Source organism: Salvelinus sp. IW2-2015, linkage group LG2 (genome assembly GCF_002910315.2).
Source record: "Salvelinus sp. IW2-2015 linkage group LG2, ASM291031v2, whole genome shotgun sequence".
In the NCBI taxonomy this organism is placed as follows: domain Eukaryota; kingdom Metazoa; phylum Chordata; class Actinopteri; order Salmoniformes; family Salmonidae; genus Salvelinus; species Salvelinus sp. IW2-2015.
This window is the reverse complement of record NC_036839.1, coordinates 8,857,395-8,921,399: the sequence shown is the minus strand read 5'-3', so window position 1 is coordinate 8,921,399 and position 64,005 is coordinate 8,857,395. Positions and strand designations below refer to the sequence as shown.

Sequence of the window (64,005 nt, the reverse complement as noted above, 5' to 3'; positions counted from 1 at the left end):
ACAATCCCATGAACTCTACAAAAAAAACCTAGACAATACAACCACCCAAGACGAGACAAACACACACAAACATCCCCCATGTCACACCCTGACCTAACTAAAATTATACAGAAAACAAAGAATACTAAGGCCAGGGCGTGACATTGCATACTAATACTACAACAGAAGTTTGGACATACTCCTCAGTAATTTTCTTTCAGACACTGGATGGTAATCGGGTTGAAAGCATGTCAAGAGCCCTGGTCTGACAGGCCTTTGAGATACTCACTCTGGATCTTTTAATAACATTGTCACTAGTGAGATATCCCCTGAGCTTCCATCCCAGTGAATTCCACATATGTGAAGGGACCTGTGGGCAAAGCAGAATTAAAGAAAAACTGAATCCCAAAATCTTTGACATAGTTCCAAAATGTTTTGCATCACAGCAATCAAGTTTRCAAGATATAGTGCATTCGGGAAGTATTCAGACCRCTTGACTTTTCCACATTTTGTTACGTTACAGCCTTATGRCCCATGCACAGCCCTCACCTGCCCACTGTCCCGAGGGGCGTATCTACGTGCCCTCTGTGTGGGACTATCTCCTKGCCTGGGCACACACATCACCTGTGTCGGGGGGCACCCGGATATGYCCCGTATTATCGACTGTCTCTCCGCCAAGTACTGGTGGCCCACCTTGGCCTGGGACATCCGGGTTTATGTCTCTTCCTGCGCACAGAGCAAGACACCTAGACACCTCCCCTATGGCGAACTCCACCCGCTGCTGGTTCCACAGCGACCCTGGTCCCATCTCTCCGTGGACTTTGTCACAGACCTTCCCCCATTGGAGGGGCACACCACCATCCTGGTCGTTGTGGACCGGTTTTCCAAAGCCTATCCTTTGATTCCTCTGCCTGGTCTCCCTATGGCCTTGCAGACCGCGGAGGCTCTCTTCTCTCACGTCATCCGGCACTACGGGATCCCAGAGGACATCGTGTCTGACCGTGGTCCTCAGTTCACCTCCCGTGTCTGGAAGGCCTTCATGGAACGACTGAGGGTCACGGTCAMCCTCACCTCCGGGTACCGTTCCCAATCAAATGGGAAGGTGGAACGGGTAAATCAGGAACTGGGTAGGTACCTTTGTAGTTACTGTCAGGACCAGCAGGGGAAGTGGGCTGTGTTTCTGACTTCGGCAAAATACGCACAAAGCTCCCTCTGTCACTCCTCCACTAACCTCACACCCTTTCAGTGTGTTCTATGCTATCAGCCGGCCCTGGCACCGGAGCCAGATCGAGACTCCTGTGGTGGACGATTGATTCCGGTGCGTCGAGGAGGTATGGAACACTGCGCACACCCGTCTCCAGCACGTTGCCCTCCGGCAGAAGGCGCAGGCCGATCGTCACTGCAGTGTGGCCTCGGTCTTTCACCCCGGTGACAGGGTCTGGCTTTCTACGAAGGGCCTGCCCTGCCGGAAGCTGAGCCCGCGGTTTGTGGGGCCGTTCAAAGTCCTGAGGAGAGTCAGTGAGGTGACGTACAGATTACAGCTCCCCGTCAATTACCGTATCTCACTATCATTTCATGTATCTCACCTCAGGCCGGTGGCAGCTGGTCCCTTGGCTGGTGCTAGACCCCACGATGCACCTCCCCCRCCCTTGGACATCAAGGGGCCCCCGGCGTACTCCGTCCGCAGCCTGTTGAACTCACAGCATCATGGGTGGCTTCTCCAGTACCTGGTCGACTGGGAGGGATATGGTCCCGAAGAGCGGTGCTGGGTTCCATAGGCGTCGTCCCGACCGACCAGCACCGCGTCTCCGGGGAGCCCTGCCTCGAGGGGGTGGGTGGGGTACTGTCACACCAGCCTTCGCTTTGGCTCCCCCTCCTGTCCAGCTCAGGCGTTCAGCGTTGCCAGCCTTCTAGCTGCTGCCAAATCTACTGCTGGCAAACGCCCTTCACTCCTCAACCCAAGACCTGTCTCGTCATCATTACACACACCCTGTTCCAATCCCCACTCTATCACTGTATTAATACTCCCTCTGCCATTTGTCTTTGTCGGACATTGTAAATGTTACTTGTTTTCCTGAGAGGAATCTCTCCTATTTCCCGAGTACTTTATATTTTGCACTTTGGGTTCGCTCTCTGACTTTTTGTTTATGAAGATATATTTTGTTTCATCCCGATCTATGGTGCTTAAATACATTTTGTCAATCTAAACCTGCGACTACTCCTCTCGACACCAGTGACTTTCATGAGGACCGCCACAGGAAAAGAAGACCCAGAGTTACCTCTGCTGCAGAGGATAAGTTCATTAGAGTTACCAGCCTCAGAAATTGCAGCCCAAATAAATGCTTRGCAGAGTTCAAATAACAGACACATCTCAACATCAACTGTTCAGAGGTGACTGTGTGAATCAGGCCTTCATGGTCGAATTGCTGCAAAGAAACCACTTGCTAAAGGACATCAATAAGAAGAAGAGACTTGCTTGGGCCAAGAAACACGAGTAATGGACATTAGACAGGTGAAGATCTGTCCTTTGGTCTGATGAGTCCAAATTTGAGATTTTTAGTTCCAACTGCCGTGTCTTTGTCAGATGCAGAGTAAGTGAATGGATGATATCCGCATGTGTGGTTCCCACCATGAAGCATGGAGGAGGAGGTGTGATGGTGTGGGGGTGCTTTGCTGGTGACATTTAGTGATTTATTTAGAGTTCAATGCACACTTAACCAGCATGGCTACCACAGCATTCTGCAGGGATATGCCATCTGGTTTGCGCTTAGTGGGGCTATAGTTTGTTTTTCAACAGGACAATGGCCCAACACACCTCCAGGCTGTGTAAGGGCTATTTGACCAAGAAGGAGAGTGATGGAGTGCTGCATCAGATGACTTGGCCTCCACAATCACCCGACATCAACCTAATTGAGATGGTTTGGGATGAGTGGGACCGCAGAGTGAAGGAAAAGCAGCCAACAAGTGCTCAGCATATGTGGGAACTCCTTTACTGTTGGAAGAGCATTCGAGGTGAAGCTTGTTGAGAGAATGCCAAGAGTGTGCAAAGCTGTCATCAAGGCAAAGTGTGGCTACCTTGAAGAATCTCAAATCTCAAATATATTTTTATTTGTTTAACACTTTTTTGGTTACTACATGATTACATATGTGTTATTTCATAGTTTTTATGTCTTCACTATTATTCTACAATGTAGAAAATAGTAAAAAAAAATAAGAAAAACCCTTGAACGAAGGGTGTCCAAAACTTTTGACTGCTACTGTATATACATATACATATGCAGTAATTTAAGTAGAACGCTTGAGGGCGACTAGGCACCAGTTCTGAATAAACAAGAACAGAAGATAGCCACGTGTGGTTCAGATGTGAAGGTTCATAGTTGAAATTCGGGAAGATGGTGGAGCACGCAGAAATCCGCATGGTTCACCGTGGTGGCAGCAAAATAAACTTTAGGGAGCCAGTTATTACAAATGATTCCAGGTACGTATGTATTGATTGCAGCAGACATTAGCTAAACCTGAACTAAATATATGTCACAAGTATGGACGCAAAGTGTAGTCATGGTTAGCTACTGTGGCTAGCTAACTTGTTACTGTACAACTAACGTGAGCTAGCTAACATAGCTAATATTCTAACAGTATACATAGCAGTATTCTAAACGTCAGAGAAACAGAATTCTAGAAAGCCACGGATTCAACTAAGGTAACGTTAGCTATCTGGCTACTGTACTATGAATTAACATGTAACGTTAGCTTACTTTACCGGTATGTTTACGTTAGCTAACGTTAAATAGCTAAACCTGTATTTGCTATTTAACTAGCTTGCTAGTTTGTTTATTACGATAAACTATCAGGCATCTTTTTTCCCCACCTTTATTTAACAAGGAAAGTCAGTTAAGAACAAGTTCTTATTTACAATGACGGCCTAGGAACAGTGGGTTAACTGCCTTGTTCAGGGGCATAACGACAGATTTMACCTCAGGGGATTCGATCTAGCAACCTTTCTGTTACTGGCCCAACGCTCTAACCACTAGGCTACCTGCCGCCCCAATCTAGCTAACGTTACATTGAATCTGGAATAACCGTAGTCTGTAAACTGATTTCAATCCGGTCGTTTTCGGCAGGTTCCTTTTGTGTGCGGCGGGGGAGTCCGTGAACGTGTACAGTACCAGCACAGAGGAATACGTCCATGATTTGCAGGGACACACTGACCTGGTGACAGGCGTTGTCCTCAACCCTTCAAACCATCTGCAGGTTTGTCAATACAGTTGCTACATATACGTGTCTGCGAACTTTGTCTGATCAGCAACATGTTTAACTCTAAAGAAACATGGTTTGTTGTCGCTCCTATGGTTGGGTGTCTGAGGAGTGTTTGCACATTGGATGTTTTGAGTGTAGACGTGACATTGTCGCACCCTCTTGCAGGTATACTCGTGTTCAGCAGATGGCACTGTCCGATTGTGGGACTTCACGGATGGCATCCTCATCAAGGTACTGCCACAGCAGCATTCTTTACCAAAGTCAGTTTTAATCACTGCTTCCTGTTTGCTTCATGTGCTTAAATGACTTACTATGATACTTTTCAGACCTTCATTATCGGGTACCCAATCTACTCCATTTACGTCTCGGAAAAACATGGAGGAGTTGTTTTTGTCGTCGTTCCCATGGCAAATTACAAAAGCTCTGGTAAGTATAGTTACACTTTGAAAAGGCTATGTGAACGCTTCCGTACAGCCGTTACACAGTAGGTAATGTAAAGCACAGCACAGAGATTTTTCGACCAACCTTGGCGATACTTCCTCAAATCCCGACTTGGAAGACACCACGTCTTCTAAACTTCCATGTCTAGTTGCAAGGGGTTTGTTAGAATTTAGAAAATGAGCCGTTATTACATTTTAAATCCATTAAGTAATCCAACAATGTGTACGCTGCTATCTTGTCTGTTTCATATCGTCTCTCATTGATTGAGACAGCTGGGTGTCCACCCCAAAGTGCCAAATGTCATGTTGACACTCACCTCGCTCAATGAGAAAATCTGAAGTAGACAAGATGGCAGTGTTCTTTTAAGTCAAAGGTGATTTCTATGTAATTGCTCAACAAAATGGTGCAGAATGTTGAAGAGGGTGACCTCTGACCCATATGTGGTGTGTCTTCAGAGCTGTTCCAGCTGGTGGCTGTTAATCTGCCCCGCAGTGGGGACCAGGAAGTGGAAGCGCGAGAGCTGTCGGCCGTGCTCTGTGATGTCAGCCCCCACCCTGGGGCTGCCTCCTTTGGCAGAGAGGTACGTGTAGTAGGCCTATACTTCATGTACCAGGTAKTCCAGTAGAAAACAAGTCTCTGGCAGCAAACGACTTAGCCAAGGGTAACACTTAAACCATAATGATTGCTTTTGCAGGAGACATTACAACAATCTTTATGCACACTCTTGTCATAGTTTGCACATTGTTGATTTTAGCAAAAGGCATTACATGTTTTATTATCGCCTTCGATATTGACGCCAGGTTTTTACTTGAAACCTTGGGTGTACTCCTTGGAAACAGACAGGCTGAAACGGGGAGGGACCCCCCGAACACCGTTTACAACAATGTGCACTAATGAATATAATGCACCTCTTGTTTCTTCCTCCACTCTTTCTCACAGGGTGAATACGTAGCTGCTGTCAAAGGTTTACAGCTCGAGGTATTTTTCTTCAAAAAGCAGAAGTCGTACAGGTAAACACCATTCTCGCACATCAGGAGGCTGTCCCCTTCAATGACAGTAGGCATGAATGGTAATGTGTGGTTTTGTCTCTCTGGCTAGTGTTTGAGCAACACAAGTCCAACCACGCTGAACGGCAGCTTATCTGTTGGATGAGTGGCCTTTCTGCTTGTCTGTAGTCAGGAGTGGGAGTTCAGCCAGCCCTCCATTGTTTTGAGCTACCCCTTATCTGTAAAAGGGAACTAATAAGTATCATAAGGATTCATTACATTACAGTATTTTTGAGATTGTCCATATTTGACATTGCCCAAATAACAGTGCTCATGACTTTGTCATAGTACTCATTCAATTGTATTGTTTGTTTCTGTGCCCCACAGGTTTTCCCTGAAGTCAGGGATGAAGAAAAGGGCCAAGAATGCCTTCACCTGTGTTTCGTGCCACCCTAAAGAGGACTGTATTGCCACAGGTCACGCAGATGGCAAGATTCGCATGTGGTGAGTGATGCTCGAAGAACTTAGAGACCATGCCCAAACATGGCCTCACCAAAGACCAAATCTAAGGGGAAACACTTGATTGGCATCACTCACAGTCAATGTTCTTTCCCTGTTTTCATAGGAGAAACTTCAACCAGAAGAAGGAGTACACATACTCCACCTTGCACTGGCACCACGGTGCTGTCAACACACTGTGCTTCACCCCAGAAGGTAATATAACCACTGACCCCATAACTGTTGAATTATACCTAGACATATCATCTCTGATCACTCTATGCCAGGGTTCCCCAATAGGTGCCGGGTGATTTTATTTGCCCCCTCAAGTCTAATCAGCAAAAACAATTATAGATATATATATAATATTACATACAGTTGAAGTCGGAAGTTTACAACACTTAGGTTGGGGTCATTATAACTCATTTTTCAACCACTCCACAAATTTCTTGTTAACAAACTATAGTTTTGGCAAGTCGGTTAGGACATCTACTTTGTGCATGACACAAGTCATTTTTCCAACAATTGTTTAGAAAGATTATTTCACTTATAATTCGCTGTATCACAATTCCAGTGGGTCAGAAATTTACATACACTAAGTTGACTGCCGTTAAACAGTTTGGAAAATTCCAGAAAATTGTCATGGCTTTAGAAGCTTCTGATAGGCTAATTGACATAATTTTAGTCAATTGGAGGTGTCCCTGTAGATGTATTTTAAGGCCTACCTTCCAACTCAGTGCCTCTATGCTTGACATTATGGGAAAATCAAAAGAAATCTGCCAAGACCTCATTAAAAAAATTGTAGACTTCCAAGTCTGGTTCATCCTTGGGAGCAATTTCCAAACGCCTGAAGGTACCACGTTCATCTGTACAAACAATGTTACGCAAGTATAAACACTATGGGACCACGCAGCCGTCATACCGCTCAGGAAGGAGAGATGAACGTTCTTTGGTGCAAAAAGTGCATATCAATCCCAGAACAACAGCAAAGGACCTTGTGAAGATGCTGGAGGAAACGGGTACAAAAGTATCTATATCCACAGTAAAACGAGTCCTATATCGACATAACCTGAAAGGCTGCTCAGCAAGAAAGAAGCCACTGCTCCAAAACCGCCATAAAAAGCCAGACTACGGTTTGCAACTGCACATGGGGACAAAGATCGTACTTTTTGGAGAAATGTCCTCTGGTCTGATGAAACAGAAATAGAACTCTTTGGCCATAATGACCATTATGTTTGGCGGGAAAAGGCGGGAAGCTTGCAAGCCGAAGAACAGCATCCCAACCGTGAAGCATGGGGGTGGCAGCATCATGTTGTGGGGGTGCTTTGCTGCAGGAGGGACTGGTGCACTTCACAAAATAGATGGCATCATGAGGGAGGAAAATTATGTGGATATATTGAAGCAACATCTCAAGACATCCGTCAGGAAGTTAAAGCTTGGTCGCAAATGGGTCTTCCAAATGGACAACGACCCCAAGCATACTTCCAAAGGTGTGGCAAAATGGCTTAAGGACAACAAAGTCAAGGTATTGGAGTGGCCATCACAAATCCCTGACCTCAATCCTATAGAAAATTTGTGGGCAGAACGGTAAAAGCGTGTGCGAGCAAGGAGGCCTACAAACCTGACTCTACAAACCTGACTCCGTTACAACAGCTCTGTCAGGAGGAATGGGCCAAAATTCACCCAACTTATTGTGGGAAGCTTGTGGAAGGCTACCCAAAAGGTTTGACCCAAGTTAAACCTCTTGGAAATAGGGGGCGCTGTTTTCACTTTGGGAAAAAATCGTGCCCAAATTGAACGGCCTCGTACTCTGTTCTAGATCATACAATATGCATATTATTATTACTATTGGATAGAAAACACTCTGAAGTTTCTAAAACTGTTTGAATTATATGTGTGAGTAAAACAGAACTAATTTGGCAGCAAACTTCCAAACAGGAAGTGAAAATTCTGAAAATGGGGCTCTGTGTCAGGGCKTGCCTATTCAATTGCCTTATATTTATGGCTCTGTATGCACTTCATACGCCTTCCACTAGATGTCAACAGGCAGTAGAATGTTGAATGGGGTGTCTAGCTTGATGTGAGACCAAATGAGAGCTTTTGGAGTGACAGGTCTGCCCTATTGGCAGTATTCAACTGCGCACCAGGGAACCCCACATTGTCTTCTGAAATGCTTTAGGTATACACGACGAAATGCTCTGGCTCTGACTTTATTGGATACATATGATAAAAACATAAAGAMGGATTTTCAACCGAGTTTGACCAGTTTATTCGACGTTTATTGTGAATTTTGGAATTTTTCGTTCCAGGCGCAAACATTTCTTGGACACGTGAGCTCCACATGGCTAGCCAAAGTTGCTAATTCGACAGAAGAAATGGACATTCTAAAAAAACAACGATTTTTTGATCCTCCTCATCAAAAAAGCTGACTAGCCTAGCCTAACGGGACAGGGATATCATATAATATAATTTTCATGAAATCACAAGTCCAATACAGCAAATGAAAAATAAACATCTTGTGAATCCAGCCATCATTTCCGATTTTTCAAATGTTTTACAGCGAAAACACTATGTATTTCTATTAGCTAACCACAATAGCCAAACACACAACCGCATATTTTCACCATGTTTCCACAGCATAGGTAGCTTTCACAAGACCGACAAAATTAATCACTAACCTTGAACAACTTCATCAGATGAGTCTTATAACATGTTATACAATACATTTATGTTTTGTTCGAAAATGTGCATATTTGAGGTATAAATCATAGTTTTACATTGCAGCCACCATCTAAAATACCACCAAAGCAGCCAGAATAATTAGAGAGCAACGTGAAATACATAAATACTCATCATAAAATACATGGTGTACAGCAAATAAAATATAAACATCTTGTGAATCCAGCCAATATTTCCGATTTAAAAAAAATAAAAGTGTTTTACAGCGAAAACACAATATAGAATTATATTAGCTTACCACAATAGCCAAACACACACAGGCATTTATTCACCGCAAAGGTAGCTTTCGCAAAAACCAGCAATAGATATAAAATGAATCGCTAACCTTCGGACAACTTCATCAGATYACAGTCTTATAACATCATGTTAAACAATACATTTATGTTTTGTTCGATAATGTGCATATTTAGAGCTGCAAATCGTGGTTATACATTGTGAATATGTAGCAACAATTCCCCAGAATGTCCGGAGATATTTTGGACACTCACCTAATCTGACCAAAGAACTCATCATAAACTTTACATAAATATACTTGTTGTATGGCAAATGAAAGATACACTGGTTCTTAATGCAACTGCTGTGTTAGATTTTTAAAAATAACTTTACCACAACATACAGCTTGGGTTATTGTGAGACAGCGCTCACCAACACGGCGGAGAATAGGCATCAACATATTACAAAGAAATACGAAATAACATCATAAATGTTGTCTTTTGCTGAGCTTCCATCAGAATGTTGTACAAGGAGTCCTATTTCCAGAATAAATCGTTGTTTGGTTTTAGAATGTCCATTTCTTCTGTCGAATTAGCAACCTTGGCTAGCATTGTGGCGCGAACATTCCCATCCTCTCTTGGCGCAAAGAACGGAAAATTCCAAAAGTCATGAGACTAGTCTCATTTCGCTGAAAAACATCCCCACAGCATGATGCTGCCACCATGCTTCATCGTAGGGGTGGTTTTGGCCAGCTGGGCGTTGCCTGGTTTCCTCCAGATGTGGCGCTTGGCATTCAGGCCAAAGAGTTCAATCTTGGTTTCATCAGACCAGAGAATCTTGTTTCTCATGAGTCCTTTAAGGTGCCTTTTTGCAAACTCCCTGACCAAGGCCTTTCTCCCCTGATTGCTCAGTTTGGCCCGGGCGTCCAGCTTTAGGAAGTCTTGGTGGTTCCAAACTTCTTTCATTTTTAAGAATGATGGAGACCACTGTGTTGTTGGGCACCTTCAATGCTGCAGTAATGTTTTGGTACCCTTCCCTAGACGTGTGCCTCGACACATTCCTGTCTCGGAGCTCTACGGACAATTCCTTCAACCTCGTGGCTTGGTTCTTGCTCTGACATGCACTGTCAACTGTGGGACCTTTTATATAGACCGGTGTGTGCCTTTTTACAAATCATGTCCAATCATTTCAATTTACAACAGGTGGACTCCAATCAAGTTGTAGAAACATCTCAAGGATGGTCAATGGAAACAGGATGCACCTGAGCTCAATTTCGTGTCTCATAGCAAAGGGTCTGAATTTGCAGATTTCTTAGCCTGTTTTTGCTTTGTCATTAATGGGGTAGTGTGTGTAGATGGATGAAAAAATMTAATTTCATACATTTTAGAATAAGGCTAACAACGATATGAAAAAGGGAAAGGTTTTGAATACATACATACATACATATTTCGTTGATGGACATAAGACTGTAAAATCAGCAGGAAATGAGCTGAAAGTGATTTTAATTTAGGAAATCTGTTCCCAAGTATTCTGACACATTATGGAGGCATTCTAGCCACTCCCTACTGCTTCAAGTACCCAAGACACGTCTCTGAACTGTGGGGGACCGAGGCTTCTGCTCCCTTGTACCTCCTATGAAATGCTCTCCCTGACCATCTGAGAGCCGCTTGATCACTCTGAATGTTTTTAATGGCCTTAACCCACTTCTATATACTCTTTCATAGTCCTAGTTCCAATCTAAAATGTATTTAGTGCCTAGCCCGCTAGGGCTATTTTACCTGCCTTGATTCTAAATGTATGTTTATATTTTGAGAACTAATGAAAAGCGCTTTACAAATTATTATATGTGTTCGTATCCCAATGTAATCAAGGTTTGAAATMATTTGTTTTTGTCATAATTGCGATCAAATTTGGAGTGTACAAATTATTCATGACGTTCCGGGCCCTCGACCATCCACTAAAGAAAAGAAAAAATCTTCCCGCGACTGAATGTAGTTGGGGACCACTGCTCTATGCCAACTGTTTTCATGGTGGAAGGATTTTTACCAGTGGCGTGACTCTRTGCTTCCTTTTCTGTAGGCACTAATCTTCTGAGTGGGGGCATAGAGTCCGTGCTGGTCCAATGGCATTACACACAGGAGAACCAGAAAGACTTCTTGCCGCGCCTGGGCGGCGCCATCACACACATCGCCGTGTCACCTGACGGTTCCTTGTTCTGCACCTCGCACTCTGACAACAGTAAGGACTATTACAGCCTGTTACAAGAATTTCACGGTTCATCTCTCCTCCCTCCCTTGAAGTAATCACTGATCTGACATGACTGGATTGGTCATTGCTGTGTGCCGAATCCATGCTTGCACCTATCCAATCATGTTAGATCAGGGATTCTTCAAGGAAGGATGCTTAAATCTGGTCAGGGTCCTTAAGTCTCACACTTACAAGGGACAGTGGRCATATGTATTCATTCTATGTACGTTCCTTTTGTCAACTGCTAGAAAGATTTTAGGAATATTCAATCTGTAGACCTAACCATTCTCTTTCTTTCMGTTTTTTTTCTCCTCCCTTTTTCTCGGCCCCCCTCAAGAGATCACAATCATTCAGAGTTGTGTCAAAGTGTCGGCCATCATCCAGGGGCTGGTTAAAGGCGATGGTGTGTGGACAAACCTAATCATCGACCCGCGCAGTAAAGCTTTGGTGCTTAACGGGAAACCAGGGCACCTGCAGTTCTACTCTCTCCACCGCGACAAGCAACTCTACAACGTATGCACMCCTTTTTATCTACAGGAGCTGTCAATTTAAAACCACCATACACTGTCCTTGTAAACTTGGGCAAGGCAGCTACCTCGGAATGTTCTTGAACTTTGTCACATGACTTGTAGAAATGGAATGACTAGAATGGATATTCAAGTCGTTTTATTTCTATGGCCTGAGTCTTGACGGTCTGACTTCGCTCATTTGTCATGAACAAAAAATGTAACTATTTGATAATGAATGAACTCTTATTGACCAATCAAGTTAATGAAAATTATTTTTTATATTTCTCTTCTACCTTCAGTTGGACATAGTACAGCAGGAGTACATCCACGAGGAGGGTCTGGACCAGTTTGAGGTGGTCAAAGCGGCATTCGACGCCCGCGGCGACTGGCTTGCTACCGTGGAGGAGAGGAGAAAAAAAGGCGCTGAGCTGGAGATCAATTTGAAGCTGTGGGCGTACGACAAGCTAACTCAGAGGTACTATTTATTTATAAGCCTGGTTGCATGTTGTACATGTCTTCATATCAACATGTTGTGGCATTGTTTTCATGCTCGTCAATAACAGGCCCCTTAGTTATTGCTGTTCACACATTTGGCTGTAACGCTGCTCCATTTGTGATATATTTAAGTATGTGGTTTCCATCTTTCACCCACTCTCCACCCTACCTCGTCCCCCTCTGTAGTTTTGTGCTGAACACCACAGTGACAGCTCCCCACGAGGACCGGATTACAGCCATGTACTTCAGCCCCTCCCCAGAGACCACCATGCTGGTGACCACTAGCCTCGARGGCCACTTCAAAGCCTGGCTGCTGGCAGACCACTCAGACACCAAGGGTAAGTAGTCCCGAGGTGGTTCTTTCTATGGGTTTTGATTTTTGGTTTGAGCCTGATGGCCAGGATTTGGCAAGTCTTCCTATATAATAGGTCCTTGAGACCTGCTAGTTATTATTCACCGACACATGATTTGCCCAATCAAGGTACCGATGAGCCAAATCAAACTGGTGCTCTAACGTTCTCCCTGGCTTTTCCTTTCTCTGTATGCGTATGACGACCAGCAGAGGGTTTCTGGGCATGTGACTTTGTGGGTGGGTATCATCTCCTGAAGCCCGGTTGCTGCTCCTTCTCGGCTGACGGCTCCCTTTTGGCCGTGGGCTTCCAGGAGGTGGTGACCGTGTGGAGCCCCACTTCCTGGGAGCTACTCACCACTCTATCCCAGCCCCCAGGAGCCATCAGGTCAGAACACACACACACACACACACACTTACAAACATTCACACACTGATACAAGTATACACAAACACACACGACCATTGAAACGAGCAGACGTTTCAACAACTTTGCTAACAAAAAACGAATGTTAGCACATATAGCAGTCTGTCAACAAACAAGATGGCCTAACCCTAGAAAAGCCTAGGGCTCGTTGGACCACTAGCATTTTTATTACGTAGTTTATGTACAAACGAAAAAAACACACACGCCACAATTCAAGTGTTAAAAACTATTAAATAAACACCATAGCAAAGTTCATTCGTTAAGGGCAAGTCTTAAGGAACAGTATGCATTTCAAAAGGACAGAGTGGCATAATGTATTCATAATGAGTCCAAATATATTACTATGCTTTGGAGTGTTCCAGTGCACACCYGGAGCGCATGAAATCGTGGTAATTCTGCCAAAAAGTTKGYTTTTGAAATAGAGCTCAAGGGGTKATTTGTAKGAGTTGTTTGGCAAGGAGAGGTGATTTCAGAAATGGCAGAACCTGCTCTTTCTGATACAGTATAGTCTTACCTGCTTTTGACTCTCTTATAAATCATGTCCCTTTTTGCTGCTGCAATTCATGTCTATTCCAAGCTGTGCTGTTCATCAGATTCTTCATATACAGTTGAATATATTCTTTCCCATTAGACTATTGTCAATTTAATCTTGTCTGTAGGCTAACTCTGTGTGAAATTTWGTTTCGATATAGTTTAGGTTTAGTGTCAACGGGCCATCAGCTGGACAGGCTGACTACCAGTGAAATAACTGGCTGTAAATCACATGTCRTCTTAAAACTGCTTATAACACATTCTGTTCGTGATATTACAATTCTAACAACGACTGTGTGTTATATAGACTTAGGAGAAGTCAAGGACAGGAGGACATGACTTTAAAAAATGGCTGCGTTATTAAAAAAGTTAGTCCATTTTGAGTCAATTAAACTCTTGACTCTCCTAGTGTTAAACCAACAGTTATGACTCGTGATATGAACTTAGGTTCACATTCCCGTTGTTTACTTGTGTAACACCCTCTGTGGTACTTACAGTTCCTTCAGAAAGTATTCATACRCCTTTACCATTTCCACATTTTGTGCTACAGGCTGAATTWAAAATTGATTAAAWTGCGATTTTGTGTCACTGGCCTACACACAATAGCCCATAATGTGTAATTGTGTTTTTACAAATGAATCAAATGACAAAGTTCAATGTCTTGAGGCAAAGCATTTAATTCCTTTATGGCAGCCTAAAGTTCAGGAGTACACATTTGCTTAACTCAAATAAGTTGCATGGACTSACTGTGTGCAATAATAGTATGCAACAAGATTTTTGAATGACTACCTCATCTCTACACCACACATACAATTAAGGTCCCTCTGTCGAGCAGTGAATTTCAAACACAGATTCAACCACAAAGACCAGGGATGTTTTCCAATGCCTCGCAAAGAAGGGCACCTATTGTTAAAAGAAAGAGGGGGAAAAAACAGATATTGAATATCCTTTTGAATATGATGAAGTTATTAATTACACTTTGGATGGTATATCAATACACCCAGTCACTACAAAGATACAGGCGTCCTTCCTAACTCAGTTGCCGGAGAGAAAGGAAACTGCTCAGGGATTTCACCATGAGGCCAATGATGACTTTAGTTAGAGTTTTTTATAGCGGCGATGGGGAAAAAACTGAGGATGGATCAACATTGTACAGTCGTGGCCAAAAGTTTTGAGAATGACACAGATACTCATTTTCACAAAGTCTGCTGCTTCAGTGTCTTAAGATATTTTTGTCAGATGTTGCTTGTAATTATACTTCAGTATTCCATAGTATTTCATAAGTGTCTAAGGCTTTTATTGACAATTACATGAAGTTGATGCAAAGAGTCAATATTTGCAGTGTTGACCATTCTTTTTCGAGACCTCTGCAATCCGCCCTGGCATGCTGTCAATTAACTTCTGGGCCACATCCTGACTGATGGCAGCCCATTCTTGCATAATCAATGCTTGGAGTTTGTCAGAATTTGTGGGTTTTTGTTTGTCCACCCGCCTCTTGAGGATTGGCCACAAGTTCTCAATGGGATTACGGTCTGGGGAGTTTCCTGGCCATGGACCCAAAATATCGATGTTCTGTTCCCCGAGCCACTTAGTTATCACTTTTGCCTTATGGCAAGGTGCTCTATCATGCTGGAAAAGGCATTGTTCGTCACCAAACTGTTCCTGGATGGTTGGGAGAAGTTGCTCTCGGAGGATGTGTTAGTACCATTCTTTATTCATGGCTGTGTTCTTAGGCAAAATTGTGAGTGAACCCACTCCCTTGGCTGAGAAGCAACCCCACACATGAATGGTCTCAGGATGCTTTACTGTTGGCATGACACAGGACTGATGGTAGCGCTCACCTTGTCTTCTCCGTACAAGCTTTTTTCCGGATGCCCCAAACAATCGGAAAGGGAATTCATCAGAGAAAATGACTTTACCCCAGTCCTCACCAGTCCAATCCCTGTACCCTATGCAGAATATCCATCTGTCCCTGATGTTTTTCCTGGAGAGAAGTGGCTTCTTTGCTGCCCTTCTTGACACCAGGCCATCCTCCAAAAGTCTTTGCCTCACTGTGCGTGCAGATGCACTCACACCCGCCTGCTGCCATTCCTGAGCAAACTCTGTACTTCTGGTGCCCCGATCCCGCAGCTGAATCAACTTTAGGAGACGGTTCTGGCGCTTGCTGGACTTTCTTGGGCGCCCTGAAGCCTTCACAACAATTGAACCGCTCTCCTTGAAGTTCTTGGTGATCTGATAAATGGTTGATTTAGGTGCAATATCCTTGCCTGTGAAGCCCTTTTTGTGCAAAGCAATGATGACGGCACATGTTTCCTTGCAGGTAACCATGGTTGACAGAGGAAAAACAATGATTCCGAGCACCACCCTCCTTTTGAAGCTTCCAGTCTGTTATTCGAACTCAATCAGCATGACAGAGTGATCTCCAGACTTGTCCTCGTCAACACTCACACCTGTGTTAACGAGAGAATCACTGACATGATGTCATTTGGTCCTTTTGTGGCAGGGCTGAAATTCAGTGGAAATGTTTTTGGGGGATTCAGTTAATTTGCATGGCAAAGAGGGACTTTGCAATTCATCTGATCACTTCATAACATTCTGGAGTATATGCAAATTGCCATCATACAAACTGAGGCAGCAGACTTTGCGAAAATTTATATTTGTGTCATTCTCAACTTTTGGCCACGGCTGTAGTTACTCTACAATACTAACCTAATTGACAGAGTGAAAAGAGGGAGGCAAGTCTAGAATATTAATATTCCAGAACATGCATCCTGTTTGCAACAAGGCACTAAAGTAAAACTGCAAAAAAAAATGGCAAAGCAATGAACTTTATGTGCTGAATAAAAAGTTATGTTTGGGGCAAATCTAACAAAACACATCACTGAGTTTCACTCTTCATATTTTCAAGCATGGTGGCTGCATCGTGTAATGGGTATGCTTTTCATCAGCAAGGACTCTAGAGTTTTCTAGTAAAAAAAATGGTCTGCTTTCCAACAAACGCTGGGAGACATTCCCCTTTTAGCAGGATAATAACCTAGAACACAAGAGTAAATATACACTGGAATTGCTTACCAAGATGACATTGAATGTCCCTGAGTGGCCTAGTTACAGTTTTGACTTAAATTGGCTAGAAAATCTATGGCAAGACTTAGCTGAAAATGGCTGTCTAGCAATGTTTAACAACCAACTTGACAGAGCTTGAAGAATTTTMAAAAGAATGTGCAAATATTGTACAATCCAGGTGTGCAAAGCTCTTAGACTTAGCCAGAAAGACACACAGCTGTAATCGCTGCCAAGGGTGTTTGTAACATGTATTGACTCGGGTGTGAATACTTATGTAAATGAGATTTCTGTATTTCATTTTCAATAAATGTGCAAAGATTTCTAAACATATTTTCACMTTGTCAATATGGGCCATTGAGTGTAGATGGGTGAAAAAAAGATTGAATCCATTTAGAATTCAGGCTGTAACAACAATGTGGAATAAGTCGAGGGGTATGAATACTTTCTGGAGGAACTGTAAGTCTGTAATATTTGTACAAAACGAGTGCACTTCATGGCAACAGATCGGGAACTTACAAAAAAACAAGTCATATTGGCCAGCCGTGTCAACTTGGAAGACAGAGCCTGCTGCGCAACGTTAAGTGTCGGCCTCTACTACAATATCTTGCCAAGTCAGCCCCCCCCCTCCCCCTCCTTAGGTCAGTGAGTGCAGACAATTTGTATTTGGTGTTGTCTTATTCAATTGCATGCCAAAACTTCTTAGCTGCAGCCTGCAAATGACTACAAACTGGTCTTGGTGCTGGTATTCAGCATACAGTGATAGTCAACTATACATCACTCTCAATTATTTAAATTTGCTCCCTTTCTGATTTTCTCTATTTTTGCATAATTTTGATACTGAATTATCAGCTCTTCAACCAAAACCTAATATTAGATAAAGGGAACCTGAGTTTACAAATAACAAATCAAAATTGATACTTATTTTATACTGAACAAAAATATAAATGCAACATGCAACAATTGCAATGATTTTACTGAGTTACAGTTCATATAAGGAAATCAGTCAATTAAATTCATTAGGCCCTAATCTATGGATTTCACATGACTGGGCAGGAACGTAGCCACCGGTGGGCCTGGGAGGGCATGGGCCCACAAACTTGGGAGCCAGGCCCAGCCAATCAGAATAAGTTTGACAATCCCGCAGGTGAAGAAGCAATATGTGGAGGTCCTGGGCTGGCATGGGCACACCTGGTTGTGAGGCCGGTTGGACATATTGCCAAATTCTCTAAAATGACATTGGAGGCGGCTTAGGGTAGAGAAATGAATATAACATTCTCTGGCAACAGCTCTGATGGACATTCCTGCAGTCAGCATGCCAATTGCTCGCTCCCTCAACTTGAGACGTCTGTGGCATTGTGTTGTGACAACTGCACATTTAGTGGCCTTTTATTGTCCCCAGCACAAGGTGCATCTGTGTAATGATCGTGCTGTTTAATCAGCTTCTTGTTATGCCACACCTGTCAGGTGGATGTATTATCTTGGCAAAGGAGAAATGTTCACTAACAGGGATATWAYCACAGTTGTGCAACCAACATTGAGAAGCTTTTTGTGCATATGGAAAAATTCTGGGATCTTTTTCAGCTCATGAAACATGGGACCAACACTTTACATGTTGCGTTTATATATATATATTTTTTTAATTTAATTTTTAGCCCCTTTTCTCCCCAATTTTCGTGGTATCCAATTGCTAGTAATTACTATCTTGTCTCATCGCTACAACTCCCGTACGGGCTCGGGAGAGACGAAGGTCGAAAGCCATGCGTCCTCCGAAGCACAACCCAACCAAGCCGCACTGCTTCTTAACAGAGCGCGCCTCCAACCCGGAAGCCAGCCGCACCAATGCGTCGGAGGAAACACCGTGCACCTGGCCCCCTCGGTTAGCGCCACAGGAGTCGCTGGAGCGCGATGAGACAAGGATATCCCTACCGGCCAAACCCTCCCTATCCCGGACGACGCTAGGCCAATTGTGCGTCACCCCACGGACCTCCCGGTCGCGGCCGGCTGCGACAGAGCCTGGGCGCGAACCCAGAGACTCTGGTGGCGCAGCTAGCGCTGCGATGCAGTGCCCTAGCCCACTGCGCCACCCGGGAGGCCTCGTTTATATTTTTGTTCAGTGTGTTTATTTATTAAAATAAGTTATGCAACACCCAATTCCACTGTGTGAAAGTAATTTCCCCCTTACACTCAATAAGTGGTTGTGCAACCTTTTGCTGCAATGACTGCAACAAAATGCTTCCTGTAGTTGTTGATCAGTCTCTCACATTGCTGTGGAGGAATTTTGGCCCACTCTTGCTTACAGAACTTCTTTAACTCTGTGACATTTGTGGGTTTTCAAGCCTGAACTGTTAATTTCAAGTCCTGCCACTAGATCTCAATTGGGATTAGGTCTGGACTTTGACTAGGCCATTCCAAAACTTTAAATTTGTTGCTTTTTAACCATTTTCATGTAGACGTGATTGTGTGTTTTGGATCATTGTCTTGCTGCATTACCCAGCTGTGCTTCAGCTCACTGTTGGATGGCCTGACATTCTCCTGTGGAGTTCTCTGATACAGAGCGGAATTCATGGTTTCTTCTATTAAGGCAAGTCGTCCAAGTCCGGAGGTAGCAAAGCATCCCCAAAACATCACACTTCCACCACCATGCTTGACCGTTGCTATGAGGTTCGTACTGTAGAATGCGGTGTTTGGTTTTCGCCAGACATAATGGGACCCATCTCTTCCAAAAAAGTTGACTCAAGTTTGCCAAAAAGCAACTGGCTGATCATCAAGACTCTTGGAAGAATGTTCTATGGACAGATGAGTCAAAAGTATAACTTTTTGGTTGACATGGGTACGATTATGCCTGGCGAAAACCAAACACCGCATTCCACAGTAAGAACCTTATACCAACAGTCAAGCACCAAATAAAGTTGTTGGTCAKATACACATGTTTAGCAGATGTTATTGTAGGTGTAGCAAAATGCTTGTGGCWMCTCTGCATTGTGGTGGTAGTGTGATGTTTTGGGGATGCTTTGCTTCCTCGGGACTTGGACGACTTGCCTTAATAGAAGGAACCCTGAATTCTGCTCTGTATCAGAGAATTCTACAGGAGAATGTCAGGCCTTCCGTCTGTGAGCTGAAGCTGATTTTCAAATCATGTAGACTTCCATCATGATGGAAAACACAAGTCTACATGATTTGAAAATGGCTAAAACACCATTTTGAAGTTTTGGAATGGCCTAGTCAGTCAAGACCTAATCCCAATTGAGATGATGTGGCAGGACTTGAAACAAGCAGTTTATGCTTGAAAACCCACATGTCGCTGAGTTAAAGAAGTTCTGCATGGAAGAGTGGGCCAAAATCTATCTGATAACATTCAGTATGRWAAAGTAGAGAATTAGAAAAGGGGGCAAGTACTTTCTCTCACAGCACTGAATAGGGATATCTCTGCCTCGTATGTGCTCAGAGGGATGTAGGCAATTGCTGGTACAGATGGCTGTGGAAGTCAAGCACTGGGACTCTGCACTGTTATTCCAGCTGCTCATAGTCCGTTGTGTAACCACCTATGGATTTTTCTGTTTGGTGTTTACATGTGGTCTGAACTGAAATGATTTCAGGTGACTGCATTTGTAGTTGGGGCTCTGGTGTGGAAAAGCTTCTTGCCACTAATCCTGTGAAATATGTTTTTAGGGTGGGTGGTGGTATGGTCAGGTGGACTTTGACAGTACGGTAAGAGACGGGTGACATGGTTTGAAGGTGAACAGACTCTTTTGATCCAACAGGGACCTTTGTTTTGGACGGTTAAGCTGTTCCAAGTACCTGTTGGGGACCAGCACCAAGAACCAACTCTGCTGCTGGAACCTCCTCACCTGCTCACGTAAGACGGTGGCCCTCTGACGTGTGTGTGCTCGTGTGCATCTGTCCTATAAGCAACACATCCATGACTAAAAAAATAAAACAAATCTGTTCAATCCGTAAACGTTTCTCTTTCTACATCTGTTTCTCTCTTTCCTTCTCTCAGTGGAGTGGAGTACTCCCATGGACGTAAGCCTGCTCCAGACTGACCCGCTGTCTGAGAACATCGCTGCCTTCTGCAGTCAATCTGGCAGCTCTGACTGTGAGTGCTACCTAGTTTCTGGTTCTAGCTGCCAGTACCAACATAACTATTTTGCCTCGTTTGGTTTAGATTACGTTTGCCGGGCCCAAAGCGTAGCTAATTGCACATTGCAGGGTCCCCTTAGGTATTGTATAATATGTGCTGTAGCCTTGTCGTACGATAGACCCAACCAAGTCTAAATAGGTTAAATGGACTTCACTCCTCAATATGCCCTCTGCTCCCACCAGTGTTTGTGTTCAAGCCCAGCGAGCCACGGCCCCTCTACTCCCAGAAGGCTTTGTGCACGGGCAAGGTGCAGCATGGAATCTTCGCGCCGCGCGACCAGATGCTGGAGAGCTGCGAGGAGCGTACCCAGTGGCTCAACAGATCCCAGCTCTACTTCTTCACCCAACACATGGTGAATATATATATATATATATATATACATATAATACACACGGTCTCCAGACTCATGGTGTCCTCTCCTCGTCTCCTTTCCTTTGTCACCGCTAGTAAATGAAACGACTGGACACACCACATGTTTGAAGTTCCTCCAAACTACTGAATTACATTGAAAGTAAGGAAACTGTTCATCTGGGGTGTAGGAGCATGCTTGAGTTTGACTTCTTATTCCACTGGCAGGTAACTAACCACAGAATTTCTGTCTGACATCCGTTTGTAGGATTTGTTGACTTTTAGCACCAAGACTGAAGAGGACAGACTGTTGGCATCCAGTAAACAGGTACAATCCCACTTTGTTCCAAAAGTGGTCATTCATTTTAGTCTTCTTTTTTTTTCTGTGACAATGTATAGCATTCTCTGTGTCAGTTCTGACTCTTTGTTTTCGGTGTGTTTTTCAGCTCATGGTAGACAACAGTGTTGCCGTGACGCCGTTCTACCTGTTGTTAGGGAAACACAGACGGCAGCAACTGGAGAAACAGGAAGCGCTGACCAATCCCATGGCAGAAAGGACTCAGCTCCCACAGGGTTCCATTGCCATCAAGGAGGTGTGTGTGTGTGTGTGTGTGTGTGTGTGTGTGTGTGTGTGTGTGTGTGTGTGGTGTGTGCATGCAATGTTCACTGGCTGTTAATTTGCTGACCTGTAAATAAGCCTTGTGTTTCTACATTCTGCAGTGTTGGTCCTCAAAGTTCATGTTTAGCTTTGCTAGAATGCTTAAAAAATGCATGTGCCAAGTATTTGTATACTTCCAAGCAGTGAACTACTGAATATACTGAGCTCACTTTAGATGCTAGGTGAGACGAATTGGTCTGCAAACATTCCTAGAGTGTATCAGAAAGTTAGTCAATAAATGTTTTATTGGCTGATAATTGTAAAGGTAAACAGGGAACACTTACTTGATTCTCTCAAGAACCCAGCTTAACTTTTTAGACCAGGTTATTGAGCATTGCCCTGAAGGGCATAGTCAGTGAGCAATACGCATCAGGACCTCTGCATAACTCACTCCTCTCTRGCTCTCTCTCCCTCAGCTGCTGCACACCCCAGCCCACGTCCTGCCTTCAGCCTCGTTCCTCTGCGCCATGTTTGTCCGCTCCCTGCTCATCTCCAGCTCCTCTGCCGGGTGAGTCCAGTAACTAGTAGTTTGTTTATTGTTCCAGACAAGATCATGTTTTGTGGCATACAGTACATTTTTTTAAATTAAAACAGAATATGTTGACATAGAATCACAATGAGTAGGTTAATCTACATTCCCCTGAAAACAATGGAGAGGTCAAAGTAGTATGGTGACGATGACCTTACACCCTAGCACAGTGTTTTCCATCCCTAGTCTTCGAGTAGCCCCAACAGTACACACTTTATCAGTGTGTGTGTGTGTCAGGATGTAAGTATGAGTGTGTGGGTAGAGTTCTGTTCGTGGACTCCCCCGGGTCATTGTTTTTAAGTAAGAATTTGTTCTGTCAATATAATCTTAAACCTAAAAGGTTATATAKAGTGCGTTTGGAAAGTATTCAGACCCCTTGACTTTTTCTACATTTTGTTACGTTACAGCCTTGTTCTAAAATTGATCTACAATCTACACACAATACTCCATAATGACAAAGCAAAACATTTTTTATTAAAAATGGAAAAAACTTATTTGAGATTTCAGATCCTTTACTCAGTACTTTGTTGTAGCACCTTTGGCAGCAAATACAGCCTTGATTCTTCTTGGGTATGACGCTACAAGCTTGGCACACCTGTATTTGGGGAGTTTCTGCAGATCCTCTCAAGCTCTGTCAGGTTAGAGGGGGAGCGTTGCTGCACAGCTATTTTCAAGTCTCTCCAGAGATGTTCGATCAGGTTCAAGTCCGGGCTCTGGCTGCACCACTCAAGGACATTCAGAGAATTGTCCCGAAGCCAATCCTGCGTTTTCTTGGCTGTGTGCTTAGGGTTGTTGTCCTGTTGCAAGGTGAATCTTCGCCCCAGTCTGAGGTCCTGAGCACTCTGGAGCAGGTTTTCATCAAGGATCTCTGTACTTTGCTCCGTTCATCTTTCCTTCGATCCTGACTAGTCTCCCAGTCCATGCTGCTTTAAAACATCCCCACAGCATGATGCTGCCATCACCATGCTTCACCGTAGGGATGGTGCCAGGTTTCTTCCAGACATTATGCTTGGCATTCAGGCAAAATAGTTCAATCTTGGTTTCATCAGACCAGATAATCTTGTTTCTCATGATCTGAGATCTGTCATGTGCCTTTTACTGAGGAGTGGCTTCCGTCTGGCCACTCTACCATAAAGGCCTGATTGGTGGAGTGCTGCAGAGATGGTTGTCCTTCTGGTAGGTTCTCCCATCTCCACAGAGTAACTCTTGAGCTCTGTCAGTGACCATCGGGTTCTTTGTCACTTCCCCGACCAAGGCCTTTCTCCCCCTATTTATTGCTCAGTTTGGCCGGGCAGCCAGCTCTAGGAAGTGTTTTGGTGGGTCCAAACTTCCATTTAAGAATGATGGAGGCGACTGTGTCCTTAGAAATGTTTTGGTACCCTTCCCCAGATCTGTGCCTCGACACAATCCTGTCTCTGAGCTCTATGGACAATTCCTTCAACCTCATGTCTTGTTTTTTGCTCTGACATGCACTGTCAACTGTGGAACCTTTATATAGACAGGTTTGTGCCTTTTCGAATTATCTCCAATTGAATTTACCACAGGTGGACTAGAAACATCTCAAGGATGATCACTGGAAACGGGATGCACCTTGATCTAAATTGAGTCATAGCAAAGGGTTTGAATACTTATGTAAATAAGGTATCTTTTATTTTTTATAAATTTGCAAACATTTCTAAAAACCTGTTTTTCGCTTTGTCATCATGGGGTATTGTGTGTAGATTGCTGAGGATTTAATCTATATTTTTAGAATGTTACGTTAGTCTCAATGTGGAAAAGTCGAGGGGTCTTAATACTTTCCGAAGGCACTGTAGGTACAGTAACAAATGCTACATCTCACTTCCGTGAGAAAGCGGCTGATATGCGCTTTGGGTCAGAAAATTCCCCCCATATGCTAGACGGTACTATGGAAAATCACATTTTATGTTGACTGTTTTAATATTTTGGAATACTTGCTTMGTCATGTTTGGTCACAAGCCCTGCGCTGAGGGCTCTCACCCCACTTACACGTGTTTTTTTTTTGTAAATTGCTGAAGAGAGGAAAAAGAACATGAAGAAGAGGAAATGGAGAGCGAGAAAGAGGAAGAGGACTCCGAAGGGGAAGCAGACCCCCGTCTGGGGGAATCGGCAGCATGCGGCCCACCCGAGGAGTTTGGGGCACCAGCTCTCACCAAAGCCCAGGAGAGGGAACTGAGGAAAGTTAAAACATTTGACCACAGCTGGCTCAGCAGCCTCCTGGACTGTTAAGCGTGACCAAGCCCAAACACACACACTTTTCCAAAGGGTGTATTTTCATGTAATAAAATATATTTCTGTTTTCAAATGTGCCGTATCATGCTTGTTTCTGGCATTGCCCCAACAATGTTTCAGTTTTGCTGGATTAAAACAAAACAATTTTAAAGTAAAAAAATATCACTTTGTATTATGTCTAGCTCCGTACAGTAGTTTGTTTTGCAGAGTGATTCACTTATCAAAGTCCATCTAGTGCAATCAATTGTATTCATACTTTGTGTCAAGGTTGCTGCCATATACATTTTCCAGTTTGCCTATACAGTGCATTCATGGATGTACCCTTCATGGGTGGATGTACATGTCTGGTAGCCTAGCAGTTAAGAGCAGAACGGTCGCTAGTTCCAATCCCCGAGCCGACTGTGAAAAGTCTGTGCCCTAGAGCAAGGCACTTAACCCAAATTGCTCCGATAAGTGCCTGCTAAATGACTGTAAATGTACGGTGACTTCAGAAAGTATTCATACCCCTTGACTTATTCTACATTTACAGCCTGAATTCAAAATGGATTAAATTGATTTTCTCGCCCATCTACACACAATACACCATAATGACAGTGAAATCGTTTTATTTTTTTGCAAATGTATTCAAATAAATCCAGAAATATCTAATTAGTGCATTCGGAAAGTATTCAGACCCTGTGACTTTTTCCACATTTTGTTACGTTACAGCCTTATTCTAAAATGTGTGTATATCTATATACACTGCTCAAAAAAATAAAGGGAACACTTAAACAACACAATGTAACTCCAAGTCAATCACACTTCTGTGAAATCAAACTGTCCACTTAGGAAGCAACACTGATTGACAATAAATTTCACATGCTGTTGTGCAAGTGGAATAAACAGGTGGAAATTATAGGCAATTAGCAAGACACCCCCAATAAAGGAGTGGTTCTGCAGGTGGTGACCACAGACCACTTCTCATTCCTATGCTTCCTGGCTGAGTTTTGGTCACTTTTGAATGCTGGCGGTGCTTTCACTCTAGTGTAGCATGAGACGGAGTCTACAACCCACACAAGTGGCTCAGGTAGTGCAGCTCATCCAGGATGGCACATCAATGCGAGCTGTGGCAAGAAGGTTTGCTGTGTCTGTCAGCGTAGTGTCCAGAGCATGGAGGCGCTACCAGGAGACAGGCCAGTACATCAGGAGACGTGGAGGAGGCAACAACCCAGCAGCAGGACCGCTACCTCCGCCTTTGTGCAAGGAGGAGCACTGCCTGCAAAATGACCTCCAGCAGCCACAAATGTGATTGTGTCTCTCAAACGGTCAGAAACAGACTCCATGAGGGTGGTATGAGGGCCCGACGTCCACAGGTGGGGGTTGTGCTTACAGCCCAACACCGTGCAGGACGTTTGGCATTGCCAGAGAACACCAAGATTGGCAAATTCCCACTAGCGCCCTGTGCTCTTCACAGATGAAAGCAGGTTCACACTGAGCACATGTGACAGAGTCTGGAGACGCCGTGGAGAACGTTCTGCTGTCTGCAACATCCTCCAGCATGACCGGTTTGGCGGTGGGTCAGTCATGGTGTGGGGTGGCATTTCTTTGGGGGGCTGCACAGCCCTCCATGTGCTCGCCAGAGGTAGCCTGACTGCCATTAGGTACCGAGATGAGATCCTCAGACCCCTTGAGACCATATGCTGGTGCGGTTGGCCCTGGGTTCCTCCTAATGCAAGACAATGCTAGACCTCATGTGGCTGGAGTGTGTCAGCAGTTCCTGGAAGAGGGAGGCATTGATGCTATGGACTGGCCGCCCGTTCCCATACCTGAATCCAATTGAGCACATCTGGGGCATCATGTCTCGCTCCATCCACCAACGCCACGTTGCACCCACAGACTGTCCAGGAGTTGGCGGATGCTTTAGTCCAGGTCTGGAGGAGATCCCTCAGGAGACCATCCGCCACCTCATCAGGAGCATGCCCAGGCGTTGTAGGGAGGTCATACAGGCACGTGGAGGCCACACACACTACTGAGCCTCATTTTGACTTGTTTTAAGGACATTACACAAAGTTGGATCACGCCTATAGTGTGGTTTTCCACTTTAATTTTGAGTGTGACTCCAAATCCAGACCTCCATGGGTTGATAAATTTGATTTCCGTTGATAATTTTTGTGTGATTTTGTTGTCAGCACATTCAACTATGTAAAGAAAAAAGTATTTAATAAGAATATTTCATTCATTCAGATCTAGATGTGTTATTTTAGTGTCCCTTTATTATTTTGAGCAGGTAATATACAGTATATACAGATGGCCTGGGCTATAAGAAGATTGGCAAGACCCTGAAACTGAGCTGCAGCACGGTGGCCAAGACCATACAGCAGTTTAACTGGACAGGTTCCACTCAGAACAGGCCTCGCCATGGTCGACCAAAGAAGTTGAGTGCACGATGCTCAGCGTGCACTCAAACCAGAGGTTGTCTTTGGGAAATAGACGTATGAGTGCTGCCAGAATTGCTYCAGAGGTTGAAGGGGTGGGGGGTCAGCCTGTCAGTGCTCAGCCCATACCTGTTCTAAAGATGATGCACAAGAAAGCCCGCAAACAGTTTGCTGAAGACAAGCAGACTAAGGACATGTATTACTGGAACCATGTCCTGTGGTCTGATGAGACCAAGATAAACTTATTTGCTTCAGATGGTGTCAAGCATGTGTGGCGGTAACCAGGTGAGGAGTACAAAGACAAGTGTGTCTTGCCTACAGTCAAGCATGGTGGTGGGAGTGTCATGGTCTGGGGCTGCATGAGTGCTGCCGGCACTGGGGAGCTACAGTTCATTGAGGGAACCATGAATGCCAACATGTACTGTGACATACTGAAGCAGAGCATGATCCCCTCCCTTCGGAGACTGGGCCGCAGGGCAGTATTCCAACATGATAACGACCCCAAACACACCTCCAAGACGACCACTGCCTTGCTAAAGAAGCTGAGGGTAAAGGTGATGGACTGGCCAAGCATGTCTCCAGACCTAAACCCTATTGAGCATCTGTGGGGCATCCTCAAACGGAAGGTGGAGGAGTGCAAGGTTTCTAACATCCACCAGCTCCGTGATGTCGTCATGGAGGAGTGGAAGAGGACTCCAGTGGCAACCTGTGAAGCTCTGGTGAYCTCCATGCCCAAGAGGGTTAAGGCAGTGCTGGAAAATGACGGTGGCCACAAAATATTGACACTTTGGGCCCAATTTGGACATTTTCACTTACGGGTGTACTCACTTTTGTTGCCAGCGATTTAGACATTAATGGCTGTGTGTTGAGTTATTTTGAGGGGACAGCAAATTTACACTGTTATACAAGCTGTACACTCACTACTTTACAATGACACTTTTTGTAGCAAAGTGTCATTTCTTCAGTGTTGTCACATGAAAAGATATACTCAAATATTTACAAAAATGCGAGGGGTGTACTCACTTTTGTGATATACTGTATATATATATAATCAAACTACACACAACACCCCATAATGACAAGCAAAAACAGGTTTTTAGAAATTATTGCAAATGTATTAAAAATAAACATACTTTATTTACATAATTATTCAGACCCTTTGCTATGAGACTCAATTGAGCTCAGGTGCATCTTGTTTCCATTGATCATTCTTGATGTTTATACAACTGGATTAGAGTCCACCTAAATTCAATGGATTGGACATGATTTGGAAAGGCACACACCTGTCTATATTAGGTCCCACAGTTGACAGTGCAAGTCAGAGCAAAAACCAATCCATAAGGTCTAAGGAATTGTCTGTAGAGCTCCGAGACAGGATTGTGTCGAAGCACACGTCTATGGAAAGGTACCAATAAAAAAAAAAAGGTCATCAAGAACACAGTGGCCTCCATCCATTCTTAAATGAAAGAAGTTTGGAACCACCAAGACTCTTCCTAGAGCTGGCTGCCCGGCCACACTGAGCAATCGGGGGAGAAGGGCCTTGGTCAGGGAGGTGACCAAGAACCCGATGGTCACTCTGAATGAGCTCCAGAGTTCCTCTGGAGATGGGAGAACCTTCCAGAAGGACAACCATCTCGCAGAACTCTACCAATCGGGCCTTTATGGTAGAGTGGCCAGACGGAAGCCACTCCTCAGTAAAAGGCACATGGCAGCCCGCTTGGAGTTTGCCTTAAGGCTCCTAAAGGACTCAGACCATGAGAAACAAGATTCTCTGGTCTGATGAAACCAAGATTGAACTCTTTGGCCTGAATGCCAGGCATCACGTCTGGAGGAAACCTCGCACCATCTCTACGGTGAAGCGTGGTGTTGGCAGCATCATTTTGTGGGGATGTTTTTCAGCGGCAGGGACTGGGAGACTAGTCAGGTTCGAGGGAAAGATGAACGGAGCAAAGTACAGAGAGATCCTTGATGATAAACCTACTCCACACTTGACTACTGGGGTGAAGGTTCACCTAACAGGACAAAGACCCTAAGCACACAGCCAAGACAACGCAGGAGTTGCTTCGGGACAAGTCTCTGAATGTCTTTGAGTGGCCCAGCCAGAACCCGATCATACATCTCTGGAGAGACCTGAAAATAGCTGTGCAGCGAGGCTCCCCATCCATCCTGACAGCTTGAGAGGATCTGCAGAGAAGAATGGCAGAAATTCCCCAAATACAGGTGTGCCAAGCTTTTAGCATCCTACCCAAGAAGACTCCAGGCTGTAATCGCTGCTAAAGGTGCTTCAACAAAGTACTGATTAAAGGGTCCAAATATGTATGTAAATGTGATATTTCCGTTTTTTTATGCATTTGCAAAAAAATTCTAAGAAACAGTTTTTGCTTTGTCATTATGTGGTATTTTGTGTAGATTGATTTAGGAAAACAACAATTGTAATACATTTTAGAATAAGGCTGTAACGTAATAAAATGTGGAAAAAGTCAAGAGGTCTGAATACTTTTCAAATGCACTGTAAGTATTCACACCCTGAGTCAATACATGTTAGAATAACCTTTGGCAGCGATTACAGATGTGAGACTTCCTGGGTAAGTCTCTGAGAGCTTTGCACACCTGGATTGTACAATATTTGCCCATTTATTATTTTCAAAATTCTTCAGGCTCTGTCAAATTGGTTGTTGATCGTTGTTAGACAACCATTTTCAAGTCTTGCTTCAAACCTGCAGTAACTCGGCCACTCAGGAACATTCACTGTCATCTTGGTAAGCAACTCCAGTGTATATTTGGCCTTGTGTTTTAGGTTATTGTTCTGCTGAAAGGTACATTTGTCTGGTGGAAAACAGACTAAACCAGGTTTTTCTCAATAATTTTGACTGTGCTTAGCTCCGTTTAGTTTATTTTTTATCTTGAAAAACACCCCAGTCCTTAACGATTACAAACATACCAATAACATGATGCCACCACTATCCTTGAAAATATGTAGAGTGGTACTCAATGTGCTTTATTGGATTTGCCCCAAACATAATTTGTATGAAGCACAAAAAAGTGTAATTGCTTTGCCAAATGATTTGCAGTATTTCTATAGAGCCTTGTTGCAAACAAAATGCATGTTTAGAAATATTTTTTTTAATTCTGTACAGGCTTCCTTTTCACTCTGTCAATTAGTTTAGTAGTGTGGAGTAACTACAATGTTGTTGATCCGTCCTCAGTTTCCTATCACAGCCATGTAACTGTTTTAAAGTCACCATTGGCCTCATGGTGAAATCCCTGATTGTTTGCTTCCTCTCCGGCAACTGAGTTAGGAAGGACGCCTGTATTTTTGTAGTGACTGGGTGTATTGATACGCCATCCAAAGTGTAATTAATAACTTCACCATGCTGAAAGGGATATTTCATGTATTATTTATTTATTACCCATCTACCAATAGGTTCACTTTGCAAGGTTTTGAAAAACCTCTGGTCTTTGTGGTTGAATCTGTGTTTGAAGTTCACTGCTCGACAGATGGGACCTTATAGATAATTATATGTGCGGTGTACAGAGATGAGGTTGTCATTCAAAAATCATGTTAAACAATATTATTACACACATAGTGAGTCCATACAACTTATGTGACTTGTTAAGCACATTTGTACTCCTGAACTTATTTCGGCTTGACACAACGAAGGGGTTGAATACTTATCGACTCAAGACATTTCAGATGTTCATTTTTCATTAGTAAATAATTCTAAAAACATAATTCCAGTTTGACATTATGGGGTGTTGTGTGTATGCCAGTGACAAACAATCCCAATTTAATCAATTTTAAATTCAGGCTGTAACACAACAAAATGTGGGAAAAGTCAAGAGGGTGTGAATACTTTCTCGAAAGCACTGCAGTTCCTAGGTCAGTTCTTCAAGAGGAAGAATGAGCTAAAAGCCTTGACTAGGCACCGAAAGAGGTAAAAAAAATTCTGTTCCTCCAGTTCAATAAGGCAAAGCGTGTCAATATTAGGCAAGTGTTCTTAATGTTTGGTATACTCAGTGTATACCAGGTCACAAAAATGACAAGTGTTCAGTTAGCAGGAAATATAAAGAAAATAAGAGGAGCTTTTGTATCTGTTGGGGAGAGAGTGTCACTACAATGAACCAGGCTTCTTGGAGAGCTTGTGAGCATTTGGGGAAATTCAGCACTGACACAAATCCACGAAAGCCAGCCAACACCTCCTGGCCACAGTCTATCACTCATGTTGTGTGAAACCAGGTCACTTTTTGTCTTTTGCCCCTGAGCACACAGGTCCAGATCATACAGCTCAGTCAGTCTTCTGGGGCAAAACAATTGTGACTAACCCCTCTATGGAATGTGACCCTTAACAGTGGTTGCCTGGCTAGAGAACAGGTGACTAGCAACTGAGGGGGGCTCTTAAAATGGCTGCCGTCTTCTTGTACAGTACAATGACTTGGGTTCCTGTGACTACATAAAAAAAACACTAACGAGACAGAATGTATAAACATTTTCTTTTTAATTCCGAGCTCATGCAAAACAAGCTGTATAAACGTCCTCCACTATAATGGAGTGTGAAGTGATTCTTGCATATTACATTTAAACAAAGATTATATCAAACAATGGTTTTAATGTATTTTTACAATGATGGGAGATTATGGACAGTATGGTCCATTGGCATGTTGTACTCGTGATTTTCTTGGTTTATGCATGAGAGCATTGATTTCTACACACGAGGCAGAGAACAATTTCACAAGCAAATTGTTCAGAAAACTTCTCAATTAGCAACAATTGTTAACACTAGTATATAAAAAAAAAAAAATTAAAGTTGTAAAAAAAGACTTCCAACATTTAAAGACGACAACATAATCTGATAATGTCATAAACAAATTATTTTACATCCAGTACAGTGTATGTATTGATTGACGGCCATTGTTACTTGTATGAAAAAGATATGGCCTAGTATGAAATATTCCTGAAATGTTCTGAACAAATGCTCTGTTCTGAAGAATGTGCTTACTTTACATTTTGGGGGTAATCCATGCCAAACATTAATATTGAGCTCAGTTCCTGGCATTTCTCTATAGAACACCATCTGCAGTTCCACAAACCTGCAGACCTGTCTGACTCCACATCAGCCTACAGGAGCCTTTAGTACAACCGCCCAGGACTAAAGAAAGGCCTCACTGTTCTCTTCAAGTGCCGTGTCTATTCTCTCCAACCATAATATTTTCATTACCAAATCACCTCCGTGGCGTAGGTCAGCAATGGTTTTCATGGGCAGAGGTAATAACCYTGAAGTCTGTGCGTATTACATCAAGTCGAAGCATGTTTTAAAAATAAAACTTCTGCAAAACTTCACAGTGGTGTTGGAGAGCTCCAAGAGCTACAAACCTACAGTTTTGCCTGGCTCCAGCACGGTTGGTGTAATTGCAGTTAGTGGCCAGCTAAGACAGCCTGAACATGATGACTTTCTACTGTGGCAAAGGAACACTGGTGGGGAGGTCTGCTGGACTTAGGGGGGAAGAAGGAAATATGAGGTAAACTTGGCAGGATTTTGAAAGCCGCCCACAGGAAAAAGGGTGGTATGGTTTTCCATGCACACACCTGGTGTCTGGGTTTAGGATTGTGCTGTGTGCGCATTTGTGGCAAAGATTAGCATAATGATGGCTCTTTATCATGGGCCTGCCAGTAAATGCAAAGTCCTTCAGCTCAGCCTTGTGCAAAATGCAGTAGCAATGCCTGAAGGTGTTCTCGTTATTATGGACATAGTAGAATCAGTTAAAGTGCCTGTGTAACAATCACGATTAAAAATCACCTTTGAAGACATAAATCAATGATGACAAACAACTACAGTATAACAATTGCAAGGGGGTTAGAGATCTGTACACGAGGTGTCTACAAAAGCGTTAATGAGCCTATACGAGTTTCATTTTCACTTCACATCAAAAYAATTATTGGAATGCTCATAGAGAAAACAGGTTTTCCCTCACTTCCTTTTAAGCTGTATAAGAATGTCCACTTTGGTCATTGAGAGCATTGTTAATGTGAATGCATAGTTTTCTAGTTGTTCGCTATAACTAGCATATCAGCACCACCATGGCTGAGAGACAATACTGATGATACATTGAGAATAGTGTATATATATATATACAGTACCAGTCAAAAGTTGACACACCTACACATTCAAGGGTTTCTTTATTTTTACCATGTTCTACATTGTAGAATAATAGTGAAGACATCAAAACTATGAAATAATACATATGGAATTATGTAGTAACCAAGAAAGTGTCAAACAAATCAAAATATATTTGAGATTCTTCAAAGTAGCCACCCTTTGCCTTGATGACAGCTTTGCACACTTGGCATTCTCTCAACCAGCTTCATGAGGAATGCTTTTCCAACTGTCTTGAAGGAGTTCCCACAACTGCTGAGCAATTGTTGTCTGCTTTTGGTTACACTCTGCGGTCCAACTCATCCCAAACCATCTAAATTGGGTTGAGGTCGGGTGATTGTGGATGCCAGGTCATCAATTAACAGGTGCGCCTTGTTAAAAGTTAATTTGTGGAATTTCTTTCCTTCTTAATGTATTATAGCCAATCAGCTGTGTTGTGACAAGGTAGGGGTGGTATACAGAAGATAGCCCTTTTTGGTAAAGAACCAAGTCTATATTATGGCAAGAACAGCTCAAATAAGCAAAAATAAATAACTGTCCATCATTACTTTGAGCCATGAAGGTCAGTCAATCTGGAACATTTCAAGAACTTGTCAAGTTTCTTCAAGAGCAGTCGCAAACACCATCAAGCGCATTGATGAAACTGTCTCTCATGAGGACCGCCACAGGAAAGGAAGACCCAGAGTTACCTCTGCTGCAGAGGATAAGTTCATTAGAGTTAACTGCACCTCAGATTGGAGACTTCACAGAGTTCAAGTAACAGACACATCTCAACATCAACTGTTCAGAGGAGACTACATGAATCAGGCCTTCATGGTTGAATTTCTGCAAAGAAACCACTACTAAAGGACACCAATAAGACTTGCTTGGGCCAAGAAACACGAGCAATGGACATTAGACCAGTGGAAATCTGTCCTTTGGTCTGATGAGTCCAAATTTTAGATTTTTGGTTCCAACCGCCATGTCTTTGTGAGACGCAGAGTAGGTGAATGGATGATCTCTGTATGTGTGGTTCCCACCGTGAAGCATCGAGGAGGAGGTGTGATGGTGCTTAGCTGGTGACAGTCTGTGATTTATTTAGAATTCAAGGCACACTTAATTAACCTGCATGGCTACCACAGCATTCTGTAGCGATACGCCATGTCATCTGGTTTGCGCTTACTGGAACTATCATTGACCCAGAACACACCTCCAGGCTGTGTAAGGGCTATTTGACCAAGAAGGAGAGTGATGGAGTGCCGCATCAGATGACTTGGCCCCCACAATCACCTGACCTCAACCCAATTGAGATGGTTTGGGATGAGTGAAGGAAGTGCTCAGCATATGTGGGAACTCCTTCAAGACTGTTGGAAATGCATTCCAGGTGAAGCTGGTTGAGAGAATGCCAAGAGTGTGCGACGCTGTCGTCAAGGTGAAGGGTGGCTACTTTGAAGAATTTAAAATCTAAAATATATTTTGATTTGTTTAACACTTTTTTGGTTACTACATGATTCCATATGTGTTATTTCATAGCTTTGATGTCATCACTATTATTCTACAATGTAGAAAATAGTAAAAATCAAGAAAGCTACTCATTTAAGGGTTTGTGTCAACTTTTGATGCAACAAACTTATAAATGCAACATGCAACAATTTCAAAGACTTTGCTGAGTTACGGTTCATATAAGGAAATCAGTCAATTTAAAAAATGATTAGGCCCTGATCTATTTATTTCACATAACTGAGCAGGGACACAGCCATGAGTGGGCATAGGCCCGCATAGGCCCACCCACTTGGGAGCCAGGCCAACCTACTGGGGAGCCAGCCAATCAGAATTAGTTTTTCCACAAAAGGGCTTTATTACAGACAGACATACTCATCCGCACCCCACCTCCCCCCTCTGACGATCCCGCAAGTGAAGAAGCCGGATGTGGAGGCCCTGGGCTGGCGTGGTTACACGTGGTCTGTGGTTGTGGCGTACTGCCATAATCTCTAAAACAACGTTGAAGGCYGCTTATGGTAGAGAAATTAACATTAAATTATCTGACAACAGCTCTGGTGGACATTCCTGCAGTCAGCATGGCAATTGCACACTCCCTCCAAACTTGAGACATCTATGGCATTGTGTTGTGACAAAACTGCACATTTTAGAGTGGAATTGTATTGTCCCAAGCACAAGGTGCACCTGTGTAATGATCATACTGTTAAATCAGCTACTTGATATGCCACAACTGTCAGGTGGATGGATTGTCTTGGCAAAAGAGAAATGCTCACTAACAGGGATGAAAACAAATTTGTGCATTTTTGTGCATATGGAAAATGTCTGGGATATTTTTTTTCAGCTCATGAAACATGGGACCAACACTTTACATGTTGCATTTATATTTTTGTTCAGTCTATCTATCTATCAGTATCTGCACTCCTTGAATAAATAATTTGCATAACCCTTATAACCATGTATTAAAGAGACTTTATCCCAGGCTCGTTAAGCAAAATAAGTAAGAACCTGTTTCTCACTGGTAAAAACGGTAATCTAAATCATTGTCAATTACTAAAGCTTAAGTAACTGAGACGTTTGAAATGCTAACATGAATGGCTATAGTAACAATGAACTACTGAGAAACAAATGTGGAAATGAAAATCCCGCAGCTGATGCAGAGCTGTAATGAGATGCAAACACCACTAGAACCACAGAACATACTTAAGTAGTATGCAGCTGTAACCGTAGTAACTGCAAGCAATACCTGCATTTTTCCTCCCTCATTTACTGTAGCTCTAGCTGCAGCTCCTTGAATAACAAGACAGCTAGATTGAAATATTGACACCTCTCTATAAGGCCTCATTCAAGCTGAGCTTTTTATCTGTGATGGGATGCTTCTCTGTGTCTGTGGCTGCACTACTCTTCCCCCTTCCACAAAACAGCTAATGCTATATCACAATGGCAAAGGACAGCACATGCTAGGGTTAGGCGCAAAAGTAGATACATTAGGGCTGTGGCGGCTAGACGCAAGCATGTTTAGGTTGATAGCTAGCGGGCAGGAGGAGGAGTGGACAATAGTGTGCACTGCAGGCTGCAGGTAGAGCTATTAGCAGGGACAGCGTCTCTTTAATGGGCTACACGGTGGTGGGAAGCGAGGAGGGAGAGTCCGGGAGGGCCTGGGCCTTCTGCTCTGGCGAGCAGCAGAGGAAGAGGCGCCGCCCGAGGCTCTTGAAGGCAAACCTGAAGTACATGATGTGGCCCATGGCCACGAAGGAGACGGAGAGGATGACGAGAAGGCCGAAGGCCTCAGGGTTGGGCGCCATAATCACCATGATAAAGTGCAACAGGTCCAGGAGGTAGTTCATGGAATTCTGGACACCATTAATCACCCCCCTCTCCGACTCGATCACATTCTCTTGGATGAGCTGGGTCACGGTTAAGTCAAAGGACCATAGACCTGCAGAGGGGAAAACAGCAGCACAGCAGTCATTTAGAATGGCATTTTTACGACCACATAAAAATGATATAGGAACAGGCAATCACCGCTATGACTGTAATTATCAGCTGATATTGGAATCAAAGGTTGACAATATTGCTCTGTGGAGACATTGACACCGGATCTGGAGCCGACTTCCCTCCAAGTGGTGGCTGGTGCCTGCCTTTTACAACAAAGTTCATACGCTAACTGTTAACACATGACATAGCAGCACTCATCAAGCACTTTTCCCAGTGTGGACTTTTGAGTTACTCACCAATTCTAGCAGCAATAACCCCTGCAAACAGCAGGCTGACTGACAGGTAGGACTGCAGAGGCGGCAGTTCTTCAGCAGGCAGTGCGGTCGAACCGTTGACCAGCAGACCATCGATGTTTAGCATGCTAGCCGGATGGTCGGCCTCTGGTAAGTTGCCGCTGTCTCCGGTCAGGTGGCTGTAGATGTCCTGGAAGGGCGAAACGCTGAGGTCGAAGGGGCTGCCCGGTGCGAAGACGGACGCCACGCACAGAATTAGGCAGGAGAGTTGCACCACACCCGAGATGAAGCCTGTACGGATTAGGCCACACTTCTTGCGAACCCAGGTGAAGGCCACCGTGCCACAGATGCCTGACACGGCTGAGGCACCCATCAGCAGGCTGAGCACAGAGCCGTTGAGGCCCTGGGTGTAAGCGTAGCCCGTGGTGATGCAGTCAAATCCCAGCACCGTCATGTAGAGGAAGGACAGCGACATGCCTGCGAAAAAGATGGACTGGTTGTAGTAGGCCACCCAGCCGTCGCGGATGGTGCGCAGGGGCTCTGTTATCTGGTAGCAGCAGCTTGTCTTCTTGGGAGAGTCGGCCTTGACGACAGCCATCTCGTTCATGAGCTGGGAGCCCTCTACGGTGCCCTTGCCGTTTTCTAGCTCTACAGACCACAGGAGGAAGAACAGACATACATGAGTGACTGTTTGGGACCACAAGACCGTACACAGATAGATCTCATAATTTTGTATTTCTCTAAGGGAGGGCCAGCCCAACTAACCACCTCAYCAACAGATGTATATTTGACAACACTTATGTTCATTGACATTAAGACATGTCTGTCAGTGAWGTTCATTGAGGGTCAGAACATACCTTTCGGGAAGTTAAGTTGTTTCAGTTCCTGGTCATCTTCTTTTTTGCCAGCCTTCAAGGCCAGTGCCGGGGTTTTCTGGTAGACCTTCCATAGCAGACCGTACTCAAGGCACATAGAGCACAGGTTCCAGCCCGCAATAAAGCCGCAGCCAATGAAGTTTGAGCCGAAAGACATGATCTGGCCCACCAACATGGGCGCTAGGATGTTGGTCAGCTGGTCGATGATCCGCACTGTGGCGTTCATGTCTATTAAAGAAGAGCATAATTACATTACTGTCCATTGTGGCACAGGAAACGTACATTCATATTTTACTTTACCCTGTCTAAGCTTGGGTGGTATACCGTATACCAGGGCATTTTGAAATACCAACGGTATGATTTTCAATAGTGTGAAAAATAATCATTACATCTTGGGGGTTTGGGGCATCCTAAAGGTATYGTGCAGGAACAGTATCTGGATACCGCCCAACCCTAACCCTGTCTTAAGTTACACGTTCCCCTGAATTACAAGATTTGCTGACAGAAGAAGTTCAAGGAGTCAAACATGGCTTCTAATTTGTATCTGCTTTCCTAATGGCCTTATCTGAAAGGACTTGATTGACAGATTTAAGTAGAGAAGCTGCTTTAAGTGACTGTGACATGATAGGACACAGCCAAAGTCTTATTTTATGGTTTTTCCACTAATTCATGTCAGGGATTTTTATAGGTTTCCTGAAGGTTATACAGTGCAATACACTTCAGGTTAATTGACTTRACTGGTGCAGACAAGCAACATGTAGCACACTGCTCTGGTCATTCYTGAACTGTTAGTCTTTATGGCGTGTATGGCCACATTCCTTTGAGATTATCTGTGCGGAGGTTTTGCATTTTTACTGTAATTTTTTACAGGTGAAACGGACAGTTCTAAAAGAAACATTTGGGATTTAGCTGTGATTGGGTTCAAAGGTCACGCCACTGCAAGTCGATAAAGGTCCGTTCACATGAGCCCTATTGATTTGGGCTGGTTCCCATGGCGACTGACCTGCCAGCTTGCTGCTGTCCTGTCCGGCCACAACCACCACCCAGTCTCTCTGGATGGTAATGGACATGGCAGTACTGGCCAAATTAGCAATGTTGGCTATGGAGATGACCAGGATATAGCAGCATGTCTGAAAACCAAGAAAACTATACATTTTTGTTTGCTTTGGTAAAAACAAAACTCGACACATAACAACAACAATGAGCAAAGCATATCATTTAATCTAGAAACCGCTTACAACCATAATCCAGCGTGAGACTGAAGGCCTGCTGTTTTTTTTGTTTTTTTTGTGTACATTATAATTGCAGCTGTTCTGACCAGGGGAATAGAGATGGACTGGCTCAACTGGCCAGGCAGCATTTCTCTCCCTCACATGACGGCCCTAGAAGAACCTGCTGACTACACAGTCGTGAACAAGACACTCAATCTCCTGTTTCACCACCACCTTCAGAAAACCCACAGCCCCTCCCCCCCCTTCCCTTAAAATCCAAAGGCCCCTTCACAAATGCACGATTTGTCCCACAATACACTGACTACACCACGTGAGAGACACTTTGTTCATGATCCTGATAGTGTAGCAGCCAGCYGATTGTAACGTTCGCTATTGCAACAGTCTTCTTCTATCAACCATAAAAACAAGGCACAGTTTTTCTTCCGTGGGACAAAGTCTTGCTGTAGAACGTAAACGAAATCCGCTCATTTGGGTCTACATATTTCACCAAAAGAAAGAGCCTCTTCAAGAAGCCAAACACGTTTCCCGGCAAATCCTTGCGTAATCTTAATAATCAAAAGATTTTCCCTTGATTTGATTTAGCAACTCGGGCAGGACACTAGCCTGCCTGTGGGGGGGGCGTACTATGGATCTGTCTCCGTCCGTTTGTACGTTCAGACACCACAGGCCTGATTTTTACTGAACTTAGATGAATGATGCATCTTGCCATAGAGATCCGGCATTTACAAGTGACACCGATTGGCCCATGGGGGGGTGGAGGCGCTATAGTAATCAACAGATATTCCTAACTTTGAACAAGCATATCTCCTGTCCCGTTTGAGCTACAGTCATGACATTCTGTGCATATATGCATCTCCTCATGAGCAACACATTTCCCATTAGGACCTATACGCTGAGCCCATTACAATATCCCGCAAATGGAGACTTTTTGTCCCCCACCAAACTTTGAACAAGCATATCTCCTGGGGCCTCATTTATAACAGTTGCGTAAATTTCACACTACATTTCTGCGCGCGCCACTTCTGAAAAGTCTGCGTACGTCACTTTTTTAAAATTGAGATTTACAAATTTGCCTCGTGACATACATTCGGATGTTTCCCGTTATAAATCAGACGGGTCGTAAAACGGTGTGCGAATGAATGCTACGGCCCACACTTCTATGCAAAAGACAAATTGTTGTTACATTTTCTATTTGTCAATAGATTAGTGGGTTTCTTTGTTCTGCCTTGGTGTAGGCTCTGAGATGAAATAGTACAATGATGAAAAGTCTAGGAAATGCAATCTTACCAGAATCCATCCATTGTATAACTCTGCAATCTGTTCTTTGAACTGGAAAACCACCATCAAGAGGATCCCACATAGTATGACAGCAAAGTTCTGGACAACCAGTGAAGTCTGGGCCACTATAAATGAGAGGATAAGCATTAGAGACATAGGATTGGTGGTCACAAACGGTTTATTTATGTCTGAGTAAATCACTTAATTGGAGACTTCCCTCAAGACACAATGGGTTCTTTGAATGGTCTCGAATAGAGAATTATGCCAATTTCCATCTAAATGAACCCATTCCCCCAAAATTCTAATCCCAAACAATTAAAATGAATGATCAAGTAATGTTTTGACTATGTATATTGTTCATTCCTGGTCAGTGTATTCAGTTCTGTTCAGAAACACTGACTTTAGAGTAGGCCTAATTATGGCTGCATACCTTTGAGTCTTGGGTTTTTGTCAACCCAGTCACCGATAATGGCTCCAAGGAGCAGCACTGACCCCGCCACCACCAGTCCGTACACAGCCGTGAGCAGGAGGCTGTTGCCATACAGCTCCACCAGAAATACGGCAACAGCGAAGTTCCACATACGATCGCCCTACAAAGACATGCATGTTAACTTTTGTTGTTTCAGCCAGCTGTTAAAATGCACTGCACACTAGGCTATAGCCGATGAATGATGCTTGCAMAAACATGATCCTTGTCTACTACTAAGCAGGGCTGGCGCCAGAACGAATCAGTTGGATAGGCATTTGATTTCCGTAGGGGGCACATTTAAAAAAAATAATAATAATAATAAAAAAAAAAATTAAAAGGGTATTTATAGTAAATACATGTAATTTAACTGGAAAAATATATTACTTTTTAAATGTGTCAAGAACACTTTTTTTTATTTTTTATGACTTCATAATTTCACAATCAGAGTTTGTATCGACAGATGTAGCCTATTGAATATCATTGTACAATAGGCCTATGCATAAAATGCGTCGTCCAATTGCAACGTCTGCCTATGCCCACACATATTATCTCAAGAAAATGTTTATATTTTTAATACCCTCAAACACCAAGTTAGGCATAGCCTTCCTAATTTTAAAATAGGCCATCATCAGTCATCACTGTCAATTGCGAAGGATAATTCTTCACGTTTTACCGGTGAAATGTCCAAACTGCATGCCAATCATTTGATCTCAATCAGTTTCATGGGAATATGCATTTAGATCTTCTTGAATTACTGTTTTGTGAGCGAATTAAAGCAGATGGTGTTAACAAAATGTTAGCCTTTRTTGTAGGCCTTCCTCTGTATCRGCTGCTKAAGTCACTTTCTATCACTCTAAATTTCAAGCTTCTACCGCTAACCCTAGGAKACTKTTTTCCACCTTCTCCTCCCWRCTTAATCCCCCACCCCCTCACCCTCCTTCCTRCCTCTCTGCGGACAACTTTGTCAACCATTTTGAACAGTAGGTTGACGACATCCAGTCCTCACTCACTCAGCCTATTGTGTCCACTGGTCCTACTGACACAGAACTATCCCACGCCTTGACCGCTTAAAAAACTACAGACTGGTATCCCTTCTTTCTTTTCTTTCCAAAACACTTGAGTGTGCTGTCGCTGATCAACTCTCTCGCTARCTCTCTCTCAGAACAATCTTCTTGACCCTAACCAGTCAGGCTTCAAGACGGGTCACTCAGCCGAGACCGCTCTCCTCTGTGTCACGGAGGCTCTCCGCACTGCCAAAGCTGACTCTCACTCCMCTGTTCTCATCCTCCTAGATTTACCCGCTGRCTTCGACACTGTGAACCATTAGTTCCTCCTCTCCACWCTCTCAGAGCTGGGCGTCCCAGGCTCTGCACACTCTTGGATTGCATCCTACTTGGCAGGCCAGTCCTACCAGGTGACGTGGAGACGATCTGTTTCTGTACTGGGCTTGGGTAGTATGCTCTATAGTGGAGTATTTGTAAATAGCCACGGGATGGTTTTTCAATACCTGCAGATCGCATTCTTCCTTTCACCTGTCACATTATTTTACATTATGAAGCTTAKTGTAGTTCCCCTGAACAGTTGAGCCAATCACGTGTTTGTTTGTACAGCGGGAGAAAGAAGGCTGCAGGTGAGTCCAGCTGGGATTTGACCAGGGTTGCGTTTTATAAGGAAAGTCAACAGTGTTATTTGTCCTTCAATAGAGTGACGTGCAACTATAGATTTCCTTCACAGAAAATACATTGGTGCAACGCATTCGGCAGAAAATAGCTTCATTTTCAGAAGTGCAACGCTATTTGGATGGCAGCCACAAGTAAATTAGTTTACAAAGAATAAGCAAGGTCTTTTTTTCAAAAAATTATGCATGGCCATCATATTTCTAATGTTCATCATAGAAAGAATGTAGCCAGCTACATTTCCTAATTGCTTAAAGTTAATCTTGCATTTTATTGGAGAAAAGTTGGCTGGCTACACTGAGAAAAGAATGCTTGTTCGTTAATTCTCATCCAAGTGGAGAAGTGCAACTGAAGCACAAAATTAGTCAGATGCCAAAATTACAATAGAAAGCATTTAACATCTGCATTTACAAAACACAGCAAGATATTTCTTATGTGTTTTGTCTTTTTARCTCCTTGAAAAATGTAGAATTCTTCGTTAACCCGATTCGTAAATTTAACTTCCTAGTTAATCTAAGTAAGTGTCTGAATTAATAAGTTCACAGGGCATCATGTTGTGTTATCTTTCTGCCGTGTTTAAAAAGTCAAACCCCTTTGGATTAGTTATTTGTACAGCTGCCACTATCTTGATTTCCTTGSGTTTTTTCTCCTCTCCGTTCTCAGCCTGTCTTCTCCTCCTCCCTGTTCTCCAAGCAGAGCAGGCAGGCCATTGCCCTAGTGACTCCAGCTCCACACAGACACAGCGTGTAGCCTACACATGCTGCTCCCGAGCCAGTACTGTTCTTCCTTCAGACAAGCATGTGTCAAAACTTTGTTCATTTGCACAATGTCTATCATTCACATTTGCTTGGAAATGTCCAAACTCACCAAAAATGACATTTGGCTGTATAAATGTATAACTTTATGAGCTGGATTGCCTGTCTCTGCAATTTGTTTATTTTTGTTTGCGCTTGTTAGAATATTTCGCTAGAAGCCTCCATGGAAATGTGCTCTTACTTGTGCTAATTTTGTTAGCATTCTGGCAATAGACGCCCAATGGGCTTTTTTTGGCGCCCCATTGTGTACTAAGCCGGTAATACCCTATATCCCGGTWTGAGAGAAGGACGGTATGACAATATGAAAATCTAGATACCGCCCAACCCTAGTCTGCATCACGTGGTCTCACTACTGGTGTCCCCCTGGGCTGTGTTCTAGGCCCTCTCCTCTTCTCCTATACACCAAGTCACTCGGCTCCATCATATCCTCACATTGTCTCTCCTATCATTGCTATGCGGATGGCATTCAATTACTTTTCTCCTTCGCCCCCTTCCGACACCCAGGTAGCGACACGCATCTCTGCGTGCCTGGCAGATATCTCAGCTTGGATGTCGGCCCACCACCTCAACCTCGACAAGGGAAAGGCCTGCCTGCTCCAAGAACAATCCATCAACTCGACAGTGTCCCCTCCCAGAGCGCAAAGAACCTTGGCGTAACCCTGGACAACACCCTGTCATTCTCTGCAAACATCAAAGCAGTGACTCACTCCTGCAGGTCCATGCTCTACAACATCAGTAGAGTACGACCCTACCTCACGCAGAAAGAGGCACAGATCCTAATCCAGACACGTGTCATCTCCCGTCTGGACTAGTGCAACTCGCTGTTGGCTGGGCTCCCCCCGCTTGTGCCATCAAACAATTTATCAGAACGCTGCAGCCCGCCTGGTGTTCAACCTTCCCAAGTTCTCCCATGTCACCCCGCTCCTCCGCACACTTCAATGGCTTCCAGTCGYAGCTCGCATCCACTACAAGACCATGGTACTTGTCTACCGAGCAGCAAGAGCAACTGCTATGCTCAAACCCTACACCCCAACCTGAGTACTCAGTTCTGCCACTTCAGGTCTCTTGGCCCTCCCACCCCTACAGGAGGGAAGCTCCTGCTCAGCCCAGTCAAAGCTATTCTCTGTCCTGGCACCCCAATGGTGGAACCAGCTTCCCCCTAAAGCGAGGACAGTAGCTTCCGAAACCATCTGAAACCCTACCTCTTCAAAGAGTACATTAAATAATCCCACAGCACCCCCACCTCACACCCCCCACCCCCTTTCGTGAACTATCACGTGCACTTGACTCTTTCCCCCCTACTAGCACTGAATTTGTTGATAGCTACTTTATTGAGGAATAATGTACTTACTTTGACTGAGATATTTGGTTGTCCCACCTAGCTATCTTAAGATCAATGCACTAACTCTAAGTCGTTCTGGATAAGAGGGTCTGCTAAATGACTAAAATGTCAAATGTAGGATTATTTTGTTTCTATCAAAGCATATATTTAATGCCTAGTGAAGCTCGCTGTTGAGTTTTGGCCGAATGAGGGGGGAAAAAATGTACTACTCAGCTTCGGATAAGAAATGACGAAGGATGTGTTTTTGGTGTAACATATAGGCCTACTATGTTACAGTATATGCTATTATATTTAGTTATGTAAAATACTAATTCATCATGTGATCTTGCGAGACATTGACTCAGCTTTGATCTAGCTTTACTAAACACACACCAATGTGAGAAGTAAAAATCTTCAATTTGTAATAATAATAATAATAATAATTATAAGTGATGAGTTGGACTACTACTTATTTTAAGCAATTTAAGCATGCACCAAATCATGGTGCTAAAAGGACAGCACCATAACCAAGTGGTCCCATATCGTTTTGGGTCCCACTGTGCAAGAATGGATCCGTGGAGTTTTATGAACATCAAGGCAGACGCGGTGAATTTGGATCCTAGATTTCGTCGGTGGATCAGTTTGTCTGCATATGCATTAGAGGTGGTACGTTTCTGTAAACTAAGCACACAGACAGCAGGGCGAGTTCAAGTGCGTCATACATGAGCCCAAACTGTTTTGAGGACAGCCGGTTTAGCAACTCCTGGTCGTTTTTTTGTCTGTGACTGTTTTTGTCACAACTCGAAGTGGTCAAGTTTTCATGGAATTATTGTGGTAATTATACTGAACAAAACATGTAAAGTGTTGGTCCCATGTTTCATGAGCTGAAATAAAAGATCCCATCATTTTCCATATGCAATTATTTATTTATTTTCTCTCAAATGTTGTGCACAAATTTCTTTACATCCCTGTTAGTGAACATTTCTCATTTGCCAAGATAATCCATCCATCCATGTGCAGTTTTGTTACACAACACAATGCCACAGATGTCTCAAGTTGAGGGAGCGTACATTTGGTATGCTGACTGCAGGAATGTRCACCASAGCTACTGCCAGAGAAATTAATGTTAATTTCTCTACCATATGCCGCCTCCAACGCCATTTTAGAGAATTTAGTAGTACGTCCAACCGGCCTCAACCACAAACCACGTGTAACCACGCCAGCTTAGGACCTCCACATCTGGCTTCTTTACCTGCGGGATCGTTTGAGATCAACCACCTGGACACCCGATGAAACAGAGGAGTATTTCTGTCTGTAATAAAGCCCTTTTGTGGGGGAAAAACTCATTKTGAATGGCTGGGCCTGGCTCCCGAGTCATATGAAATCCATAGAATAGGGCCTAATGAATTTATTTCAATTSACTGATTTCATTATATGAACTGTAACTCAGTAACATCATTTTAATTGTTGTGTTTATATTTTTGTTCAGTGTAAATGTAATTTATTTAGAATGTATCTGAATTAATTCTCCAGAAATATTTTTCCGTGTATTCTCAAATTGATAAAAAGTGAGGGAACACCGGCTGCCSTGCTCCCCGCGCTAAGGCAGCATTACATCCCTGTTCAATTCGCAAGTGGCTGAAACTGTCACCGGAGAAAGCATCCGAGCGAGTGAAACAGCTCCCCTCTGTGTAACTATGTGTAGCCAATGTATCTGATGCTGTCTGGACAAAAATAAGTATGACATGCCAWACTCTTTTTGTCCAGACAGCATCAGATACCAAGCTGTTCTCAGAGCATTTCGTATTATTTTGTACGTAAATCCAAGACAATCCATTTAGTATGATATGTTACGTTTCGTATGGGATGTATTTACATGTACTATGTTGTGTCTAGTCTATCAGACCAGGCTGGGGCTGCACATACTGAGACAGATGAGCCCTGTTTCGCTCGCTCAGATGCGTCTTTGTGTCGGCGCGCATCTCCTCAAATAAATTATGAATATTTAAATATTTTATCATGATGGGCAAGGAGGTACGGTAGGGCCCCCTAAACTCGCCCATAATGCCGACCTTGCTACTGAGCCTAAAGTGATCATACCCTATATAAATTAATAACGGTCTACTGCCAAGGACTGTTACACAAAATAAACATTACCTAAACAAACGCATGCACCTAATTTACAAATACCGTAACAGAACAACTATTGTATACATAGACTATTACACGCTATATCGAACCATACATGGGTCCACCGATCAACCATTTTTTTAGCAACAATTTTTGTCAAGCCAGACTAAGCGCGCGCAAGATGCGCCCCACTGGATGGGAAATTGCCTATAGCTCCTTCAATTGTGTACCTATTCTTAAACATAAATAGGCTAAAACATTTTGTCAAATGGCCATCCACCATGAGCAATAAGGTGATGGCCTACCTACTCCTTATTTTACTTTAAATGGTTTATCTTGGCTTCGTTTCACTTACCCATGTCGAGAGTCCATGTCCCAGGTAAATAAGGAACTTTGGTGATGTGAAGAACTCTTGGACAGATTCTGCAAGGAAAATGATGTTTACGATTCGTTGTTATTGATATCATATGGCCACCTGTGTGGTCAATAGATCGGCAGCCATAATTTATTGATCAAATATGCCATTTAAATGWGTCCTTGTAAAATAACTGAAAACATAAAATTGACCTACCACAGCAAGGTTTCTTAGATCCAGCGTTATCCATTGTAATACTTTGCCGGAAATAATTAACGTTTGCCCAATATTAATTTATCTTCGTAAAGCAAGGCTATCGATGGGAGACACTCTGTGCATTAAATTTTCGGCAAACGCACGCCAAAGCTCCCCTTTCTCCTTTCCAAACTTAGCTATCACTGTAGCTGAAGTTGGAAACAGATATCTTAGCCGCAAAGTCCTTTTAGTTCAAATGCAAAACAATAAAATCTCCCGAACAGCTCCAGCAACCTTCTCTCGTCTTTTCTGCACTGCCAACAGCGTTTATGTCACTGGTCAATATACAGTAGCCCGAGGAAACGTCACAGTCACATGACTCGAGCCTCACAGCCTATACAGATGCATTCAAAACAAACAAAACAAAGCCCTTGTGGCGAACTATTATTTACGATGCATTGTTGCAATAGATCTGACATTATCCATGGTTTTGGTGGTTGTTAGAATGTTATTCATTCTATAATAACTGCTTATATCGGGAGGGAGGGGGGATGGGGGAGGGGGGGTTAGTTAGTAACTATGTTCAGTACCAGTAAAAAGTATGGACACACCTACTCATATATATATATATATACCACAGGAGGTTGGTGGCACCTTTATTGGGGAGGACTGACTCGTGGTAATGGCTGGAGTGGATACGTGGAAGTTTAGCAAATACATCAAACACATGGTTTCCATGGTTTCCATGAGTTTGATGCCATTCCATTTACTCAATTCCAGCCATAATTATGAGACGTCCTCCACCCAGCAGTCTCCACTGATAAATATATATATATATACATACACAGTACCAGTCAAAAGTTTGGACACAGCTACTCATTTAATTAAGGGTTTTTCTTTATTTGTACTATTTTCTACATTGTAGAATAATAGTGAAGACATTACAACTATGAAATAACACATATGGAATCATGTAGTAACCAAAAAAGTGATGAACAAATCAAAATATATTTCAAAGTAGCCCCACATTGTCTTGATGATAYCTTTGCACACTCTTGGTAATCTCTCAACCAGCTTCACGAGAAATGCTTTTCCAACAGTCTTGAAGGAGTTCCCACATATGCTGAGCACTTGTTGGCTGCTTTTCCTTCACTCTGCGGTCCAAATCATCCTAAACCATCTCAATTGGGTMGAGGTCAGGTGATTGTGGAGGCCAGGTCATCTGATGCAGCACCATCACTCTCCTTCTTGGTCAAATAGCCCTTACACAGCCTGGAGGTGTGTTTTGGGTCATTGTCCTGTTGAAAAACAAATAATAATCCCACTAAACGCAAACCAGATGGGATGGTGTATCGCTGCAGGATGCTGTGGTAGCCATACTGGTTAAGTGTGCCTTGAATTCTAAATAAATCACTGACAGTGTCACCAGCAAAGCACACCCACACCATCACACCTCCTCCGCCATGCTTRACGGTGGGAACCACACATGCGGAGATCATCTGTTCACCTACTCTGCATCTCACAAAGACACGGCAGTTGGAACTAAAAATCTCAAATTTGGACTCATCACACGAAAGGACAGATTTCCACTGGTCTAATGTCTAATTGCTCGTGTTTCTTGGCCCAAGCAAGTCTCTTCTTCTTATTGGTGTCATTTAGTAGTGGTTTCTTTGTAGCAATTCGACCATGAAGGCCTGATTCATGCAGTCTCCTCTGAACAGTTGATGTTTGGTTGTGTCTGTTACTTGAACTCTGTGAAGCATTTATTTAGGCTGCAATCTGAGGTGCAGTTAACTCTAATGACCTTGTCCTCAGCAGCAGAGGTAACTCTGGGTCTTGCTTTCTTGTGGCAGTACTCATGAGAGCCAGTTTCATCATAGCGCTTTATGATTGTTGCAACTGCACTTAAAATTTTCCAAATTGACTGACCTTRATATCTTAAAGTAATGATGGACTGTCGTTTCTCTTATTTGAGCAGTTCTTGCCATAATATGGACCTGGTCTTTTACCAAATCTTCTTTATACCACCCCTACCTTGTCCCAATACAATTGATTGGCTCAAACGCATTAAGAAGGAAATAAATTCCACAAATTAACTTTTAACAAGGCACACCTGTTAATTTAAATGCATTACAGGTGACTACCTCATGAAGCTGGTTGAGAGAATGCCAAGAGTGTGCAAAGCTGTCATCAAGGCAAAGGGTGGCTACTTTGAAGAATCTCAAATACGATTATTATTAGTTTCTTTGTTTAAAACATTTTTGGTTACTACATGATTCCATGTGTGTTATTTCAAAGTTGTGATTTTTTCACTTTTATTCTACAATGTAGAAAATAGTAAAAAATTAAGYAAAACCCTTGAATGAGTGTCCAAACCTTTGACTGGTACTGTATGTAATGTTTTTTTAATTTATTGCAGGGGCAAGTGTTACTGATGTGGACTACCCCTATCAGACAGTTCGAAATAACTAAAGTTTATTACAAAAACAGGGGGCAGGCAAATGACAGGTCAAGGGCAGGCAGAGGTCAGTAATCCAGGGCAGAGTCTTTAAGGTACAAAACGGCAGCCAGGCTCAAGATCAGGGCAGGAAAGAGGAGACAGAGGGCTGTGAGACAGAGGTTTAATTATTGATACATGAAACGTGGGACTTATGCGGAGGGTGCAGGGCAACAGAAGACGAACAGCAGAGGGGCTAAGGYTAATGGAGATGGGGAAAGTGCCAATAAAACAGGGGGAAAGTTTGCGGGACTCTACCCAGAGGAGCAGATCCCGAGTGGACAGCCACACCCTCTGCCCAAGACGAAAGTYGGGAGCCGAAGTCCGGTGGCGGTCTGCTTGTCGAGGATACCTGGAGGTGCTCTTGAGAAGAGCGGACCGAGCTCTCTTCCAGGTACGCTGACAGCGGCGGACGAACATCTGGGCCGAGGGTATGTTGACCTCTTCCTCTGGGAAGAGCGGAGGCTGATAACTCACGGAGCACTCGAAGGGCGAGAGCCCAGTGGCCAAGCAGGGAAGGGTGATCCTGGCGTACTCCACCCACATGAGTTGCTGGCTCCAGGTGGTGGGGTTGGCTGACGCGAAGCACCAAAGAGTCGTCTCCAGGWCCTGATTGGCACGCTCCGACTGGCCYTTGGGTTGAGGATGAAACCCAGAGGACAGGCTGGCCGATGACCCAATAAGTGTGCAGAACGCCTTCCAGAACCGGGACGAGAACTGAGGACCACGATCGGAGACCATGTCCACCAGAAGTCCATGGATCCAGAAGACGTGCTGCACCATCAGTTGGGACGTCTCCTTGGCAGAAGGTAGTTTGGGGAGGGGATTGAAATGGGCGGTTTGGAAAACCTGTCCACCACCTTGAGGATAGTGGTGTTACCATCAGACGAAGGGACACCAGTGACGAAGTCCAAGGATATATGTGACCAGGGATGGTGAGGGACAGGAAGAGGTTGAATGAGGKCAGCCAGAGCTTGCAGAGGATTCTTGTTCTGACTACTGACAGTCCAGGCGGCGATGAATGCATCAGGGACCACGGTGGGGCACCAAAAGTGTTATTGCACAAAGGCCAGGGTCCGATGGGAGCCAGGGTGGCAGGTAAGCCTGGAGATCACATTCCAGGACCGGGGAGCGGGCAGCCAGGCACGAGGTAGGATGGATGGTCTCAGGGTATGAGGGTGTAGAGGCGGGGCTAAAATGGCATGAAAGCGCATCTGGCTTAACATTCTTAGACCCTGGGCGGTAGGAGATGGTGAAGTTGAACAACAGGGCCCATTGAACTTGCCTGGAGTTGAGACGCTTGGCAGTGTGAAGATATTCCAGGTTCTTGTGGTCCGTCCACACTATGAATGGAAGTTCCAACCCCTCTAGCCAGTGTCTCCACTCCTCCAATGACATCTTCACTGCGAGTAGTTCCCGATTCCCCACATCATAATTCCTCTCCGTGGCATTAAGACAATGGGAGAAGAAGGCGCGAGGATGCAGCTTAAGGTCCAGGACAGAACGCTGGAACAGGATGGCCCCCATTCTGACATCCGACGCATCTACCTCCACAACGGACTGACGGGATGGATCCGGATGGATCAATATGGGAGCTGTGGTGAAGCGGTGCTTAAGGTCCAGGAACGCTCAGTCAGCAGCTGGGGACCACGTGAACGGGAACTTGGGAGAGGTGAGTGCTGACTGGGGGGGAAGCCAAGGTGCTGTAACCCCGGATAAAACGGCGTTAGAAATGGGCAAATCCTAKGAAGCGTTGCAGCTGCACTCTGGACGTGGTTTGGGGCCAATTCACCACCGCTCTCACCTTTCCGGGATCCATCTGCACATTCCCAGCAGCGATGCTGGGGAGGAGATGGTGGAGSGATGGAATTCGCATTMTTCGCCTTTGACAAAAAGATGGTTCTCCAGGAGATGCTGGAGGACCTGTCGGAAGTGGAGACCGTGTTCTTGTGCCGAGCGGGAAAAGACGAGGATGTCGTCGAGYTAGACGAACATGAACCGGTTCAACATGWTGCAGAGAATGTCAACCAAGGCCTGGAACACAGCAGGAGCATTGGTCAGACTGAATGGCATCACCAGGTATTCATAGTGTCCGCTAGCAGTGTTGAAGGCTGTATTCCACTCACCACCTTCCCGTATCCGAACCAGGTGGTAGGCCTTCCTTAGGTCCAATTTAGAGAAGATAGTGGCCCCATGGAGCGGCTCGAAAGCCGAGGCGATGAGTGGTAGAGGGTAGCGGTTCTTAACCGTGATGCCATTGAGGCCTCCGGTAATCGATGCAGGGTTTTGTCCTTTTTCTCCACAAAGAYGGACCCTGCGCCGGCGGGGGAGGCAGAAGGACGGATACCCCCTGCAGCCAGGGAGTCCTCGATATGCGTCTCCATAGCCTTGGTCTCCGGACCCGAGAGTGAATACAGAAGGTCGATCCCGCAGTCATAGGGTTGATGCGGAGGAAGCGAAGTGGTCCGGGCCTTGCTGAAAACCTCCCGGAGGTCCGGATACTCAGCGGGAATGGCGGAGAMGTTCGAGGCTTCTTCCGAGCCCACAGGAAGACGTCCCAGGGCAGGCCGCGCCAACTTCAGGCAATGGYCGTGGCAGAACGGGCTCCAGCCCATGATAGTCCAGTTGATAAGGGGATTGTGGCGCTGGAGCCAAGAAAATACCACGGGAACCCCAATACCACGGGAACCTGAGGAGACTTGATGAGCATAAGCTGTATAGACTCACTGTGGTTCCAGGACACACACAGGTGGATAGGAGTAGTATTGTGGGTGATCCTGTCTATAGAGTGCCCATCCAGTTCTCTAACGTCCATGGGAATGGAAAGGGGCTGAGTGGGGATGCCCAGCTCAGACACCAGGGTGGCATCCATGAAACTCGCGTCAGCCCCAGAGTCAATGAGAAGCCYGAGAGATTTGGCCCACCTGAGTACGTGTACCTACTGATGAGCCTGGTATTTTAATGGACAGGTAGACACATAATGACCGGCAGTTCTGCAATACAGACAACTCTGAGTGTTAAGTCTGCGTAAGCGTTCAGCTGGAGACAGCCTAGCTCTGCCGAGTTGTATCAGCTCCGGAAAATGTGAGTCGGCAGACCTCGGAGACTATTGGGGGAACTCGGGTGAGCTCGGATTCTCTTGGGACGTAGACGCCAGGGACTTCAGGGGTTCCTCTGAGGCAAGGTGGGATCCTTTGGTGAGAGATTAGGACCGGAATCAGACCTCCTCTCCCTCCTACATTCCCATAGCCGCCCATCGATCCGGATGGTCAAGGTGATGAGCGAGTCGAGATCCGTAGGCAGCTCCCGGGCTGCGAGTTGGTCCTTAACCTCCTCCGATAACCCAGGAAGGAACAGGGATTCCGGGTTCCTGGGATTCAGTCTTAAGGTGGAGATAAGCCACCCAGAGCTGAATCCTTTTCCAAATAGGAAATCATTTAAATAAAAATGCTTTGGGTTGTACCTCGACATGTTGGTTGAGAGCCCTCCACTTCTTTCCAAGTAGGAAATCAATCATAAAACAGAAGACTGTGGGARGCCAGATCTGCCACTCAGAGTATTTCTAAACTCTTCCCAAAGATGACAGGGTCCCATTATAGTCTAGATGAATTGAAAAAAATAAACATGTATTATACGTACTGTAAATTATTGATGTACTATTGTATGTGAAAATACTTCAAGAAGTTGAGTTTTGAGTTGTAGAAAATGTTGAGGCTGGTCAGTATATACATACTCAGTATGCATAAACATATACTTACTCAGGCTTTTTCTGTGACAATAGGTCCTTGTACTGTATCTCTTTTTGTAACCTTTAAAAAAATCTATTTTACCTCGACCTGGGCAGTAGCTCACCGGAGTTGAGTACCGGCACTCTTATAGAATATTAGCTCAAATGTATTTTGGAGCTCCTGCACTCAAATACAAACAGTACCGGCATCCAAAATGAGTACCGGCACCAAGTCAAGTACTGTGCATTTGTGACAGCCAGACTGTGCCAAACCATAAGAAACAAAGTGTGGCTGTCATCCAATACTCTGTACCTTTTGCAACACTGGCTATAGGTATAATGTGAACTTCATTGTATACGGTCCAAAAGTCCATATGCTTTGTTCATAAATTTTCCACAAAATCTTTTTGGATCACCCTACATCATTTGAATGTATGGGTTTTTATGTTGTCGTGCCTGCATAGAAATACAAAGTAATTTGTGGCACATTTCTGCATGATTGGGTGGACTGTTTCGGCATTCAACAACACTTCACTCTTAATTTGCCAATCTCTTTGGCAAGACAGCAACAACGGAGTTGACAAAAGCCATATTGTAATATCACCGACATACAATCTCCAAAAGTTKTGAATAATCCTATAGTTTGGTCAAGACGTCGGTGTCTAGACAAGCTAAACACCTTCTTCACCCACTTTGGGGATAAATCAGTGCCACCGACGTGGCCCACTACCAAAGACTGTGAGCTCTCCTTCTCCGTGGCCGACGTGAGTAAGACGTTTAAGCGTGTTAACCCTCGCAAGGCTGCCGGCCCAGACAGCATCCCTAGCCACGTCCTCAAAGCTTGTGCAGTCCAGCTGGCTGGAGTGTTTACAGACATATTCAATCTTTCCCTATCCCAGTCTGCTGCCCCTATTTGCTTCAAGATATCCACCATTGTTCCTGTACCCAAGAAAGCAAAGATAACTGAACTAAATGACTATCGCCCCATAGCACTCACTTCTGTCATCATGAAGTGCTTTAAGAGACTATTTAAGGATTATATCACCTCTACCTTAACTGACACCAATAGATCCACAGACGATGCAATCGCCATCACACTGCCCTATCCCATCTGGACAAGAGGAATACCTATGTAAGAATGCTGTTCATTGACTATAGTTCAACATTCAACACCATAGTACCCTCCAAGCACATCATTCATCTTGGGGCCCTGGGTCTGAACCCCGCCCTGTGCAACTGGGTCCTGGACCTCCTGACAGGCCACCCCCAGGTGGTGAAGGTAGGAAACAACACCTCCACTTTGCTGATCCTCAACACTGGGGCCCCACAAGGGTGCGTGCTCAGCACCCTCCTGTACTCCCTGTTCACCCATGACTGTGTGGCCACGCACGCCTCCAACTCAATCATCAAGTTTGCAGACGACACAACAGTAGTYGGCCTGATTACCAACAATGARGAGACAGTCTACAGGGAGGAGGTGAGGGCCCTGGGAGTGTGGTGCCAGGAAAATAACCTCTCACTCAATGTRGACAAAACAAAGGAGCTGATCGTGGACTTCAGGAAATCAGAGTGAGCACGCCCCTATCCACATCGACAAGACCGCAGTGGAGCAGGTGGAAAGCTAAGTTCCTCAGCATACACATCACTGACGATCTGAAATGGCCCACCCACACAGACAGTGTGGTGAAGAAGGTGCAACAGCACCTCTTCAACCTCAGGAGGCTGAATACATTTGGCTTGGCACCTAAAACCCTCACAAACTTTTACAGATGCACAATTGAGAGRATRCTGTTGGGCTGTATCACCACCTGGTACGGCAACTGTACCGCCTGCCATCACAAGGCTCTCCAGAGGGTGGTGCTGTCTGCCCAACGCATCACCGGGGACAAACCACCTGCCCTCCAGGACACCTAAAGCACCCGATGTCACAGGAAGGCCAAAAAGATAATCAAGGACAACAACCACCCGAGCCATCACCTGTTCACCCCATTATCATCCAGAAGGCGAGGTCAGTACAGGTGCATCAAAGCTGGGACAAAGAAACTGGAAAACAATTTCTATCTCAAGGCCATCAGACTGTTKAATAGCCATCACTAGGRGGCTTCCACCCYGTTACGTAACCATGCACCTTAGAGGCTGCTGCCCTATGTACATAGACTTTAAATCACTCGCTACTTTAATAATGGAACACTAGTCACTTTAATAATGTTTACATATTTTTGCTGTACTCATCTAATATGTATATACTGTATTCTAGTCTACTGTATTTAGTCTATGCCACTCCGACATTGCTCATCGTAACATTTATATATTCCTTAATTACATTCTTTTACTTTTAGGTTTGTGTGTATTGTTGTGAATTGTTATATATTACTGCATTGATGGAGCTAGAAACACAAGCATTTCGCTACACCCTCATATGTATGTGACCAATACCATTTGATTTGATTTGATTTGTATTGCTGTTTTTGTGTGACAATGTATTACCACAAAGATATTTGGAAAAATGGCTGCTGTTTTATTGTCCCTAATAAGATCCCGATATATTGTCAATGAAAAAGACCTGAGTGGAAAATTTGCTGTGGAGTTTTTATAGGAGGAGTTGAAGTGGTCAAAGGAATCAAGGACTATGCTCTTGTTTGCGCTTGACATTGTTTATCCTCTTAGTATTCCTGCCATAAATCAGCATATTTCTCTGTGCAAATGTTTCTAATCAGCGACCTACTTTCTGAAAACAGCCCAATTCTCRATGATGTTTTATTGTGTAACTCTAATAGTATTCTTTGTAATGAATAAAATCATGATGTCGAAACTCAGCCTGTCATTGCTCCAATGGGAGACATTTTGGTTGAGGGCCTAGACCTAGATTCTATGCAAATGCTGATCTGATTAAACTATTAAGGCAGTTCAGTCCTCTTATTGTCTTCAGTAGTTACAGTATACAACGAATCAAAACATTAGAGAYTCAGTTTATCAGTGATATCTTCCTTTCAACTTTCCTTAAAATGATGGCCTCCCTATCTCTCTTGCCATACTGTGTACAATAACATACTTGGTTTTATCAAAATTAGTAGCATGAGTAACATAACATTGTTTTTTCAGAAAGCTTCAAGTTTTCAATGTAAGGTATTTATGGTCAAACACTTGGTTACATCTTCAACCACCAGTAACAAGTACGCTACTCAGTCTCATTGTGTGGGGTATATAGGACTCCAACCTCACACTGTGTTTACAAGCAATTACTTTTGTGCTGTGCGGTCACAGAAGGAATCCCTCACATAGATTGATCTATTCATGGTTAAGTCAGAGGGGGGAGAGATTTTACCTGGCCCTATTGAAGCGGTAAAAACATCTGACCTATCCTTATTAGTGGGCTGTTATTGTCAGCTGGCTGAGGTGTATGTGATCAGTGGTCAGGCTTTTGCTGTGTCATTTTGTGGTCGTATGACTTGGAGGTACGCCTCACTGAGATCTTCTCCCAGGCTAACAGTGGAACAACATCTCTGTTTACATCTAAATTCACACCCCTGGTAGGAACACAAAGAAACTATGACTTGTGAGTGTCTTCAATCGTTCTGCTTCACACTTTACAATCGACTCAGAGCAGGTTATTGTGACAAGTAAGTGTCGTCCCTTATATTTGAAACATGTTTGCACAATTTATTCAATTTTCCCTTCCTCTCTTCATGTCTGAATGTTTGTAGTTGGTGACCTGGGTACTGCATGTCTTACTCATTGCAGCCCTCGCTGTATAATTCTATAATTCTAATCCTTCCCTCCTTTTTGAGTTGTTGAAGTTACATCTTTACACACCTATTCCACCATTTATGTTGGTTGAGTGATCAGACAGCACTTAGAGTTAAACAGACAAGTCATCCTAACCTCCAATAAAGGATATATTCAAGGAAATACAAAAACATACAAAAATATCAGAGTTCAGCAGACACGTGAAGCAAAACTGTTTGTCTGTCACATTACTGGCAGCTGAGTGTGGGTTGTGTGCAGGGGCGGAATGGCAAATGCCAGATGTGCTGTTACATTTTTAGCCCAGTGGGCCTATCTAAATTGTATTTGTTTTTTTGCACCAAATTATCTGGCTAATAATGGGGGCCTCGAGGGAAAAAAATTGCCAGTGTGGGGGCATCGAGGAACAAAATGGGCCGGTATGGGGGCCTCAAAGAAAATAATGGGCTGGTGTATTAGAAATGCAAGGGCCGATTTTTGGTCCCAGTCCACCCCTGGTTGCTTGCCTGGCCTCTCATGCTTTTACATGTGGATCAAAATTATCATTTGTCTGTAAGTAATGACAGAGCAAACATTCACAATCAGCCATTTTTGAGTAAGCAGCACAGAAAAAGCAGACCACCTATTGCTGTTTGCGCATGAGTTGACTTTGAACTAAGGGGCCATTTACATTAGTAATATATGTCTAGTGAGATCTACAACTGTGAAAATAAAGGAAACACTTGAGTAAATGAGGGATACAAAGTATATCAAAAGCAGGTGCTTCAACACAGGTGTAGTTCCTGAGTTAATTAATATCCCATCATGCTTAGGGTCATTTATTAAAAATGCCCAGTTGCCCATTATTTTGGCTACCATGACTAAAAGAGGAGATCTCAGTGATTTTGAAATAGGGGTCTCAAGGAGCCTAGGGGATTTWAAGGGTGTGTGTGCATTAGTGGTGCACGGGTCAACAGTTTGTTCACCKGCACCTGCCCGCAATTGCTAATAACCCCTAATGACCTATCCACAACAGCCTGACTATATGTGATTAAATGAAAATCTGAGGGCCAACCAACTAATATAGAAAATGGCTTAAGGCTACAGTCAGTGATGACGGAACAAAAAATTTTTGACAAGGGGTGCAGGATTTTTCCCCCGATTTAGATGTCTCTGCTTATAATTTTCTACATTTTGGTATTCTATTTGTTAGTCAACTTGTCTAATTAGATACATGCAGCTTCTCTTCTGTCATCATATGTTGCCCTAGAAGACTAAATAAACCCCTGCTAACCAGGATAATGCTATAAATCGATAGAATGAAGGCTTCAATCTAGTTGATGTAGGTAAAGTTTTTTCTGTCATCTCTGTTTTTTTTTCGCYMYGGAAAGACGTTTAGGGACCAGGGAGAAWATGCAATAACAAAAAACGGGAACTATTTTCTGTGCAAATGTCAAAATTGTAAGGAAATAGAATGCTGTGAAAGTGACCCAACATGCTTTCAGGTTTCAGTCCGGGTTGGATGAATATTTTATGTGGTTGAAATACAGTGCCTTCAGAAAGTATTTACATCCCTTTACTTTTTCCACATTTTGTTATAGTCTGAATTTAAAATGTATTACATTTAGATTTTTTGGTCACTGGCCTACACACAATACCCCATAATGTCAAAGTGGAATTACGTTTTTCAATTTCTTTTAAAAATGTATAAAAAAATTAAACGCTCAACTGTCTTCAGTCAATAAGTATTCAACCCCTTCGTTATGGCAAGCCTAATAAGTTCAGGAGTAAAAAMTAGCTTAACAAGTCACATAATAAGTTGCATGGACTCACRCTGCGTCCAATAATAGTGTTTWAAATTATTTTTTAATGACTACCTAATCTCTTTACCCCATACATACAATTATCTGTATGGTCCCTCAGTTGAGCAGTGAATTTCAAACACAGATTCAACCATAAAGACCAGGGAGGTTTTCTCTCTCAAGATGCTGAAGGAAAGTGTAGTAGATTGGCAGATTATCTGGTTAATTGACACCACCTTGTGGTACCACTGTGTAGTGTCATTTGTGACCAGATATTCCTTGTATGCAGTGCACAGAATTTGCTCTTGACATTTGATCTCTGTGGGAGGCATTGGTGTGTCTGGACTGGACCTGCTAGAGATAAGGAAAATGGCATCCTTTCAGAGGGCAAGAATAAGATGTATGTTAGGAGAAGTGCAGTATTATCATAAGGAGACATATACTTGGAATACGGAGGAGGAATGGAGGTAAACAGAGAGGCAGAGGATGTTGAAGAAAGAGGGGGAGGAAGAGGGTGAGCTTGAATCGGTTAAAAACGGTGGAAAAAAGGGAGATGGTTTGTTAAAGAAGAATGGTAAAAAGTGTAATTAGAGGGAGCTGTACTCCAGATTGAAGACAGGAGCAGAAATGGAAGTGAGTCAGGGGGAAGTATTGGAGGGGGTAGGTGTGGTGAAGTTCTCAGAGCCCGAGGCTTGCACTGAGGGTCAGGATAAAGATGAGTCTCTGACGGTAGGAGTGACATTCTTGGAAAAAGTGGACCCTTGCCTGTTTGCTGATTCATTTGTGGTTTCAGGGTGGGTGAAAACAGAGTTGGGTGCTGTGGAATCGGTGAAGGTAACCAGAAGTGATCTGGTGATAACTGTTTGTGTTTCTGCTGGTCAGAGGGAGCAGGTGCTCCACGTTAAATGAATGGGGACAAGATATGTGAATTTTTTGGACTCAAGAAAAGGGCACAATTGAAAGGAGTGATTACTGGGGTAGCAGTAAATGTGAAAGTTGACCAACTGAAGGGGAAGATTCCCGGTGTTTGTGATGCGTTTGGTGGCGTGAGTGGTAAAACAGAAYAGTAGTTGTCTTTTGAGTTTTGATGTGGAGTCTTTGCCCGACAACGTGAGGTTAGGATATATAAGTTATAATAGGTGGCGGTAATGCAACATTTATTGGATGCCAACTGCCGTTAAAACTAATTGAAGAAGGATGTTGACATTAAACTGACCAGCATGGCAGCATCCAGRTTACTTTCAATCTCACTCTCTTCTATTTAAGATTACCAAATATATTACAGTAGCGACGAGGATGGGATGCCAAAAACAATTAGGGTTCCCGTAGACGAGATACCAACCCGTAGCTAGCCAGGTTAATAGAAAAGTGTATTTTGAGGCTCTCAGAATTTAGCTAATGAACAATAATGAGAGACTGGCTAAGCTAGCAAACATGGCATTAATAGGCAACATATCTGAATGTAAAGATAGACAAGAAGAGTCTTGCCTGGAACAGTGGATGTTGGCAAACAATGTTAAAGATGAGGTCAGTTTATTCCTATCAGTCATAGGACCTGACGCCTATAGACTCCTGAAGAATCTCTCCATGCCAGATAAGCCTAGCGAGCTCAGCTACGGCAGCTTAGTAAAATGCTATCTGACCATTACAAGCCTTAACCACTCATAGTTTCAGAAAGATTCTGTTTCCAAAAGAGGAACCAGCAAGACGGCGAGTCAGTGACTACATTGTAACTCTGAAACAACTTTCTACTCACTGTGACCAAGGCCAAAATTTGAATGAAACCCTGTGCGACCGTTTTTTGAGTTTAAGGGCGCGTGTTACACTGCTTTTCAATGGAGCTGGCATCCAGGAATATTATTTCAATGGAAATAATGGCATTGAGGTAAATGTACATTTAGAGGGCAAGAGAGTAGAAATGAAGTTAGATACCAGACCTGCAGTGACACTGGTGTCTGAGAAGGTGTACAGTGAATCACTCTCATCTACCCCTTGAGAAAAGCAATATGCAGCTCTCTACCTTCTATGGTGAGAATATACCCTTACTAGGGCAAGTGTCTGTTGATGCGAAATCGAATAGCAGAGAGCCAAGCTACCCCTCGTAATYGTGAAGGGCGATCGACCAGCCATAACTGGTTGAATAAAATCAAACATTTTTGCAGTCCGAACTTTAGGAGATGCTATTGACGCTGATGTGGATGCCATGTTACAGCAACAAAGCTGTGTTTGATGAGAGTCCCCGCGACATGCTTTGACCATGTGACATGCTTTCTAGACGAGATCATTGTAATGGCATGTTCAAGAGTGGAAGACCTAAACAGACTGGATGAAGTCCTGAGTCATCTTGAAAAGTATGGTATTAGGGTGAAACGGGCCAACTGCAAGTTCATGAGAGACAAAGTGGAGTACTTAGGACATCTGATTGACAGAGAAGGGCTGCACCCCACTGATGAGAAAGTGACAGCCGTTGCCCCAAGTCCCACAAACGTCCCCGAACTTTGTTCATTCCTAGGACTTCGGAACTACTACAGTAGGTTCTTGGAAAATCTGTCTACCCTGTTACAACCCTTACATGTCCTGCTAAAAAAAGGAGGTTCCCTGGAAATGGAAACAGGTGTGCGAGGCAGCGTTCCACAACGCAAAGAGCCAATTGTTGCAGGGTACTAGAGGGGCATTAAACATGGATAGGCTTCCAACACACGTTGTGCTTCCATGAGACTGTATAGCCTGCATGAAGCCTGGCCCCCTTATGGGCACAGAGGGCTCTGGCAATGGCGGACTAAGTACCCCGTATGTAACAAAAAGTGGGGGTACTGGCGTCCCAGCAATATTTTTTGTGGAGTGGCGCAGCTACACGGGGGGCTACTTCTTCATCGCAGAAGCATGCAAGCCCCGRTCTCTCTACTCCCTCCAACTCCATCAATTTAAAATAGGAATTGGGGTTGTCATAGCCCTGGGGGCACGTTAGTAAGCTTCATTCATCGGAAGTTATGCGTGTCAGCCGTCGTTAGCTAGGAGGCTCATTAGTCTAAGCTAGGCTAGCTAGCCTCTGACCACAGCACGGTCTGTTTAGAATAACCAAACGACTTAACGCTACGTATACTAAACAAGAGAGCTACCCAAGCAACTCCACCGTGGGGAGGCAGGAATAGCTTGTCTCGACGAGTTGGCTAACCTGGCCAGAAACACCAAGCCCCCTAAAGAATGTTACACAAATGTCAAGAGAACCTGCGCCGCGGACTAGTAGGGGAATAGTGCTAGCCATCCCCTAGTCTCTCACACAAACTAATTCGAGCAGGGCAGCCTGAGCATGCACCGTGAGTATCTTTTCATTAATTGGGCATGGTCGCGAACCCGAACCCAGCTTGTTAGGTCATGCTAGAAGGTATCCATCTTTTGTCAAATTAATGTAAAAAGTTTAAATGTTTTGCATTTTAGCTAACCCTAACCCTTTTCTTAACCTAATTTGCCTAACCTGCTACGTTAATAAACTAACATGCTGTGGAAATTCTCCTAACCTGCTACAAAACGTCAAATCTGACGTTAATTTGACAAAAGCTGTATCCCTTCTAACCATGAACGGCTTGTTACCCTTCGATGTTTTGGTCGCATTAGCCATCTTACTTATTGTTATAACCAGGCCAAGCAATTTGAGGAATATCTCATTATTTGCGATTAGGAAATGTATGAGAACCATACAAACTTCAGCACACAACGTCCAGGAGGAGAGTACGCTCTACCACTAAGAGACAGTTTAGTTGGCGCAATGTAAGACAGTCTCATGTTCCCGTTGTTTGTTTTAGTAGCGTGAATTGTTCCGGTTCACACTTAGGTGAAAAGTGGAATAATTGAAGGAATCTTCTTCAATGGGGTTTAACGGCGGTTGGCATCCAATGTTAATGGTGCATTAACGCCACCAGCTGGACGGGGTATTGAATAATAAACAAACAAAAACATTGCGGGAAAGGGGGAAAACGACGACATACAAAATACAAAATTAAACACGTAAAATTAGAAAACCCATCTCACTTCTTCAATCACAGTCCACCCAAAAATACATCCCTACACTCCATCTATGTCTTCAGTAATATCCTCTGCCTTAATTTATTGCGTAACCCCAGAATTAACCCCTTTGATAGACGCCCTGCTACGAAAATCCATACAGGCTGGCCTCCTTCAACCACTCCCTGTTCCTCACCGTCTCATATATTTCTAGAATTTGTCACTGGTCTCCCTCCATCAGATGGCAATACCACTACCCTTATGGTGGTAGATAGGTTTTCCAAAGCCGCCCATTTCATTCCCCTTCCCAAGTTACTCTCAGCCAAGGAGACGGTCCAGTTCATGGTGCAGCACGTCTTCCGGATCCATAGACTTCCGGTGGACATGGTCTCCGATTGTGGTCCTCAGTTCTTGTCCCAGTTCTGGAAGGCGTTCTGCACCCTCATTGGGTCGTCTGCCAGCCTGTCCTCCAGCCCCCCCCCCCCCCCCCCCCCCCCCCCCCCCCCCCCCCCCCCCCCCCCCCCCCCCCCCCCCCCCCCCCCGCCCCCCCCCCCCCCCCCCCCCCCCCCCCCCCCCCCAATGGCCAGCAGAGCGAGCCAATCAGGACCTGGAGACGGCTCTTCGTTGCCTCGTCTCTGCCAACCCCACCACCTGGAGCCAGCAACTCGTGTGTGTGGAATACGCCTGCAATACCCTTCCCTGCTCGGCCACTGGTCTCTCGCCTTTCGAGTGTTCCATGGGATATCAGCCTCTACTCTTCCTTGAGCAAGAGGTCAGCATATCCTCTGCCTAGATATTCGTCCGACTCTGTCACCATTCCTGGAAGAGAGCCCGGTCCGCTCTTCTCAAGACCACCTCCAGGTATCGGCGACAGGTAGACCGCCACCGGACCCCTGCTCCCCGCTATTGTCTCAGGCAGAGGGTGGAGTCCCGTAAACTTTCCCCCCCGTTTTATCGGCCCTTTCCCCATCTCTA

The 64,005-nt window shown here is 44.1% G+C and overlaps 2 protein-coding genes across 3 annotated transcripts; one reads left to right on the top strand and one right to left on the bottom strand.

Annotated features, from left to right (window-relative positions):
* The first annotated feature begins 3,339 nt into the window (after nucleotides 1-3,339).
* On the top strand, nucleotides 3,340-24,733 carry LOC111973919 (WD repeat-containing protein 75). Of its 2 annotated transcripts, none has more exons than XM_024001383.2 (20): nucleotides 3,340-3,457; nucleotides 4,101-4,230; nucleotides 4,402-4,467; nucleotides 4,563-4,662; nucleotides 5,133-5,257; nucleotides 5,617-5,687; nucleotides 6,051-6,167; nucleotides 6,289-6,377; nucleotides 11,193-11,351; nucleotides 11,698-11,873; nucleotides 12,169-12,344; nucleotides 12,551-12,702; nucleotides 12,927-13,101; nucleotides 20,496-20,590; nucleotides 20,735-20,830; nucleotides 21,058-21,227; nucleotides 21,492-21,551; nucleotides 21,670-21,816; nucleotides 22,298-22,389; nucleotides 24,447-24,733. In XM_024001383.2, the coding sequence occupies exons 1-20, from the start codon at nucleotides 3,372-3,374 to the stop codon at nucleotides 24,655-24,657; spliced, it is 2,493 nt and encodes an 830-aa protein (XP_023857151.1). In that variant the 5' UTR covers nucleotides 3,340-3,371; the 3' UTR covers nucleotides 24,658-24,733. The 2 variants fall into 2 exon arrangements, with proteins under 2 accessions (XP_023857151.1, XP_023857144.1); XM_024001376.2 differs by having other exon boundaries at nucleotides 12,924-13,101.
* Nucleotides 24,734-31,551: 6,818 nt separating this feature from the next.
* On the bottom strand, nucleotides 31,552-47,613 carry LOC111973913 (solute carrier family 40 member 1). The gene is made up of 8 exons (XM_024001368.3): nucleotides 47,301-47,613; nucleotides 47,085-47,152; nucleotides 40,749-40,908; nucleotides 40,328-40,443; nucleotides 38,812-38,938; nucleotides 37,791-38,036; nucleotides 36,937-37,581; nucleotides 31,552-36,641 (listed from the first exon to the last, which is right to left on the bottom strand). The coding sequence occupies exons 1-8, from the start codon at nucleotides 47,332-47,334 to the stop codon at nucleotides 36,319-36,321; spliced, it is 1,719 nt and encodes a 572-aa protein (XP_023857136.1). The 5' UTR covers nucleotides 47,335-47,613; the 3' UTR covers nucleotides 31,552-36,318.
* Nucleotides 47,614-64,005: the final 16,392 nt, after the last annotated feature.

What these genes read in the sequence shown, in the direction of transcription:
- LOC111973913 (XM_024001368.3), bottom strand. Translation starts at nt 47,334, where the DNA reads ATGGATAACGCTGGATCTAAGAAACCTTGCTGTG. An exon ending in ATCTAAGAAACCTTGCTGTG is followed by an intron (nt 47,153 to 47,300) that starts GTAGGTCAATTT and finishes TTTTCCTTGCAG; the next exon opens with AATCTGTCCAAGAGTTCTTC. An exon ending in GACATGGACTCTCGACATGG is followed by an intron (nt 40,909 to 47,084) that starts GTAAGTGAAACG and finishes ATGTCTTTGTAG; the next exon opens with GGCGATCGTATGTGGAACTT.